This window comes from Phaseolus vulgaris, chromosome 6 (genome assembly GCF_051622355.1).
Source record: "Phaseolus vulgaris cultivar YP4 chromosome 6, ASM5162235v1, whole genome shotgun sequence".
NCBI lineage: Eukaryota > Viridiplantae > Streptophyta > Magnoliopsida > Fabales > Fabaceae > Phaseolus > Phaseolus vulgaris.
Window position 1 is genome coordinate 24,307,715 of NC_143503.1, and position 72,089 is coordinate 24,379,803.

The 72,089-nt window shown below is 34.0% G+C and overlaps 4 protein-coding genes, 2 long non-coding RNA genes and 1 pseudogene across 6 annotated transcripts; 5 read left to right on the plus strand and 2 right to left on the minus strand.

The window, feature by feature from the left end:
- The first annotated feature begins 1,730 nt into the window (after positions 1-1,730).
- On the plus strand, positions 1,731-5,699 carry LOC137831457 (calmodulin-binding receptor-like cytoplasmic kinase 2). The gene is made up of 6 exons (XM_068639138.2): positions 1,731-2,483; positions 2,701-2,942; positions 3,108-3,273; positions 3,571-3,660; positions 3,817-4,115; positions 5,007-5,699. The coding sequence occupies exons 1-6, from the start codon at positions 2,249-2,251 to the stop codon at positions 5,328-5,330; spliced, it is 1,356 nt and encodes a 451-aa protein (XP_068495239.1). The 5' UTR covers positions 1,731-2,248; the 3' UTR covers positions 5,331-5,699.
- A 10,757-nt stretch (positions 5,700-16,456) lies between these two features.
- Positions 16,457-20,661, plus strand: NPC1 (non-specific phospholipase C1). The gene is made up of 3 exons (XM_068639147.2): positions 16,457-17,760; positions 19,346-19,522; positions 20,081-20,661. The coding sequence occupies exons 1-3, from the start codon at positions 16,680-16,682 to the stop codon at positions 20,398-20,400; spliced, it is 1,578 nt and encodes a 525-aa protein (XP_068495248.2). The 5' UTR covers positions 16,457-16,679; the 3' UTR covers positions 20,401-20,661.
- Positions 20,662-28,747: 8,086 nt separating this feature from the next.
- On the plus strand, positions 28,748-29,197 carry LOC137833136 (uncharacterized). Its single transcript, XR_011084682.2, has 2 exons — positions 28,748-28,844; positions 28,930-29,197. It is a non-coding gene; the product is annotated as an uncharacterized LOC137833136 (long non-coding RNA).
- An 8,911-nt stretch (positions 29,198-38,108) lies between these two features.
- LOC137833480 (protein FAR1-RELATED SEQUENCE 6-like) lies at positions 38,109-40,826 on the minus strand. The gene is made up of 4 exons (XM_068641827.2): positions 38,589-40,826; positions 38,385-38,489; positions 38,194-38,291; positions 38,109-38,115 (listed from the first exon to the last, which is right to left on the minus strand). Exons 1-4 carry the CDS (start codon positions 40,824-40,826, stop codon positions 38,109-38,111), a joined length of 2,448 nt encoding a protein of 815 aa, XP_068497928.2.
- Positions 40,827-43,765: 2,939 nt separating this feature from the next.
- LOC137833481 (uncharacterized) lies at positions 43,766-44,912 on the plus strand. The gene is made up of 6 exons (XM_068641828.1): positions 43,766-44,009; positions 44,085-44,221; positions 44,294-44,395; positions 44,480-44,545; positions 44,652-44,711; positions 44,829-44,912. The coding sequence occupies exons 1-6, from the start codon at positions 43,766-43,768 to the stop codon at positions 44,910-44,912; spliced, it is 693 nt and encodes a 230-aa protein (XP_068497929.1).
- Positions 44,913-50,738: 5,826 nt separating this feature from the next.
- Positions 50,739-54,469, minus strand: LOC137831461 (putative disease resistance RPP13-like protein 1; annotated as a pseudogene).
- A 4,698-nt stretch (positions 54,470-59,167) lies between these two features.
- Positions 59,168-59,600, plus strand: LOC150027306 (uncharacterized). Its single transcript, XR_016521334.1, has 2 exons — positions 59,168-59,278; positions 59,411-59,600. It is a non-coding gene; the product is annotated as an uncharacterized LOC150027306 (long non-coding RNA).
- Positions 59,601-72,089: the final 12,489 nt, after the last annotated feature.

The window sequence follows — 72,089 nt, forward strand, 5'->3', positions numbered from 1 at the left end:
TGGTCAAAGCAAAAAAATGTCAACCAAAGCGGTTCAATTATCCCCAAACGTTACGTTGAAGTTAATGAAGAGAATAGATAGGTCTAAATCAAATTCGTGTCTTTCTCATGTTTTCTGTAATTTTAATAATTTTGAATAATAAGAAACATACTTATAAAAATGTTACAAAATATAGTATTAATGAATTTTTCTTTAAATTAGTGAGTAGGGTTCACACATGGTCATAGGTGAGTCATGCCAATAACATAGTTTCGATTTTTTTTCTATTGAAGTGACCCTTGTTCTAATGAACAATCCATAACTTAAGTTCAACCCCCTCCCATGGGCTTTCAAACTGTCGCGCTTCATAGATTCAACAAGTGTTTAAGAATTTTGTTGTCATAGATATTATGATACCTTAACTCAAAGCTAACAATCAAGATTTTTCTTGTGGATTAACAATTTAATTAATTTGTTTATAGAATCGATTTTTATAAAATTAATTTTATATCATATTGTATGCAATTATGTGTGTAAATTAGTTTCAAGAAAAATGAATTCTTTAATCACACAATTAAATGTATTTTTTTATAAGAAATATTTTTGTTAAGTTATGAAAGACTAATAAGTCGATAACACCATCGATCTTTTGGAATAACTAACATAAATTACAAAAGATCATAAAACATCATTAGTCATAGTATGTCATATTATTTGTAAAAGATGATTAAAGCATGATTGAGTCTTTTTTTGGACTCTACATCAGACTTATGACACTAAAGATTCAATCAAAAAATATAAATAAGGGAAACAATCACAATTTTTTTTTAACTTTCAGATCATTATCAGATTAACTTAAACTTCATAATAATTTTGCAGGTATCCCATTATTAAAAAAAAGAAATCACATAGGATTATTATTATAAACCATAAAACTCTTCTTCATTATCTAGAATTTAACTTCAAAACTTTTAATTTAGTATACTTCCGTTAACTAATTCACACAATTAACAATAGTTTCTTTTATTACTGGTATTAAAAAAACATGAAGGAAGAAAAAATATTGTATTTTACTAGTTTCCAATCTTTAATTACACTGATAATTCGACACCGATAGTGAATAAACTTTAAGACTCTAACTTCAAACATTGTTTATCTTTAAATATTGTTTATCTTATTCACTTTTTTCTGTTTGAATTTCTCTAGTGACTTTTTCTGTTTTATAACTCTCTCGTTTTGTTTGAATCAGAAGCATATTCAACGCTGCAATTCAAAACTGGTGATGATCTAGTTACTTAGTCACTGTTTAGATGAGGCTCTTTTGTATAGTGATATTGTAAATCAATCACATGTCATTCTTGGGGTCTTAAGATTCACTTCCGTCAATGTTTTTGTCCTTCCTCGTACCTAGAAATTGTCTGTCAATTTCCTGGAATCCTCAAACAACATCTTTTCTTCCACTACAAGACAAAGAACAACCATGGTCATACTTTCTGACTAACAACTCATCTTGTGCATCAATAGTTTCTTGGTCTCAGTTTTTTCTTTCTGAAAAAAGAATCATTCTTTTCAAATCAACAAAATTATGAATACCAATAACAAAACACCAATAATAATACTTAGTCATGTAACATCTGCTACTACTACTTCTAACTTTTGCAGACTGGACCCATCTGTATAAACAGTGACCTAATTGGTAATTTGTTTTGTTCATACGTATATAAGTATTCATTTCAAAATATTTGCACATTAGAAATAAAGAAATGTTGATTATTCATTTCTCAATTACTAAAATCTCATCCAAATACTTAAACAGAACCACTTTTCAGAATAAAAAAACCAGATTCACTGTTAAAGATTTTTTTAATAACAAAAATTCGTTTGATGATAGTCAGTAACTTGAATCTTTCATGGTCATGTTACCTCTAAAAGACACATAATATGAGAAACATTGCAATAGTTTATAACAATTTGTTCATTAGGAAGGATCAAAGAAAAACCGCGTGGTGACTCTGACTGGCACATTCCGGTCAAACTCCAGCTAGCCATGGACTTAGAATGGTTTTAATGGTTTTTTTTTTCTTGGCAGGTGATCCTTTGACTAGTGGGATGTAAAAAGGTAGGTTTTTTTATTATAATAATAACTTCAAGTTGCAGAAAGGAAATTCACATTGGAAGAACAAAATGCCTGAAAGGGAAGCCAATGAGATCATATTCCTTTTAATATTTGGTTATAAGAGCTGATATGGAATAGCATTAGCTTCTGCAAATGAAGAAAACACCAGGCCACAGTTTGCATCAATCTGATAAAAGAAAAAGGAATGTTGGTGTCCAAGAGAGAGGGGCAGGAAATGGCACACAGAGGCACAGTGTTGAGAACCATACTTTTCTGACATATTTCAAGAATTTTTTTTCATCTTTTCTATCTGGGAAAAGAAAATCTGCCCCAGAAGCCCCCCAAAGTGATGACAGAAAGGGTACACACAAAGTTGGAGGGGTATCGTGTAAGTTTGAAGAATGAAGATTTGTGCTTTCTTTTCTGCAATTTGGTTATGTGAATTGATTTCACCGTGTTTTTGTTCATGGTCAAGTCAACCCTTTATTTATCTAAAAATTGAAAAATGCTTTAGGGTATTCTATTTAGGTTAGGGCATGATCATGTGTTTGTGAGATTGCGTTCTGATGTGTTTTTCCAAAACTAAAATTTATTGAAATTTGCAGCTTCCACAGATGTATCCTCTGATAGTTCTAGGAGTTCATCAAAAGGGGTATTATCTCAATCCTCTCCATCATCTGGCACTTCAAGTAGTCACCTTGGAATTGGGAACTTCACCTTTGAGGAAATTTACAAGGCAACAGCAAAGTTCTCTCCAGACAATAAGATTGGGGAAGGCGCGTTTGGTACAGTGTATAAGGGAAGGCTTTACGATGGATCCCTCGTGGCTGTGAAGCGTGCCAATAAGGTATGACATAATGATGTTCATCTTCTTCTTATTTCACATTTCTAAACCTTTTTCAATTGTGATTGAAGTTGATGTAAGAGAAGCATATTCATCATATGTAGGACTGATCATATTTTTTTTTTAGCTTTCATCAATGAGCCTTATGTAGGGAAGTTCTTTTGGCAGGATTTACAGAACAAGAACGTAGCTGAGTTCAAGAATGAAATAAAAACCTTGTCAAATATTGAGCACAGGAACCTTGTAAGGTGGCGTGGGTATTTGGAGCATGGAGATGAAAAGATTATTGTTCTTGAATATGTTAGTAATGGAACTCTTCGAGACCATTTAGATGGTAAGCCCAGTTTATAAAGGAACTCTAATGATTTCAGAAATCCCTCCTCATAGTCTATATACTGCCATGTGGTACAGTTATCAAATACTATAAGCAATTTTTGGTTTTCGGTGTGGATGTTCCAAACCAGTTTGAAGAATAAACTCAACTTTGTGACATGTTTGGCTGTCTTCAAAAGTCAAATTTTGTCTAAAAACTTAGTTTTTGTAGAAGCAAGATACTGGTTGTTTTTGCAAAACATGAACTTAATATGTGGCCAATATTGACATACAAATAAATTGTCACTTGTTAATGCAGGTATTCGGGGAAATGGACTAGAAATTGGTGAGCGTCTGGACATAGCCATTGATGTAGCTCATGGAATTACTTACCTTCACATGTACACAGGTATGTATCATTGGAATTAGATTACAAAATAAGAAATATGTCACAACAAATTTGGATGGCTTAATTATTGCACTGTATCTACATGTATTCCTGATAAAGTAATAATTTAGCCTTGTTTGTGCTCTTAATGCCTGAATGTATGTGTTTGATTGACAGATCATCCAATTATTCATAGGGACATCAAAGCATCAAATATCTTAATCACTGATAAACTAAGGGCCAAAGTAGCAGACTTTGGTTTTGCTCGGAAGGGTGCAGAAGACCCTGCTGCAACCCATATTTCAACTCAAATCAAAGGAACAGCTGGCTACTTAGATCCTGACTACATGCGAACGCAACATCTATCTGAAAAGAGTGATGTCTATTCTTTTGGTGTGTTGCTTGTTGAAATGATGACAGGACGATATCCAGTTGAACCAAAGAAACCTCTTAGTGAGAGAGTTACAATTAAATGGGTAAGTTGGTCCAATCTACCAAATGCATTGCAAAAAGACCAAGTTATAAGAACATGTGTCATGCGAGTTTAGAAGACATAATTTTTTTTTGCACATCCTCCCTATTCTAAGCACGCACAGTGTGGTTAGTGGATTATTCAAGAAATAGATGTTAGAGCTTGTGATTGACATTTGCTTTTCTTTTTGTTTTGAAGTATGTATCAAGTAACTAAGTTGTCCCAGGAAGCATTTTGAACTATTAAAAGCATTGTTGATTTTGTTTGTAAGTGTGCAGTTAATTAATGAAAAGCATAGAGATAAACTAATCTAATGCCAAAGAAGTTGAATTAGTATCTCTGTTCACAGCAAGTTTCTTACTGTGATTACCCTATCAGTGGACTTATATTTTCATTTATTGATGTTTTGATAATTATTCTCTTCAAGAAAGTTTAAGGCACAAGTTTTGTGTTTTGAAGTCCTACATGGGAGTCTGATTATGCAATCATTCTACTGGGTATTGGCCATGACTGGGTATACCTTTCTAGTTTTGATAATTAAGTTTAATCTTATCCTCAATTTGAACCAGAATCCATCTTGTAAAATATATAATATTCATCAAGGCAGAGGCATCATCATTGAAGATATGGAAAGAAATTATGGTAGAGCAATGTTTGTTGAACAAAGAGTATATTAGATCCATAGATCCTTGCTAAATTTGATCAGCTAACCTCATGTTTCTGCGAAGCTATTAGTTTGTTTGTTTATGAAATTGAATTAGATGGGCAAACAACATAGAAAGCAGACCACAGCATGCCACTTGCTTTGTGTTTTATAGTGATCATTGCATTGAAATTGTGAGAATATAATACACTTCAATGAACCTTGAGCTGATATAGTTTACATGCAATGCAGGCAATGCAGATGCTGAAAGAAGGAGAAATTGTGATTGCCATGGATCAAAGACTAAAGAGAAATCCAGCCTCAAACAAAGCAGTACAAAAGGTTCTCAAGCTAGCTTTCCAATGCCTTGCACCAGTGAGGCGATCACGGCCATCTATGCAGAGTTGTGTAGAGGTTCTGTGGGAAATCCGCAAAGATTTTACAGATAGAGCATCTTCTCGTACTCATAATGGTTCTCACCATTCTGCAGATTTCCCTCGAAGAGATGGCAGGAAGAATAGGCATAAGACATATGGTATTCAAGATGGTAAAGGCTATAAATTTGTATCTGCATAACCAATTTCACATTGAAAGTTTGTTCATTGATTGTTCAAATAGTGAACACATGTCCACTACAACTCTTGTTTGTATCATGTTAATTTCTTGAAGCTGTTAGTTTCACAATGTTTTCCCTCTTCCATTTTGAAATTCTCAAGGTTTTAGATTGTTGAGACGGAAAGGTGTGATTTGCTTGCAACCCAAATGGGTGAGATTGCCAAGTTAAGAGAAACTCACAGCTTGAATTTCAGGGTATGCTAGTTTTGTCTTCTATTCTGTATAATATGATAGCTTGGGGTGTTTTGTAAAGTCTGTTGTAAACAATAAACAGTGAAAATTTATTTTTTTATATTATAAAAGCGAGAATCTATTATTTGACTTCAATAATATGATTGTAGTTTTGAGGAAGTTATTATGATTAACATGGAGTTTATTTATTTGTGGTTCAATTTAAAAAAATGATGAGTTTGAATTTTAGTACCAAATTCCATGCCAATGCCTTGTTGATTCACCATCATTATCACCCGTATATGTTTCAAGTGGTCTTAATAAGATAGAAAATGTTTAAATTTTGAAACTAGATAATGGAGCTACACTGAATGAATCTTTACTTTTTACGAGTCTTATAATTAATTTTTGTATTGGTGAGAACTTTACGACTGATTTCATGTCTTGTTTTTCACTAATGAGCCGATCGATATCATGATTCACTGAAGTGGGTCGACGACATTTGAAATTCAGTTACGCTTAAACCAAGTTAATGAAACTAATCTGCGACTAAGAGTTAGGTAATGTAGCCCTAAACGCGGTCCAACTTCCTAAATCTGGCCCATTAAGGAAAGTCCACGAAGGTAATATAAATAACACACATTTCAAGAATTATGTACGTCATTTTGGAGACTTAACGAAAATGACCATTTTGGATATATTTTAAAAAACATAGAGACCAAATTGATTTTTTTTAAAACCACTGTACAAAATTGAATATTGACCCTAAATGTAGGAATAAATAAGGTAATTAAATCTATAAAAAAAACAACAAAAAGTAGAAAGTAGGGTAAGCTAGTGATTCTTTAAACCTTTAATAATAAAAATTTAGATGTGAATCGATCTATTTCTTTCTTTTTTAAAATAAACAATCTTAAAGTTGCTAATAATAGTGTAAGTTACTACATCTTAGGTATAATTGTTGCTCAGACTTAAAAGCATCATACACATGATTTTTCAAATTTTTGTTTACCAACTTTATGTACATCTTCTCTAAATGATCGTTCACCCCTTCTTCAAGATTTGTTGTTATTGGTAACATAATTGAAATGTCTAATATTTCTCCATGTCATGTCAAGATTCTATAACACTATATCAAAGATAAACACTTTATCACGTATCTACCTAAGATCACATATGATTTAAACAACAATCATAAAGACAATAATATATTCCAATCATAGATTTTTCATTTTGTTGAGAAAACTTTAAGGACTTATCAACATCCTTTTCATACTCTTCCCTAATATGACATACATTTATCCATAGTTAAATATATAAATTTATAATTTTTTTAAGGCTTTAAATATGTTTTAAATTTTTTTAATATAATTTTTATTATAATATTTTTCCAAAAAATATAAAAAAAAATTCATTGCTAATTTTAATTATTTTGGTTAAACCTATCATTATTTACCTATATTAAGATTAAGATTAAAATAAAATATCATATATTAAAGAGACTGAAATTACACAAAACGATATTTGATGTTAAAATAACATAAAATCAAGTAGTGACAAAAATTTAAATATCAATGAACAATTTAAAATATACACAAATAAAAGTTTATATATATATATATTAATGAAATGAGGATAACCTTTTGCATTTATATTAAAATGTTGAGGTAAGGGTTGATGAAGTGACATCTCCCCCACCAAAATCCAAAGAAGGAATATGCTATTGGACAAGAGAATGAACAAGAAAGTGTTCCATTCTTTGAAATATAAAAGAAAAATTATTAAAGAATTTTTTTTGTTTTATTGAAGAAGTCACCTCATATCTAAATCCACCTCCTCATAATGGGATATTCATCAATGGCCAATTGGTTGATGGGTTATTCATGTGCAAACAAACTTTCACAGTATTATTATCACAAATGCCACTACCATCCCACCAAATTTAATTCATATTTAACTAATTAAAAAACAAAAAATAGATATAAATATCACCGCACTCTTTCTTATAATATGATTTTGCTTACAATATGTTTATGGAAGAAACACACATTGATAATTTTTTGCAATAGTTGTACTTGGTATAGTATAATGAATTTTTTTTTTAATTGTAATAATTTTTCTGAGAGTTTTTTTGCGGATTAAACTACAGCATGAAGATAACATGAGGTTAGTGAAGAGGACTTCATTTTCACTATAAATACATTATGGGAACATAGTATTAGATAATTGTTTATATAATATATTTGTTCAAATTATTGTATTGTATTGTTATTGTATTGTAATATATTTATTATCACAAAAATTTATTCATTAATTTTTATTTATTTATGTTATTTTATATTAAATTCATTAATATACTAAAAGTATGTAAGCTTATGCACTATATTTAATTTCATTTCATCAATTTTATAATTTTTATATATAAATAAAATTATTAATTTTAATATTAATATTTATATATAAAATATTAGAAAAAATTCTAGTGTATGGGTAGTTATTATCTCAAATGCCACTACCATCCCACCAAATTTAATTCATATTTGACTAATTAAAAAACAAAAAATAGATATAAATATCACTATCTAACTCACTCTTTCTCATTAAATCATAAAATCGTATAGAAACTCATGAGATCACTTCAAATTTGTATTTTTTTTAACTTTTAATTGATAATAAAATGCATGTTTTCAAAGGAACATTTACACTGTGTGTTTGCTTAGAGAGAGTGTGAGCTTGAAAAAAGAGGTTGTGAGTAAATGGACTCCTCTCTCACACATACACGAAGTATTAGTAATTTAGGGCTTGTTTGCTTCCAGGGGTGGTCCTGTTGTCGACGACGGAAGTCACAACACCACCCCATTTGGATCCATGAATTGTTGCGAGTGAGGGTGGAAGGAAAGAGAAATGGGAGTGAATTTCGGTTCTCTCCAAAGATGAAGAGAAAGTTGAGCTGAGGAGAGGGAGTGCCACGTCATTCATAGTAAGTTACTTTGGTGCCCTTGCTTTTGTGCTGAACAGTGCCCCTGCATGCATGCCACATGAAAGCATCAGATTCCTGACTTGGCTCAGGAATCGTTTGACCGTGTGAAAGTGTGAAAGGTGAGTGAATGCAGTGGGTGAGGTAGGTGGGTGTGGAATGAAGCTGGCTATATTAAGCGAAGCATGAAGGTGGTTCCTCCATTCACAGAAAAGCAAAGAAAAAGCGAGCCATTAGAGAGTGTAGTGTAGTGTGGTTGGAAAGATTCGTAAGCCATCATAGTTTGTGGTAGGGGCTTAAGTTACGTATAGCTTGTTCATCTCACGTCCTGGGTTCATCTCTGTGGTTCATCTGGGTTCATCTGTGGGTTCCTCTGAGGTGAGACCATGTCTTTGAATGGTGCTTAATCGATTATGGCTGAATTAGAACTGGTCACATAATCGATTATCTGAAGTGTGGAAAAAGGGTCATAATCGATTATTTATTGTCATAATCGATTATGCTTGTTTTTTGCCTACTAACATAATATTTTCTAATTAACATTATTATGTGTTGGGAAAAACGGGTAATTTTCCCACTAAAACAAAACCCTAACAGAGCTACCCGACAAATAATATTGAATAAATAAAGCGGAATAATAAAAGAGATAAAGAGGAAAGAACACACCCGAAAATTGTTAACGGAGTTCGGCCTGTTTAGCCTAATCTCCGAGCACAGCAAAAACAGCTCACTTTTATTACTATGAGAGAAGATATTACAAATTGGGATATATATCAGTGAAGGAGGAGAGTTTAATTTATAACCCTCAAACCTCCTTCCCAAACAATGAACCCACCGATGTGGGACTTGGGATTAAGCCAAAATCAACAAATCTCCACCTTGGCTTAATTTCAAGTCCCACCTAAAACAAATCTTCTCAAACCATAAAAAAAAAACTTTACAGTGCTTCAAATTTGCGCCTCCGGGCGCCAACTTCAAATGTGCAAGATATTAACCAAGTCTAAACAGTGTTCAAACTTGGTCCTTGTAACCACCTTGGTGAGCATATCTGCAGGATTCTCTGTAGTGTGAATCTTCTGGAGAACAATCTCCTCTTCTTCGAGAATCTCACGCACAAAGTGATAGCGAACATCAATGTGCTTCGTCCGTGCATGAAAGACTTGATTCTTTGCTAAATGAATAGCACTCTGACTGTCAGAATATAACTCAAGTTGTTTCTGACCAACTCCCAAGTCTTTAAGCAACCCATGAAGCCAAATTGCTTCCTTCACAGCCTCTGTAATCGCCATATACTCTGCCTCTGTCGTAGACAAAGCCACCGTAGACTGCAAGGTAGACTTCCAACTAACTGGCGCTTTTGCTAAAGTGAACAAATAGCCAGTTGTAGACCGTCGCTTATCCAAATCACCTGCATAATCAGAATCACAATATCCAACTATGCATTGACCAAGTGATTCATCTTGCTCAAATGTCAATCCAACATCTAAGGTATTTTGGAGGTACCGTAGAATCCATCTCACAGCTTGCCAATGACCCTTGCCCGGATCATGCATGTACCTGCTAACAACACTCACAGCCTGTGAAATATCTGGTCTTGTACACACCATTGCATACATCAAGCTTCCAACTGCATTTGCATATGGGACTTTCGCCATGTATTCTCGTTCTTCATTAGTCGTCGGAGATAAACGGCTACTCAATTTCAAATGAGGAGCAAGTGGGGTACTTACAGGTTTTGTATCTTCGTGTATACCAAAACGTTGTAGTACCTTCTGCAAATACTGCTTCTGTGACAGCCAAAGTTTTCCCCTCTCTCTGTCCCTGTTTATCTCCATGCCGAGAATCTTCTTGGCTTCCCCCAAATCCTTCATCTCGAACTCTTTACTCAACTGAGCCTTTAACCTGTCAATCTCAACTTGGCTCTTTGCTGCAATCAGCATATCATCAACATATAAGAGTAAGTAAATGTAGGAACCATCTTCAAGTCTGCGCAAATACACACAGTGATCATATTTGCTTCTCTTGTACTTCTGATCCTTCATGAACTTATCAAATCGTTTGTACCACTGTCTCGGAGATTGTTTCAGACCGTACAACGATTTGCTAAGTTTACAAACCCAATCTTCTTTACCATCAACCTTGTATCCTTCTGGTTGAGTCATATAGATTTCCTCCTCCAAATCACCGTGTAGGAACGCGGTCTTTACATCAAGTTGAGCAAGCTCCAAATTCAACTGTGCTACCAAGGCCAACAAAATTCGAATGGAGGAATGTTTAACAACTGGAGAAAATACCTCATTATAATCAATTCCCTCCCTCTGAGCAAAACCTTTAGCAACCAACCTTGCCTTGTAGCGAACATCTTCTTTATTAGGAAATCCTTCTTTCTTTGCAAATACCCATTTGCACCCAATTGCCTTTTTACCTTTTGGTAATTGTGCCAGCTTCCACGTCTTGTTCTTATTCAAAGATTGCATCTCCTCTTCCATCGCACCTGCCCAATTACCACTCTCTGAACTCAAAATGGCTTCTGGGTAAGTAGATGGAATGTCATCAACAACTGGAAGTGCATAGGCAACCATATCCATGAAACGAGCAGGCTTCTGAATATCTCGTCTCTGTCTTCTAACTGCAATTGGCACTGATTGCTGTTGAGATTCTTGGGTAGGAACCTCTTCCTCATCTGACTCTTCTTCTGTCATAGGAGAGTCACTTGTGGTATTTCGTGTTGGGATCACCACTGTCGGCTCAAACTCCACCTGCTTCCGGGCACACTCCACCTGTTGCGGAGTACTATCAGCTCCTTCTGGATTTACCTTCTTTAACATGGCAGATTCATCAAAGGTAACATCCCTGCTGATAATCGTCTTCTTTGCCTCTAGACACCACAAACGGTATCCCTTCACTCCAGGACTAAAGCCCATGAAAAGAGCTTTCTTTGCCCGTGGATCCAACTTTGATTCAATCACATGATAATATGCAATAGAACCAAAAACATGCAAAGAATCATAATCAGTTGCAGGTTTTCCAGACCATACCTCTAATGGGGTTTTGCCATCTATAGCAGATGATGGCAAACGATTGACGAGATGTTGAACGTATGTCACAGCCTCAGCCCAAAACTCTCTGCCTAACTCAGCATTAGACAACATACAACGAACTTTCTCCACAAGTGTCTTGTTCATACGCTCCGAAACCCCATTCTGCTGTGGTGTTTTTCTAACAGTGAAGTGCCGAACTATGCCACAATCTTGGCATACCTTCAGGAACGGATCACTCTTGTATTCTCCTCCATTATCTGTTCGGAGAACCTTAATCTTCCTTCCTGTCTGGTTTTCAACTTGAGCTTTCCACTTAAGGAAAATTCCAAGCACATCATTTTTGTTCTTCATAGTAAACACCCAAACTCTCCTGGAAAAATCATCAACAAAAGTGACAAAATAATGCCTACCTCCGATTGACGGAGTCTTGGCAGGTCCCCACACATCTGAATGCACATAATCCAGAATACCCTTGGTATTGTGAATTGCAGTGCCAAACTTCACTCTTCGTTGTTTTCCCAGAACACAATGCTCACAAAATTCAAGTTTGCAAGCCTTCGTACCTTTCAACAATCCTTGCTTGGTAAGAATTTGCAAGGATTTCTCTCTAGCATGTCCCAACCTCATATGCCACAACTTCGTTGCCTCAGCATCCTTCTTAGTGCTAGAAGTTGTTGCCGCTACTGTCCCCACCACTGTACTACCTTGGTAGTAATACAAATTGTTCTTCCTCACGCCTTTCAACATCACCAGTGCTCTTGAAGTTGCTTTAAGAATTCCATCTCGCATCGTCACAACTAGGCCTTTAGATTCTAAAGCCCCCAATGAGATGAGATTCTTCTTCAACTTTGGCACGTACCGTACATCCCGCAAAATTCTGGTGGATCCATCGTGATTCCGCAACTTGATTGAACCTATCCCGACTGTCTTACATGGATTATCATTACCCATGTAAACAACCCCGCCATCAAGTTCTTGAAAATCAAAGAACCATTCCCGAATGGGACACATATGATAGGTACAACCTGAATCCAATATCCACTCATCTGGATGCAATGATGCTGAAAGCGAGACAATCAACACATCACTTTTGCTTTCTGCAACATTTGCATCTTGCAGAGCCTTCCCTTCTTGATCCGAATTTGCCATTACAGACTCACAATATAATATTCAATATTACAAATAATTTCAAACAACCCAAGGCGAACCTTCGGCTCTGATACCACTTGTTGGGAAAAACGGGTAATTTTCCCACTAAAACAAAACCCTAACAGAGCTACCCGACAAATAATATTGAATAAATAAAGCGGAATAATAAAAGAGATAAAGAGGAAAGAACACACCCGAAAATTGTTAACGGAGTTCGGCCTGTTTAGCCTAATCTCCGAGCACAGCAAAAACAGCTCACTTTTATTACTATGAGAGAAGATATTACAAATTGGGATATATATCAGTGAAGGAGGAGAATTTAATTTATAACCCTCAAACCTCCTTCCCAAACAATGAACCCACCAATGTGGGACTTGGGATTAAGCCAAAATCAACATTATGTTCTTCATGTAATGACTTTATATTATATATTTTGACACCTACTTAATATTCATGTTATATTCTAAATTTCTATTTTCTTTTTAAAATATATTCATTTTGCTATTCATAAATAATGAAAATTATTATTAAAATTAATTTATATATATTTGTATATATATAACATAACATAATTTATAAAATCATTTATAATATTAAAATTATGTAAATAAATTAACTTAAATAAAAATACTTTAATTAATAAAATGTTAAATAATATAATTATACTTTAATTTTAAATTATAATTAACTAAAATATGAAATATGATTAATCATTATTTATTCTTTTTTTATATACAAGGGTAAAATTGTAATCTCACAAACTTTACTATTCAAAATAATTTATAATATTCTTACAACTATCACTTCACTCACAATTTTCAATAAACTTTCCTCACACATCCCCTCTGACATACCCCAATCCAAACAACCTCAACTTTCTTCCCACTTTCTTCACACTTCCACTCTCACTCACCTTCAACTTACCTCTCCCCCACACCCTCTAATCCAAACACACCCTTAGTGAAAGTCACATAAATTTTGTGTTTTTACCTTTCTATCCTTCCTTTTTTAGCACACTCATTGTTTACTGTTTTTTTTTGACTAATTAATATATACTCATAAAAATACTATTTTATTTTCTTAATTTATATATATTTAATATTAATTTTCTCATACAATATATCTTTGACTGATTTTTATAAATATATTTGAATTATCTCATATTTTATTTTATAATTATTTTTAAACACATAAGTAAATTTATAAATTTATAAATTTTAATATTTTAAAAAACTTAAAAATTCAATCATATCCATTATGTTACTCACCAACTTTAATAATTTTTTTCTACAAATCCACTCTAAATATCTTAATTAAAATTAATTTTCTTTACACTTTCATTTCAAATAATTTTAAATCCAATTCTCATATGTTGTTTAACCCAAACAAGACTTAGAGTTATAGGAAGATTTATTTTATATAATAGGTTAAAAGTATTCTTTCAAATACAAAATGACTTGTACTCATACAACAAAGTTTAATTTGAATCAGATATTTTATGCTAATATGAAGGTTGTATACCTATTATAAAAAACTATAAATGATATTGTATTTTACAAAATATTTTGGTATTTTTTCTTTGCAAATGTATGAATAATCTAATTGTTAATAATTTTTTTCTAATTTTTTGGATTTATTTTATATTATGGTTGATTAAGGATACCATTAGTTTTCCCCCACCAATATATTGACAGTATTATAAAAGTGTTTAAATGGTTTGAATGTATTTTGTTGTTGAGTAGTAAAAGAGAGAAAAAATATATCAATTTATAACTTTCACAGGTTTTTTAGCAAACGGTCATTATTCTCTTAACACTTAATCCATTGGGATTAATATTCTAAATTTAGATTTTGAACTTTTATATCAATTTATAAATTTCATAGGTTTTTTAGCAAATGGTCATTATTATCTGAACACTTAATCCATTGGGATTAATATTCTAAATTTAGATTTTGAACTTTTATATCAATTTATAAATTTCACTTAATCCATTGGGATTAATATTCTAAATTTATATTTTGAACTTTTATATCAATTTATAAATTTCATTGGTTTTTTACCAAATGGTCATTATTCTCTTAACACTTAATTCATTGGGATTAATATTCTAAATTTAGATTTTGAGCTTTACTCTCATGATTCGCAAAATAAATAAATAAATATACGTATCTTATTTTATAAATATGATTTGTCGGTATTTATACCTATTAATTTTTCATTAACTTCTCATATTTTAAAGGTGTTTCACATACTTAGTTCGTAAACAATATTTAAACTCATTTACCAAATAATCAAGGTTCATTCTTTAAATCTGATTTATTTAAAGAATTTAAAAGCAAATAGTGTTAATATAAAAGTTAACAAATTTATTCAATAGTAATTTTTTTAAATGATAATATTTTTATTATATTATATTAAGAAGTAAATTTTAAGTCTAATTTAACCTTACAAAACTAGTTTATAAAGTAAAATTTGCATCCACTTATATATTGTGGAATGTCCTTACGTAGGTGTGAGATCTCTAACACACACCAAAATCTTCAAATTTGTGTGCGAAACCATATACTTAAAAATGGATAATAGTGACTCGATAACGAATGATCGGATAAGTCCAAGAAACTCTCACTATGATAAATTCTGAATGGTTATGATATCTTAAGAAATAGACTTTAAACATAACTCAACCTTACAAAGTTGATAAGCTAAGGTTTATATCCAATTATATAAAATGTTTTCATTTATTGATGTGAAATTTTTAACAAATATATATATTATTCTTAATAAAAAAAAGACTATACTTAGGTCAGTTTGCTAATAACAAATAGTTATCAACGTATTTAAGTATCATTGTATCACTTTTTTTAAGATATAATAATTTGAAATTATATATTTACGTATTTTATTTAACAACTTAAAAATATTGAAATACTTATATATATATATATATATATATATTAGATTAATTAATTTATTGTTGACTTATTTAGAAAGCTTTACTAAAAGTCTAGGTTTAAGCCTCTAAAAAGGACACACATCAATTAGACTTAACCTGTAGTGTGATATATAATTTCATAAAACTCAATCTAGTCTAAGTTAAATTTCCATTTACAATCCCTTTGAAATGATAATTAGTTTTAGATAATTAATTTAGTACGAGACTTTTTAAAGAGCTAATGATGTAAATTTGGAAGATTAAACTAAGATTTTTTTAACATTTATTGAAATCTTAAGTTTTTATTGGTCCAACTATTCCTCTTATTTTACACAAATGCCTATTTTAACATTACACCACAATATCAAACATGATCAAATTATTGTTTACCAGAAATTTCAACTTTTATTTATTGCAATATATAGGTCCCTTTCTACCAAACCCTAACAACACCTTTTCTTAATGAAATTTGAATACTTTTTTTCTACATCCACACTTCATTTCATTTTACAGATTATTTATTTATACACCCATAAGACATGATTTTAATTTCAAAATGATTGAAAAAGTACATCATGGTCATCCCTCCTTTTTTTTTTGTTTTTTCTCTTGACTTTCAAGTAAGACTTGAGTAAAATATTTTTTTTTTCACAAACAACAAAACTGTGATGGTTATAATTAGAATTATTCCAAGAATATATTGTTTTTGTTCACACAAAATTGCATATCCAATTACAAACAAGCAGAGAGTATATGTTTAAACATTTGTCATAATTTATATATAAAAAGATATTAAAATTAATAAAAGGTCCAGATTCTTGGGTGTTTCGTAGAAAAGCAAAAGACAAAGACAGGAACAAAAGATCCTTAATTTGAAAGCATATCCAATGCAGTGTCGTGTTTTCCATTATTACCCCTCACTCTCACCCGCCTCTTAATTAAGTAACTTAACTGCAACTCCTTTATCACCTCAACCAAGCAACTTTAACTTATTACTAAAACTTTTTCTTCACTGTTTCTCTAATTCCGGTCACCGGAGATGGATCTCCGGCGAGTTTTCGTATCTATTTTCCTTCTCTTCCTCCTAGTCTCCGTCAGTGTCGGAAAGAAGCACAAATTCTCCAGTCCGATCAAAACCGTGGTGGTGATAGTGATGGAGAACCGCTCCTTTGACCACGTCCTCGGCTGGCTCAAACCCTCGCGCCCCGACATCGACGGCCTCACCGGTTCCGAATCGAACCCTCTCTCCGTCGAGGACGCCGCCTCCCCCGCCGTCACCGTCTCCGACGACGCCCTCTTCATCGACGCCGACCCCGGCCATTCGTTCCAAGCCATCCGCGAGCAAATCTTCGGATCCAACGAGACGACACTAAATCCGGCCCCAATGAACGGCTTCGCGCAGCAAGCCGAGTCCATCCTCCCTGGCATGGGCAAAACCGTCATGAGCGGCTTCAAACCCGAAACCCTCCCCGTCTACACCAAACTCGCCACCCACTTCGCCGTTTTCGACAAGTGGTTCGCTTCGGTTCCGGCTTCGACCCAACCGAACCGGTTCTACGTCCACTCCGCCACCTCCCACGGCGCCATGAGCAACGTCCGCAAGAACCTCGTCCTTGGCTTCCCCCAGAAAACCATCTTCGACTCCCTCAATGAGAACGGCCTCACCTTCGGCATCTACTACCAGAACATCCCCGCCACGCTCTTCTTCAAGAGCCTCCGCAAGCTCAAGAACGCGGTCAAGTTCCATGACTACGCTCTCAAGTTCAGGAAGCACGCCCAGAGGGGGAATCTCCCGAACTATGTGGTGGTGGAACAGAGGTACTTCGATGTGGAGGTTTTTCCGGCCAACGACGACCACCCCTCCCATGACGTGGCGGAGGGGCAGATGTTTGTTAAGGAGGTGTATGAGATTTTGAGGAAGAGTCCTCAGTGGAAGGAGATGGCAGTGTTGATTACGTATGATGAGCATGGAGGGTTTTACGATCATGTGGCTACGCCGGTGGAGGGTGTGCCTAACCCTGATGGGATCATTGGACCTCCCCCCTATTACTTTGGGTTTGATAGGTTGGGGGTCAGGGTCCCCACTTTTCTTATCTCACCTTGGATCGAGAAGGGTACTGGTATGTGGTGGAAAGTTTTGAGCTTTTTCAAGTTTAGTTCGTTAATTCCGATTTCAGATGATTTGGGTTTTGCTTAAAAAACTGTTTTTTTTATGATGATTTTTATGCAAATTTGAAAATTGCTTGTAAATCAGCTGTTTTAATGAACTTTGATATCTGTAGTGTTCTCATCCAGAGGTTGTGGTGGTGAACTGAGATCTTGCCTTTTGTTTGAAAAACTGTTTTTTTACCTGTTCTAGTGTTTAGGGGACAACTTTTATATAAGTATTTGAGCTTTTGTGGTTGTATTGGATAATTGAGATGATTTGGTTTTGTCTGATTTTAAAAAACTGTTATTTGAATGATATTTGAATATTATTTCTAGAAGGAGTGTTTTAAAAATCCTAAGAACGGAAATAGGTAGATTTTTTTCGTCTTGTTTTCAGGGAACAAATGTTTAGAAAATAGAGATGTGATCGTGGGACAAAACACTTTCAGATGTGGATCTGATTTAACTCAAAACTAGATGAAATTTCAGTCATGTTTTTAATTTATTAATTTTAATATTAAAATGTTGGACAAATTTCATGGCAGATGTGTTGAGACAAACAAATTTTAGAAATCAGTAATCAAACAAGGTCTTGGGCTCTTGATGAGTTCTGTTTTGGTTTTATTGATTCAGTTTGTTGAATGCGTTTTGGCTTTGTTGGGTTGCTCGGGGATTTTTGACTTCGTGCTGCTGAGTGTGTTTTTGTTGTTGGTCTTGGAATTGTGATGCAGTTTGGTTTGTTTTGGGTAGTTGAATTGTATTGTACATTTCGGCTTGGTTCAAGTATACTCGTGCATGAAGTTTAGGTTTATTTGGTTCGTGATGGAGTTTTAAGGACATCAATTAATTAATATCTGATTGCTTTAGTTGGATTTGTACAGTACATGCCTATGTTGATGTCATTTTGGGTCTTGACATAGAGTTAATTGGCTTGTATGTGGGTACTGATATTGGAGTTTTGAGATATTATTTTATGAATCTACTCACTTTTGCACTTGATGGAGTTATGTGTGTGTACCATTTTATAAGTATCAATGGGAATTTTTTTTGTATTACTTCAAAATGATGTACTGAATTTTATGCTCCTGTGTACTTGCGTAATATGCTGAGAACAAGCTTTGATAATCTTTGTGTATACTGTAGTTCTCACTTCTCATATGCTCGTAGGTTTGTGAGTTGTAAGATAGTAGCTTATTGCTTGAGGCCAAATATGGAATATGTGATAATGATGAGAAATAGTTCTACTCCACGCAACATACAAAAATCCTCAAAAAAGGCATGAAATGAATTTGTTATGTGATCTGAACCAGAAGCTCCTTATCATATTGTGCTAAAGGAATCTAAGTTTGATCTATCGCTGGATGAAATGTTTTCTTTATAAACTGCATAACTCAGAGCATGTGAGACCATTGATGATGCTAATTAGCTTAAAAAAGGATGATTCATCAGTCTTGGTTTTCTTCATGTTGTTATAAAAATAATAAGTCTCTTGGTCAAGGATCCATAGCCACTTAAAAAAGGTTGATTCTGAGATGCTATTTTTTTATTTTTTTGCAGTGATTCATGAAGCAGAGGGTCCAACCCCATATTCTCAGTACGAGCATTCGTCAATTCCAGCCACAGTAAAGAAGCTTTTCAATTTAAAATCCAATTTCTTGACGAAGAGAGATGCATGGGCTGGTACCTTTGAAAAGTACTTTCACTTTCGAGATACTCCTCGTGACGATTGTCCAGGTTTGCATCTACTTCTTTGATATTTACATCTGATTCCAGCATTCTTGGTACTCTGTTATGGTAGCAATCAATGCCTTTTGAACTACTACATGCTTTGTTGAATTCATTTGTTAGTCTCTTATCCAAGCATCCAATTAAAGCAACCCTTTCCTGACCAGAAATGATTGTGTGTGAAAATCTGGTCTATCTTCAAAAGCTAGCTTCATAACTTTACAAGCTCAAAAACTTCACAATTTGTTGTTCTTTTGGCAAACTCAAGATACTTGTAATACACTCTGAAATTTCCATCCATTGTAGTAAACCTAATATAGACAATAGTCTAGTGCTAGGCAAGCCATGCTTGAATGCAGTCTTGGAAATTTCCTATGTAGCTGCATTGAGAAAAAACTAGTAAGTTGCCACTTTTGTCTATATGTAAACCAGATTTGGAAGTATATTGAAACACCAACAGTGTGCATCCAAAATAGAGCACACAAAGCTTTTCATCTGTCATTTCGTATTAAGAATTGTTTGATGCAAGTGATTTATTTAATTCATGCATTATGGTTATTTATGTAGAAACTCTTCCGGAGATGAAGACCCTAAGGGATCATGGACCAAGAGAAAACTCAAGTCTTTCAGAATTCCAAGTGGAATTGATCCAGCTTGCATCCCAGCTCAATGGTGATTATGTACTCAACTCTTACCCAAACATTGGTAAAAGTATGACTGTGAAAGAAGCAAACAGGTATGCAGAAGATGCAGTGAAGAGGTTCCTGGAAGCTGCAAAAGCTGCTCTTAAAGCTGGGGCTAATGAATCAGCAATTGTCACAATGAGGCCTTCTCTTACAAGCAGAGTTGCAGTGGGAGATGACCAAAAACATGTAGAATCATACTGATTCTCACACACCTCTGTAAATATAGTATATATATTTAGTATATTCAATATAATGTATAAGAAAAACAATATTGAAATTATTAGAAGTATTTTCAGTTCAAGAACAATTAACCAGATAATTGATTGATTTTGTTCATCTTGAACAGTCAGTTATTCATCACCATTATAGTGGTTGATTGTTCTTAATTGAAAAAGAATTTTACTGTATTCATGTAAACTGTTTTTAAAAGAGGAATCCTAGCACTGATACTCTTTTTTTATATTCTTTATCTATTACCACTAATACTCTTTTTTTTATATTCTTTGTCTATTACCAAAAATCTATTAAAAGTTACAAATTTTAGTTTTTTTTTTCACTTCAATTTTTTAAAATGATTAATTTTTCTTTTCTATTTTATAACAATTATATATTGGAGGTTTAATTTTTTTTTTGAGATTATTTAAAAGTGCGTAGAACAAGTCTCATGATAGATTGTTTTATTAACTTAGTTTTAAACCATTAACTTAGTTTTAAGCCATTATCAAGAAGTAGCAATCAAAGATTTTTTTAGATAATAACAAGTGTTCAAAACGTTTTCTTCAATGACTATATTATCCATGTTTAGAAATGATTTATATTAAATGATCAAATTATCTTATGATTAAGGAAACAAATAAATCTACATGCGTATGATTAAATGTGATTAATTATCATATTTTCAAATCCTGTTTGAATTGTTTTCTTTGCAAAACAAACAGTGACAGAGAAAGCTCAAAATTAAAAAGAAGTGACCCAAACAAGGCCAAAACCCTCAAATAGCAAATAGCATTGAGGTGCAAGGAGAATTTGCTCTAAAAGAGTGAGGGCAAATAGCAAATTTCTGGGCCAGCCTAAAAGTGTTCAAATAATAAAATGCTGGGCCTAACGAATGGCTCAGACTTTTTAAAAAGAGAACAAAATGCTTGGGGTGGGAGTTTTAAAACAAGGAGTACATTAAGCAAAAGAAATCGAAAATTTGGAAAACATAAAGGTAATAAATTCTCCCTGCACCATATCAATTTTCAACATGCACCCAACCTCTTATTTAAAATGACAAAAATATCCCTCCAAAATGACGAAAATAACCTTAAATAAAAGGGAGGTATAAATAAAAATTACTTCTGGAACATTTTATCCAAAAATATTCTGGATTTAGATATCTAGAACACATTATTCCAGAAATTTGTATCCAAAATGTATTTTTAATTTTTTTTTTCTTTTTTTATCCGGAATGTAGTTTTTCATTTTTGAATTATATTTACTGAATTTTTAAATCTGGAATAAAGGTAATTTTGGAAATTTAGAAAAATGATAGGGCGCAGGTTAGAATTAATATGGTGTAGGAAGAAATTCCCAAACATAAAAACACGATAGTGGGTTTCATTTTGCTCTCTCCTTCTTTAATTTAATTGGACCTACTTCCAATTTGCATACGACTATTTTTTCCTGCACCTCACATATGTTCTTCTGTCACTCCTACAAATCATGAAAATACCTTTTTATCCTTTTTGTGTCACCTCCATACTTTGGATCACATAATTCAAAAGTTAATTTTGAATTCGAAAATAACTTATAGATTATGTAATCCCAAAATATATTTTTAAAAGTGGTATAGTTTGGATTTGAGAGTAGCTTCCGGATTATGTAATCCAAACATGCATTTGAAAAAAGGTTTTTGGATTACATAATTCATAAGCTAATTACAATTTAAAAAAAAGACTTCCGGATTACGTAATCCATAAATTACAGAGGGATATAAAAAATTTATGAAGGTAGGAGAAGAACAGATAGATAGAGATGTAGGAAGAAACAATCTTTGCATACAAGTAATTCACCATTCAATAAAAAAGACCACGAACCCCACTTTTTATTGGATTTGACGTTGGGCCTTCCCAGATGTTGAGTATGAGTTGTTGGTGAGCCAATTTCTTTTTATAGGATTCTTGAGCTTTATCACTAACCCCTTGTTTGCTTCCATGGATGTACTGTTCAAGAGGAAGGATGTGAGTGGATATCCATGGTTTGGATCAAGGGATGTGCAGGGAAGTGAAGGAGAGGATATACCTGTGAACAGTAAATATCCTCTCCCCTCAAAATGAAGAGATGTAGAGGGAAAGCCATGTCAGCATCCCTTATTTTCAAATTTACCCTCATTTGAATGTATTAGTATTTTAAAAAAATTATTGTACAATGTTTAAAATATATATATATATATATATATAATATTTAAAATGAAGAAACAAATCATAATAAATTTTAAGGAAGTTTTAAGTTTGTTTATTATTTTATAAAATATTATAAATCAGTGTAAAAAAATAGTTAAATAAAATCTTCCATTTATATATTAGTTATTAGAGTAGATCAGGTGATACCTATTTTTCAAGTTCTAATTAGATATTTTATTAAATGTGGTTGGATTTAGTTTTTTTAAAAGAAAATAATATATTATATCTAATTAAAATTGAAAATATTACCTCGGTTGGATCATGGTCATCACCAAAAGGTTATACTAAACATTTTTCATTTTATTTTATACTAAATATTTAATTTATTTAATACAAAATATCCCTAAAAACAATCCATCACTTGAAATAATTTTATTCTAACTTAAATTATTCATTAGAAACTGAAAATATAATTAATATATTAAAATATGTATTTATGTATTATGTTATGTTTTATTTGGTTTAATGAGCACAATACTTTTTAAATGACTCATGCATGCAAAAGCATATTCTCTGAAAAGGGATACCCATGGTGATAAAATATTGATTTTTATGTCTTTTCTTGACCTATTAGTAGTTATTAAATAAATTTAACTAACACAAATATTTAATAAAACAAAATAATAATAATTAATTATTGAACTATATCGGATTATACTACTAATACATTTTTATCCTTATTTTTTATTATAATTTTTTATGGAATCCTTGTCTATGGTTAATTAAGTTATATTTTTGTTACTGTTGTATTTTTTAGATTGTTTTATTGTGAGGTTTTTTAATATTAAAAAATAGTAATTTTTTATTTATATAAGATGTGATTTATTTTTTAATTTTATAGTATATGTTTAATATTTAAAGAAATTATTTGAAATTCTGTTTTTATTTTTATTTTTGTTATGTTTATATTAAAATATTTCTATATATAGTTATTATGTTTATGAGTTATAATTTATTTTATTATAATTTTTTATGAAATTTTTTTATTGTTAATTACGTTATATTTTTGTTGTTCTGGTATTTTTTATTTTTCATTTCTAGAGGGTTTTTAATATTAAAAAATAATATCTTTTTATTTATATAATGTTTGATTTATTTTTCAATTTTATTACTTGAACTTTTGTTTTTATTTAATTTGTTGAATACATATTTTTTTTCTAATTATAGTTTTTATATTATACATATTTACATTTAACATATATTTTTTTAATTATAATTTTTAAATCTACGAAATGTGTGAAAGTTTTTCATTTTTAAACAAAAACAACTCATTTTATTATTAATTTTTTTTAATAGGCAAGGGTTAATCTGTAAAGTAACATTTCACACCTTTAAAAAAAATTAAAATTCCCTCATAACCATCACATCACATCACTCACAAACTCCCATAAACTTTCCTCACACATCCACCCTAACATACCCCAATCCAAACACCCTCACACATCCACTCCCTCAAATCCTCACACATTCCCTCCCTAATCCAAACAGAGCCTAAATGTCAAGGAGTCCATTTATAAAAGACTCTTTGACGCTCAATTGAGTAAAAGTACAATGCTATCCGAATAATAAGTGAATATCAAATATGGAGTGAGTGAAAATACGCTCTCTAAAATTTGTATTTGTATACAGTAAAAGTTTGACATAGGTCTCTATAACTAATGTAAATTTTTATAAAATTATTCAAAAAAACAAAATTATGTCTATTTAACTCTTACAATAAATAATAATAATAATAATAATAATTTATAAAGTGGCCCTATCCTCTTGAATCTATTAAACTCCTATAATAATAAAATAACAATTATTTTTATTATTATTGCACTCTGTAAATTTTGAAAAGTTAATTATTGAGAGAGAATAAAATTTTGAAAAGTTAATTATTGAGAGAGAATAAAAAAATTGTCTAACGAGAAAAAGAATTAAAGATAAGAAATAATAGTAAATATTTATTTCAAGATTTACAAATGTTTTAATAATTTAAGCAGGAAGAGATAGGAAGACCCACACAAGATATATATAAACAAACATATTGACCCCAGTTAAAAAAGTAAAATATTATTTATACCCTTTTTAAAAAGTCAAATACTTCCTATAACCTATGACCTTTTGTAAAAAGTCAAATGCTACCTATAACTGCCAGTTCAATAATTCTTTATCAAAATTGAAATAATGATTATTTAAATTTTCATGTGTTGCATTTATTAAAAAACTAGTACAGTTAATTATTGTTATAAATAAAAACTTAAACTCTAGGTTTGACTTTTACTGTGTCATGACAACATTAATCTCCTTTGTTACTTTGACTACATTATAAATAATCCTCATAAACCGGAACCATTTGCAAGGAAAAACTTGATTTTAAAAATAATTTCAACACGACAGAGATACACAAATGGCAAAAGCTTCAATATTGTTCCCTTGTTTGATAGCTTTATTTCTGATAACATTTGGAACAGGTATTCCTCTTTGTTTAATTTTCTTTATTTATTATTTTCTTTAAGAAATGATTAGGATTCTAATAAGGGTTAATAAAATTTGCAGATTTTGGCGATGCATGTGTAGAACAATACAAGTGCAAGGTTGCAACAGATTGTGAAAATGTAAAGTGCATATACCCTGTCTGCACACATGTATGTGTCGCCGGATGCTGTTCTTGCAATTGTGAGGAAGCATCTCGTGAAAATGTTTCACCAAGAATTCATCTTAATAAACTTTAGGTTTCATGGTTTAATAAATTAAGATGAAAAAATTTCATGCCTTTGTTGTGGAATTTATTTGTAATGACAAACTATTAAATAATACCTTTTTTTCTTTCATTTGCATATTCTTATTTGAGATTTCATTTTTGAATTTTGGTGTTTTACATTGTTTCAAAATAATTTTTATGTATCTTGAAGATTCGGTATTAATTAGATTTATTATCTCACAAACAGATTTTCTAAAAATAAATTAAATTGTTCGATGGATGTATGTGATTAATTCGGTATTATCTCACAAACAGATTTTCTAAAAATAAATTAAATTTAAATTTATTTTTTAACATGACATTAAAATTATTTTTAGTTAATTCTTATCTTACAAACAAATTTTATTAAGCTAAGTTAAGTTTAAACTCATTTCTTAATAATGTATTTTCTCATATTTAATATAAGATGAAGCCATTGAACACTAGTAGGGGTGACAATGTGAGCGGATCATGCAGGTCGGTCTGTAACTCATTATGAAACATGCGGTGCAGGGCACTATATTTGTCTGTCGACCTACTTACGCTGCCCCCACATAACCCGCAACTCACACGGGGATGAGGTGGGTCAGGCTGCATAATCATAAAAAGGGTGTTTCTTTCTGCACTCTCTTAAATTTTTTCTTTCACCCCATTAATTTTAGAGACCGAATTTCAAAAGCTAAAATAGTTGTTCTAGATTACGGAAGGTAAAATAGTTGTCCTAGAATTTTTTTTTTCTCTTATGAATTTTTTTTTTCGAGATTGACTTTGATGTTATGGAAATTAAATTTCAAAATTTTTGAGGTGGAAGAAAAAATATCCTAATAAAAAATACAAATTTGTCTCCTCCAGCTTTTGATTTTCATCAATAAATACATTAATATTTTATATTTTTAATGAAGTTTTAATTTTTTTTATGTGGGTTAGGCATGCGAATCATTCCTTATGTGAAATAGATCAATATGGAATGAAACAATCCACATTTTCACCTTTAAATATTAGTATTTTCTATTCAAATATCATTTACATAAGAAACAAAAATATATATTTTTTAATCTTAATTATAAGAAACTCAAATTCACTTTCTAGATGTTGTTTTTATTGTGAAATATTAATGACATGCTGACTTAATTTATATGTAAATGAATGTGTTTGTTGACCTATTAAAAATATAAGTTACATTCATTTAAAAAAATTATATTCACTGTTATCTTTACTTCTTAATTTTCTAACCCTTTATTTTGTCATTCCCTACACAATTTTTTTATTTTCTTTCAATTGTTTCACTTATTAAAAATTCATACAACTTACTTAGATTTCTAAATATTTTCTCTCTCATAGTAATCTTAATTTCGTCTAATTAGTGTATTATATTTTAAGAAACACAAAACTCCCTTTTCATTGAATTAAATAATAATTTCTAAAGTACACATTTAATTATTTTTATTTTTTTAATATTTTAATTTATTATTTATTTTATTCACGAGAATGTTTGGCTTATATATTATAGTTTATACTTTAGAATAAAAAATGAAGTGGGACAGAGGCTAATTTTCAAATAAAACCTAGAGTAGAAGCAAGAAAGATAAAATGGAGATTTTGAAGTTATATCATATACTGAGTCAATAATTTTAAAGTAAAGTGATTCTTAATGATCAGAGAAAGAGATTTGTTATCCTGTAATTTTATAAAAGATACCATTGCTAAGAGTTATAACTCTATTGAGATAGCTCATAATGGGATTCAATCTCCAAGTCTAGAAAAACTCAACAAAGAGAAACAACCTCAAGCTACCAATAATATATCACCAATTGCTCTTTTGTGAATTAAGTATGGTTTAAAGTTTAATTGGGAATTGTTACAACATAACATAAAAGAAAACAACTGCAAAGATAACAAATTGAGAAATTCTCCCAATAAGACATCTCAATTATCTATATACTATTATGTAAAGCTTGAATTTTTTTTATCTTGAATTTTTTTTATCAGCAAAACAAATTAATAAATATTAATCACTTTAGGGATGATCTAACTCTTATACAATTGCAATTAATCTCTTCTGCCTTTCCAAGAAATTCCTGGCAAACAGACACAAAAGTAGACAAATTCACAAAAACTGAGGAACACAGAATCTACGCAGTAACTACGAAGAACATCAACGATCCAACTGCATGCAAGCCAAGGGATTCAAACACCAATTAGGATAAGAGAATGACCTAAAACGAGACTTTGAGAAAATTTAGGACCAAACCTTAACTTGGACCATTGCAATCACTTCTGACCCATCAACCTTACCCTTATTAAAAATTAAGTTATTTCTGTGCTTCCAGATTTTACTCACCACTCCAACCCAAATTACGTTCCAAAACTCGTTATATAAAGCTTGAATAATCAATGAGTTATGTATTTAGGTCATTTAGTCAAATAAATTATGCCTAAGGAGAGCCAGAAATCTAGCTATTTCCGTTTCACCAGACTCTTCTCAGAAGACTTTCTCTTCCATAGCCATCTCCTCTTATCCATAGTTGAGTCTAACAATCTAACATTAACTTAAAAAATGAAGCGTATTCATCTGCACAAAATAATACCTAAATGTTCAGAACCTAGTTCAAAACCTAAAATGTAGTTCAATATGTCAATTTTGTGAAGACAAAACATGAACAAAGATGTTCCAACGTACTGGTCCAACATCGTTTATAGAAGAAATCAAGTTGAGTGTAGCATGTCAATTACGTGAATACCAAACAGGAAAAGGAATGCAAAACACACTCCTTACGGGCCCAAAACCTTTGGGAAACCCATAACATTATTGTTGTACTTTGTAAATTTTGAAAAGTTAATTATTGAGAGAGAATAAAAAAATTGTCTAACGAGAAAAAAAAATTAAAGATAAGAAAGAATAGTAAATATTTATTTTAAGATTTACAAATGTTTTAATAATTTAAGCAGGAAGAGATAGGAAGACCCACACAATATATATATATATATATATATATATAAACATATTGACTCCAGTTTAAAATGTAAAATATTATTATTATTATTATAACACTTTTTAAAAAGTAAAATACTTCCTATAACCTATAACCGTTTTTAAAAAGTCAAATGCTACATACCGTTTTTAAAAAGTCAAATGTTACCTATAACTAGTCAATTCAATAATTCTCTATCAAAATTGAAATGATGATTATTTAAATTTTCATGTGTTGCATTTAGTAAAAAACTAATACAATTAATTATTGTTATAAATAAAAACTTCAACTCTAGGTTTGACTTTTACTGTGACATGACAACATTAATCTCCTTTGTTACTTTGTTATTTTGACTACATTATAAATAATCCTCATAAACCGGAAACATTTGTCAGGAAAAACTTGATTCTAAAAATAATTTAAACACGAGAGATACACAAATGGCAAAAGCTTCAATATTGTTCCCTTGTTTGATAGCTTTATTTCTCATAACATTTGGAACAGGTATTCCTCTTTGTTTAATTTTCTTTATTTATTATTTTCTTTAACAAATCATTAGGGTTCTAATAAGGGTTAATAAAATTTGCAGATTTTGGCGATGCAAGAGAAGAACAACACAAGTGCAAGACTGAAACAGATTGTGAGAATCTAAAGTGCATGGACCCTGTCTGCATACATGTATGTGTCGACGGATACTGTTCTTGCAATTGTGAGAAAGCATCTCGTGAAAATGTTTCACCAAGAATTCATCTTAATAAAGTTTAGGTTTCATGGTTTAATAAATTAAGATGAAAAAATTCCATGCCTTTGTTGTGGAATTTACTTGTTACACACTAAATAATACCTTTTTTCTTTCATTTGCATATTTTTATTTGAGATTTCATTGTTGAATTTTGGTGTTTTACATTGTTTCAAAATAATTTTTATGTATCTTGAAGATTCGGTATTAATTAGAGATAAAATAAAAAAAAGAAAAAAGAAAAATAAAAAAAAATAAAATAAAAAAATAAAAAATATATATATATATATATATATGAATTAAATTTAATTTTATGAAGATGAGTTAAGTTTAAATTCATTTCTTAATAATGTATTTTTTCATATGATAAATTGTTGTTATTTCTGTTCGGGAATGTTGTTCATTCAATTAATGTATAATAGTGCACACTCATATTGAATATAAGATGAAGACATTGAACATTAGTAGGGATGACAATGCGAATGGAGCGTTCAGGTTGGTCTGTAACTCGCTATGAAACATGCGGTGCAGGGTTGTCTGTTGACCTACTTAGGTTGTCCCACATATTCCACAATCCACATGAGTGAGATACGGAACGAGGTGGGTCAGGCTGCATAATCATAAAAAGGATGTTTCTTTCTGCACTCTCTTAAATTTTTTCTTGCACCTGATTAATTTCAGAGACTGAAATTCAAAAACTAAAATAGTTGTTCTAAATTACGGAAGGTAAAATAGTTGTCCTAGAAAGGTTATTCTATATATTTTTTTCTCTTATGAATTTCCATTTCCAAAATTGACTTTTATGTTAAGGAAATTAAATTTCAAAATTTTTGAGGTGTTGGAAAAAATACCTTAATAAAAAATACAAATTTGTCTTCTCCACCTTTTGGTTTTCATCAGTAAATACACTAATATTATTTATTTTTAATGAAATTTTAATTTTTTTATGTGGGCTGCTGCACAAGCCCGGAGATCATTCCTTATGTGGAACTAACCAATCTGAAACGAGACAACCCATATTGTCACCTCTAAATACTAGTATTTTCTATTCAAATATCATTTACATAAGATACAAAAATATTTTTTTTAATCTTAATTATAAGAAACTCAAATTCACTTTCTAGATGTAGTTTTTATTGTGAAATATTAATGACATGCTGGTTTAATTTATATGTAAATGAATGTGTTTGTTGACCCATTAAAAATATAAGTTACATTCATTTAAAAATCTTATATTCACTTATCTTTGCTTCTTAATTTTCTAACCCTTTAGTTGTCCTTCCCCACACAATCCTTTTCTCTTTCAATTCTTTGACTTATTCAAAATTCCTAAAATTTACTTTGATTTCTAATGTATTTTCTCTCTCATCATTTCGTTTAATTAGTGTATTGTATTTTAAGAAACACAAACCCAAATTTCATTGAATTAAATAATAATTTCTATAGTAAACATTTGATTATTTTTATTATTTTTAATATTTTATTTATTATTTATTTTATTCACGAGAAAGTTTGGCTTATATATTATAGTTTATAGTTTAGAATAAAAAATGAAGTGGGACAGAGGCTCAGAAATAGTACTATATCCAATTCATGTCCAGAATTTTCAAATAAAACCAAGAGTAGAAGCAAATGGGAACCACAAATTTGTCATCCGGTGTAGGGAAATTCACTTTATTATGTGAAGGAAAATGATTATTTGACACCTCCAAACTGTTTGCTCCAATTTACACCTGTGTGACGTGGAGGAATGGATGATGTGGCATGGGCACTTTTGGTATTTTTGGTAAAAGCAACGTGGCATGTGATCTGAAAAGGGGGAAGGGAAGAGTGTATTAGGGTTTTAAATTAAAATTTCCCGCGAGCATAGGAATTGTAGAGATAGACGAACGGTGCCTTCGGTGACTGCGGAGAAGAAGTTGGGTACGGTGACGGCGAAGAGGGCAAAGGTGCGAACTGACGGTGACGGCGGAGTAGTGCGAACTTAGGGTGGTTTAGTGCCAACTGACGAACGGTGACTTCGGTGACTGCGGAGGAGAAGTTGTGTACGTTGACGGCGGAGAGTGCAAAGGTGCGAAGTGACGGTGACGGCGGAGTACTGCGAACTGACGGTGGAGTAGTGCGAACTGACGGTGGTGTGCGAAACGCTACGAGGAAGGAGGAGAAGGTGGTTTGCGAAACGATACGAGGAAGGAGGAGAAGGTAAGTTTGTTTATTTTGGTGTACTGATTGACCGAATTTGACTGCTATAGTGGATGTATTTGAGATTGTGCATTTGACTGTTAAAAAAGCATCATCTGTTTATCCAGAATTTTTAAGTTAAAAATTCAATGTGTAGGTGATTTCTTCTTTTTTTTCATAGACAAGATGATATGTAATCCTGGGAACTGAATCTGTATGGGGTGTGTGACTGTTATAGGTTTTTGGTCTCCTAATCCTTGCTATGAATTTTCATGAAAATCATCTGTTCATAAAAGTACTTGTAATTCCAAAAGCCTCCTCTAAGTTTGTTTATTTTGGTGTACTGATTGACCGAATTTGACTGCTATAGTGGATGTATTTGAGATTGTGCATTTGACTGTTAAAAAAGCATCATCTGTTTATCCAGAAATTTAAAGTTAAAAATTCAATGTGTAGGTAATTTCTTTTTTTTTTTTCATAGACAAGATGATATGTAATCCTGGGAACTGAATCTGTATGGGGTGTGTGACTGTTATAGGTTTTTGGTCTCCTAATCCTTGCTATGAATTTTCATGAAAATCATCTGTTCATAAAAGTACTTGTAATTCCAAAAGCCTCCTCTAAGTTTGTTTATTTTGGTGTACTGATTGACCAAATTTGACTGCTATAGTGGATGTACTTGTAATTTCATGAAAATACTCTGTTCATAAAAGTACTTGTAATTCCAAAAGCCTCCTCTAAGGTTATTCTTTTTTGGACATTTTGTTAACAGCAAATAGGTATCATCATTTGGTGTACGTATTATATTTAGTTTTTTACCTCTGAGTATGTTATTTGTTGTCTAGAATACTGCAAATATTTTATGTTTATGCTGACAAGAGGATTTGTCGTACACACCCAGAAACGAAGTCAATATATTAAATTTGTATCTCATTTGTACCCTTATAGCGTAAGTGGGGAACCATTAATCACTTTTTGCATGTTGATTGTCTTCATTTTGGGTGGTATGAATCTTATTTGGGTGTCTTTTAGCATGATGTAGTGGTCATTGTCTTAAATTTTTTTTTTGGATTCCAAGAACTGGAAGTGATTGTTGTGTGTAGTTTAGACATAGTTGGATGGTATGAATGTTAATTGGGTGGGTTTTAGCATGATTTGGTGATCATTGGAAGCCTTATAGTGTAAGTGGGGATCCATGTGTTAATAAGTGGGGACTCATGTGTTACTTTTTGCATGGTCATTGTCTTAAATTTTGTTTTTGGATTCCAAGAACTGGAAGTGATTGTTGTGTGTAGTTTAATCATAGTTGGATGGTATGAATGTTAATTGGGTGGGTTTTAGCATGATTTGGTGGTCATTGGAACCCTTATAGTGTAAGTGGGGACCCATGTGTTAATAAGTGGGGACCCATGCATGACTTTGTGCTTGGTCATTGTCTTAAATTTTTTTTTTGGATTCCAAGAACTAGAAGTGATTGTTGTGTGTAGTTTACACATAGTTGGATGGTATGAATGTTAATTGGGTGGGTTTTAGCATGATTTGGTGATCATTGGAAGCCTTATAGTGTAAGTGGGGATCCATGTGTTAATAAGTGGGGAGTCATGTGTTACTTTTTGCATGGTCATTGTCTTAAATTTTGTTTTTGGATTCCAAGAACTGGAAGTGATTGTTGTGTGTAGTTTAATCATAGTTGGATGGTATGAATGTTAATTGGGTGGGTTTTAGCATGATTTGGTGGTCATTGGAACCCTTATAGTGTAAGTGGGGACCCATGTGTTAATAAGTGGGGACCCATGCATGACTTTGTGCTTGGTCATTGTCTTAAATTTTGTTTTTGGATTCCAAGAACTGGAAGTGATTGTTGTGTGTAGTTTACACATAGTTGGATGGTATGAATGTTAATTGGGTGGGTTTTAGCATGATTTGGTGAGCATTGGAAGCCTTATAGTGTAAGTGGGGATCCATGTGTTAATAAGTGGGGACTCATGTGTTACTTTTTGCATGGTCATTGTCTTAAATTTTGTTTTTGGATTCCAAGAACTGGAAGTGATTGTTGTGTGTAGTTTAATCATAGTTGGATGGTATGAATGTTAATTGGGTGGGTTTTAGCATGATTTGGTGGTCATTGGAACCCTTATAGTGTAAGTGGGGACCCATGTGTTAATAAGTGGGGACCCATGCATGACTTTGTGCTTGGTCATTGTCTTTTGTCTTTGGATTCCAAGAACTGGAAGTGATTGTTGTGTGTAGTTTAGACATAGTCGGATGTTATGAATGTTAATTGGGTGGGTTTTAGCATGATTTGGTGAGCATTGGAACCGTTATAGTGTAAGTGGGGATCCATGTGTTAATAAGTGGGGACTCATGTGTTACTTTTTGCATGGTCATTGTCTTAAATTTTGTTTTTGGATTCCAAGAACTGGAAGTGATTGTTGTGTGTAGTTTAATCATAGTTGGATGGTATGAATGTTAATTGGGTGGGTTTTAGCATGATTTGGTGTTCATTGGAACCCTTATAGTGTAAGTGGGGATCCATGTGTTAATAAGTGGGGACTCATGAATTACTTTCTGCTTGGTCATTGTCTTAAATTTTGTTTTTGCTTTCTTGTAAGTGGAACTGAATGTTATGTGTAAGTGACACATAGTTGGACTGTATTACTGTTATTTGAGTGGGTTTTAACATGATTTGGTGGTCATTGGAACCCTTATAGTGTAAGTGGGGATCCATGTGTTAATAAGTGGGGACTCATGAATTACTTTCTGCTTGGTCATTGTCTTAAATTTTGTTTTTTGAATTCTTGTAAGTGGAACTGAATGTTATGTGTAAGTGACACATAGTTGGACTGTATTACTGTTATTTGAGTGGGTTTTAACATGATGTGGTGGTCATTGGTTTTTTGAAGTTTTAGAGAATGGAAACCTCACGGTCCAAGAATTTTGCCCGTCATGCAAAAGCTGATATGAAGGTACTAATTTTACATTTTGTTGACAATAGTTGAATATTTTGTGAATTGACATGGTTGAATAAATAAAGTTGTTGTTATTGGTTTATGTTCTGATGTTGCAGGTACGAGTTAGGCACAATGTGCTGACTCAATATATTGTTGATGTGAACCGTAAACTTAATAGGTTTCAACAAGAAAGGATTAAACAAACTCCATTTAAGTGGATGCTTCAAATGGACAAAGTGTTGGATATATCTAACAGCCTCACGAGAGAACTCTTAAGTAGATGGGCAGCCGATAAGGAAGCATTTAGGATTAGAAAAAGTATAGTTCCATTTTCAACTCTTGATGTGTGTTTTGCATTAGGATTGCCGGTTGTGGGGGAAGAGGTGAAAATGGAGAATGATGGGGGAGGTGTTGTGAATACATTGTTTGAAGAAGGGGAGGAAATGAATTTATCAACAATTTTGAAAAAGTTGGAGGAGAAAAATTTGAACAAAAATGTTGATGATTTTGTTAGGTTATACATTTTGCTAGGGTTATATGTATTTTATGTTCCTAGAACTTCTAGAACATTTACTTCTTTTGCTTTTAAGTGTTTAGACAATTTAGATGCATTACAATTATATAATTGGGGGGGTGCAGTGTATAATGTTTTAGTTACAAGTTTGACGAGGGCATCACAAGTTTACTACGAAGACAAGAATGTTAGTGAAATATATTTGGCAGGTTGTGTCGCTGTTTTGCAGGTTAGTTGAAATTTCTAAAATTATGTTGTCTTAAATTATTAGTGACTTTGTTTAATTGTTAATTAGTTACGTATTATATTTTTGGAAATAGGTGTGGGCGGTCCACCATGTGGGTGTTGGCGACCGTGCCCAGTGTATTGGTTTTCCACGATTTTTGCATTGGCCGAGTGTTAATAATCGTGGAAGAAGGTTACATGAAGTTTTTTTATCTGCTGAGGTATATTTGCGAATTGTTTAGTTTTTGGTTCATGTTATTGCAGAAAATTTAGATTAACTCAAAAGTAAGTGTTTTTTCAGATTGTATGCGATTGGCCAGTAAGTGCTGAAGAGGAAGGAATCCAAATTTTGAAAGAAGCCTTAGCAGATTCTGATGAGGGTGTTGGGGAAGGTAGTGGTGGTAAAAGTGAGTGGGACGACTTAGTTTACCAGCACAAACTTTGTGAGAAGAAAGTTGCAGATAACGAATTAAAAATTGATCATTTGGATAAGCAAATTAAAGAGGTCCGACAAATGCTTGTTAAAGAAAACGAGTGGTCAATTGGATTTGTGCGTGGAGCCAACCCAACCTCTCATGGAGCGAGCTGTGCTGGTCCAAGCTCATGCAGTTTGGATATTTTCAAATTTTATAAAACATTTTTTGCATTCAAGTTTGACATGAAACGGTAAGTACATATAATTGTAGGCATTACTTCATTTGTTTGTTATTGCTTGATTATTGAGTTGGTGTTAAATGTTGATGTAGTGTCATTGTGGATATACAAAACAACATGTTGACTCGGCTGGATTTGCAATCATTAAGGCCGCGATCAAGAGTTGACAATATGGTAAAAATGTACATATTGTAGTAGTTGTTCTATTTACTTGTATTGTTTACTTAGTTATGTTGAATGTGTTTGTAGGTTATGCTATTTGTAACCGGCTTCTTAAATATGAATCAAATTGTTAATTTTGGAGTGGTGAAGCGTTTTTCATTCAATCCGTTTTTTGCGGTTAGTGTTGATTTAAATTAATTTTCATTTCTTTTAAGTTTTTGTTATTACTAATAATAGAGTTTGTTGTTGCAGACTCGTGTAATTGAGGAGATGATCAACAAGAGGGTACAAAATTCATGGTCCAGTTTGGATTACATGTCATTTTATGAGAATGCTTTATTCCCATATCAGGGAATATCTTATTGTGATTATGTAAGTTAATATTATTGATGTTTTCTGTGAAATTTGTTGGTGTTTGTTAGAATGGTGATGCTGAGTGTGACTTTAAACTTTGCAACGTTTTGTAGGTGTTTGTCCCAACCGTGTTCAAGGAACACTGGTGGTTGTACGCATTCAATTGTCGAACCAGGCGATTGCATGTATTGGACTCCATTGGTCATGGAATTGAAGATCGATTCAAGATTGATAAAGCAATGGTAAATACCTGCATGTTGTTGAATACTTATGAATATATTTGGTTTGGATTTCTTTATCATTGTTGTTAAATTGCATGTTGTAGGTTGATCGTCTACAACACCTTTTTGAAATTCTTGACGAATTTTGTGGAAAGAGTGGTCCTCAAATTTTATTGGTAAAAGAAAAGGTTCCCCTACAACCGAATAGGTTAGTATTGACAGTAATATTCATATTTATTTTGATTTCATATTTTCTGTAATTTGGTTTGGAGTTAATATTTTGAATTCTTCTTTAGGGTTAAATTTATTTTGGTTGTATGCAGTTATGACTGTGGTATTTTAGTTGTCAAATATATGGAGTTGTGGGGTGGTTCACAACACTTGGAAGGGAATACCTTTCCCAATTACACCACGGTAAGAGTTATTTTAATTACTTAACACATTTTATTTATAGTTTGGTGATTGCAAACTGATTCCATGATATATTATTTAGAAGGACCTCCTACACTTTCGTCAAGAGATGCTAACTTCGTGGGTGCTGCATGAGTGTAACGTTCATCGAAAAGCCGTATTGACAGATTTGGAAGTAGATTGCCCTTGATTTTTATTGGACAATTTAAAGTGTAACAAAAAAAAGTGTTACTTATTATTAGTTGATGTGAACGATGTAGATACTTTTATTTAATGAATGGAAGCATTCTCAATTTCATTTAAGTGATTTAATTTATGAAATTATTTATATCATATTTTGGGCAGAAAGTTGTCACTGGAGCACATGAATGTGATGGTCTTTGTTAGTAAATTAATTGCAACCCTTATAGTGTAAGAGGGACCGTTGTGTTAAAAAATGGGGACCCAAGAATAACTTTGTGCATGGTTATTGGAACCCTTGTAGTGTAAGTGGGGACCCATGTGTTAATAAGTGGGGACTTATGACTTACTTTCTGCATGGTCATTGATTTCAAATATTATTTTGAATTCCTGTAAATGGAAGTGAATGTTGTGTGTAAGTGAGACATAGTTGCAGTGCATGAATGTTAATTGGGTGGGTTTTACCATGATGTGGTGGTCATAGAAACCCTTATACTGTAAGTGGGGACTCATGTGTTAATAAGTGGGGACCTAGGAATAACTTTCTGCATGGTCATTGATTTCAAATATTTTTTTGGATTCCTGTACATGGAAGTGAATGTTGTGTGTAAGTGAGACATAGTTGCAGTGCATGAATGTTAATTGGGTGGGTTTTACCATGATGTGGTGGTCATAGAAACCCTTATACTGTAAGTGGGGACTCATGTGTTAATAAGTGGGGACCTAGGAATAACTTTCTGCATGGTCATTGATTTCAAATATTTTTTTGGATTCCTGTACATGGAAGTGAATGTTGTGTGTAAGTGAGACATAGTTGCAGTGCATGAATGTTAATTGGGTGGGTTTTACCATGATGTGGTGGTCACAGAAACCCTTATACTGTAAGTGGGGACTCATGTGTTAATAAGTGGGGACCTAGGAATAACTTTTTGCATGGTCATTGATTTCATGTTGCTTTTTGTCACTGCAACTGCATGCATACAGGGGAGGGGATTACAATAATTTGATTTCTAACTTAACATTGCAGTACAACAAATATTATCAATACATATAGGAATTTAACCCATGTACGATGTTCAAATAGTCAGGAGTTGTGATGCACCAAAAATGATAAAGGTTCTCTTCTATGTCATATAAAAGACTTCCTTGTGTGCAAAAAGTTTTGTGGATCCTTCATTACAACCTGCAACCAAATAATGAATTGAACTTACATGAAGAAATTGATATCTATACAACATTTGTTGGGTTTAAGGTCACAAACCTAAACAACTCTGATGCATTTGATTCTTGAGATATTGGTAAATTAGTTTGGACTGAGTTCAACAATGAAAGAAAGCCAACAGACCCCGTACTTGACACCTACAATTTATTTCGTTGTAATTAAACAAAACAAGAAGTTCCAAACGTGAACAATAATGAAGAAGTACAACAACAAATACAATAGATACGTACCCCTGCAATTGCATTAGTCATCCCATTGAATGTATTCATGTTCCCTTCAATTTGATCAGGCAGATTTGCTTGAACACCTCCCACATAACTTCCTTCCTCAATTCCCTAAGGCATTTAGTTTTGAATTACATATAATATTTACATTTGACATATCAAAGTAAACAAAATAATGAAAAGGTAATGAAAAGAAATAGTTTTACTAACCGTAGTTGGCTGACTAGGAAGTTGACGTCTAGTACATGTATTTTTTCTTCTTGGAGCCTTTTCACACCTGGATTTTTGTCGTGTTGATCGCGGCCGACCCTTTCTTTTCACAAGTACAGGGCTACGGATATCACCGTTGATGTTGATTGTTGTGGTAGGAGTACTTGGTGTTGGTTGTTCAGGAGCTCCACAAATGTTATGCTTTGTCCTATCTTGATCATGTCTTCGTTGACCATATTCCAACACAAATTTGTCAAGTTGTTTATGCAAGATTTCTGTTGTATTAATTTCCCCGCTGGCATGTTCAGCTATGTCATAAAACTTCTTGCACAATTCATCATACCTTTGAACTTGTGGATCCTTGTCTTTTGTGCCAAAGGATGATGTTATGTACGTGTGCTTTCGCCTTAGATTTTTACTCCACCTTTCCAATACATACTTTTTTGGGACATTTGTCACTTTTTCTTGAGCAAGGACAACAAGGCAGTGGCGACACAAAATTCCCCTAAATTCAAATAACAAGCAAGTGCAACATACATGTAGTTGTTGACGGTCAAAAAGAACTACTACATTGCGGTGTTCAGGATGACCATTTTGGAAAGACTCCTCTACAACAGTGAAACGACATGCATCACCCTCAATATAGGCATTAGTAACAACACAATTCATTTTTCCTCTAAACTCCCCTTGCACCTCATTCAATTTTGCATGTGTGTATTCCGATTGGAACTGTCTTTCTATGCCTGATTGAGATGTGCAGGGAATTATGGTGTTAAGAGAAGCAAAATCCGCTTCACACTCTAATTCGGCCTTATGTTGCAGAGCGTTCTCATACTGTTGCACAAATTGTTGGAGACTTGTGCTTGAATTAATGTACCCGTCAAAAAAAGCATTCATGCTTTCACTCCTTTGCGTTGTTGACATTCCTGCCCAAAAAAATGATTTTAGATAACAAGGAACCCAACGATGTCGTTCTTCAAATAATGTACTAAGCCAATCGTTTGTACTTAAGTTAAACGTATTTATCAAATTTGCCCACGAAGACAAGAAATCATCAACACTTGTGGACTCATAGACCACTGTCTTCATTCCACGTTTCATTTCCTTGTACTGACTATATCCTTGAAGTTTTTCTGGTATTTTTTTCATAATGTGCCAAAGACACCACCTATGACGTGCATTTGGGAACACAACTTCAACTGCAATTTTCATTGCCCTGCATTGATCGGTCACAATGCCTACAGGGGGTCTGTTTGACATGCAACGCAACCAACTTTGAAAAAGCCACACAAAAGCATCAGTGTCCTCAGAAGATAGGAGTCCACATCCCAACAATATTGATTGACCGTGATGATTTACACCAACAAAAGGTGCAAACGGCATATCATACTTATTTGTTAGGTATGTGGTATCGAAACATAAAATGTCTCCAAAACTATCCCATGCTGCCCTGCTTCTAGCATCAGCCCAAAATACATGTCGTATGCGGTTATCATCGCCCAAATGAATGTCAAAATAAAATTGTGGATTCAATTCCCTCATGCGACAGAAATGATTTAAGAGAGCTTTTCCATCACCTTCCTTCCCCAATGCTCTCCTACTTTGGGCAACATAATTACGGACATCTCGTTCAACAAAGTCGAGATTCTCGTAACCACCAGCAGCAGACACAAAAGACCTAAAAGTCTTATTTATACGAACCCCAGCATCGTCATTAATATCCAACACTCTTTTTGTCTGCAAAGATATTTTCCTATTACCGTGAAACAATCTAGAATTCGTCGGGCTCAATTGATGTGAGTGGTCCTCGTGTACCGACATAATATACCACTTGCCTTCTTTTATTCCAACAGTTATACGAGCCGGACATTCAACCGTCTGAGTAGGGTGAGTGCTTAATTCTGGTGGAATCGCAGACATGTAATTTCCCGCCCTAGCACATACCAAGATGAAGTACCTTAATTCTTTGTCAGGTCCTTTTTTCGAACTTCGAGTTCTAATTGCAAAACCCTTTTTAATGCCATATTGTCGGTAATAACTTTTCACGGCATCTGCAGTGTCAAAACACATTCCAACTGTAGGAGCTGATTCATCAACTACATTTGGAACGGACTCATCAATATTGATCTGGGAATTTGTATCATGAAGTATATTTTCCACATAATCATTCCCAGCTAAATGATTCGAATGCTGAGATTCTTCTAACAACGGAATGTCATCAAGTGACAAATCTGCCATTACCTTAAACCTGTTGTGTGTACAATGCTTAGCTTAATTGACGTTCACAAAAAACATTAATGCACATGTATACAATTTTCTTTATATAACTTAACTTAAAAATTTAAAACAATGAACAAAATAAATCTACTGCATCATTAAAGAACTATGACTACTTTTATGCATTATTTAACAATTTGCACAAAGTTACAAATAAGCTATGTATTGAATGCAACAGTACCTTCACCAACAGAACCTTCAATGGATGCTGACCGTGGTGGACGTAAACTGCTCTTGAATTTGTATTTAATGCAATGAAGAACAATGAAGAAGAACTGTTGGAATCAATGAATGCTGACAGTGCTGGACGTTATCTGCTCTTCAATTTCTAGTTAATGCAAGGAAGTAGAATGAAGAAGAACTGGTGCTGTAATGAATGCTGACAGTGGTGGAGGGGATGCTGGACGTGGTGCTGGACGTGGTAGAATGAAGGGCACACACTTTCTCTTTAATGTGTGAATGGAAAAATCAGCATTTGTGGCATTGAGGAATGAACCCCACCTGCAAAAAACAAAAGATAATGTTGGAGCAAAACTATCTTTGCACGTAACATTCATGGCAAATTAGCATTTATTGCCATTTTAAGAAGAGTACCGTACTGCACCTCACTTTAAAATATATTTTAATAAAACTATTGATGCATTTATGCTAAGTTATTATTAGACAAGACATTTGCTTTTTTCCTTGCTTGAAACGTGAACATGTGCCCAAAGTTCATCTTTAAATGCCACTCACCTAAACTGTACCACACCTAAACTGCACCTCATCTTAATAATTATTTAAAAAAACAAATTATTGTTGCATTTATGATATGTTATTAAGGGTTATTAATTAGACAATACATCTGATTTTTCCTTGCTTGAAACGTGAACATGTGCCAAAGATTCATCTTTATATGGCACCCACCTAAACTGCACCACACTTAAACTGCACCTAACCTTTAAAAATATTTTAAAAAACAAATTCTTCCATTTTCGTCCCTTTTCCTTCCTTCAATAACATGTGCCCAACGTGTTGGGTTTAATAGTGCCAAAGTTCAAGAGGGGGGGTGAATTGACCTTTTAAAACTTCTTCGCAGAAACAGTGTTTAACCCAGTTTTACAGAAAATAAATCGATTTATGTGAAAATGAACAGATTTATTTCAGCACTGTTTTTTCTGTTTGAAACGCTTTTAATACAGCAGAGCTAATCACAAGACTATGCAGTGAGGATTTCCAGCAGCACACACAGATATCAGATTTGAAAAACAGTGAAACACAAAAACAGCAAGCTTCAATTTCAAGCAAGTGATTAAGGTTCAATTGATAGTATGCTAGTTAATTGAGTGACCTTTGCAAACAAGCTGTTCCAGTGGCTTTTAACAGACTATGAATGTTCTTCTTGATGTTAAGCAATTTTCCAGAAATTAAGAACACTTAATCACAGAACAGCAAGCTTCAACTTTAAGCAATTGTTTAAGGTTCAATTAATGGCGTTGACAGTTTCTTGAGCAACCTATCACAGTCAATCTGTTCCAGTGGCTTTTAGCAGATTTTATATGTTCTTATCAGATTAAAACAGCTTTTTCGGAAATCAAGAACAGTATGCACTGTGCCCAGAAAGAACAGATTTATTTTCAATTGAACAGATTTATTTCTTTGCTGTTTTATCAATTATGCAGAAACGAAATTGCAGAGAGAGAGAGAGAATGAACACAAGCAATTATACTGGTTCACTCAACCTGAGCTACATCCAGTCTTCACCAACAACAGGTGGAATTCACTAACACACAGTACAATCAAGTACACTTCCCACTGTTCTTGAAACCTACAAGAACTTAGGTACTCTTGCTGAAAAAACCTATTTCAGCACTCACACACACACATCCACTCTCCAAGAACACCTATCAAGAAGAGGATTTAACCAAACTATTACAAGTAATAAGAAGTGAAACGACTACACCTGATTGAGGTAACAAAGATCAGCCTTAAACCAGTAGGCAAGATTGCTAGAACAGTAGCTGCACCTCAAACCAAGCTTTTGGAACCAAACCAAGAACAAGCACTTTTTGATTTTTGAAATCTTTGAAGAACAAATGCTAATCCTTGAAAACACTTAACTCTCTGCTGTCAAAACTTGTTTTTTGCAAATGTATGAACTGTTTGAATTGTTGTTAAACTCAGAAAACAAGTTTGCATTTTATAGAAAGCCAGCTTATAACAGAATTTTGAAAAACAGTTAAAGCTGTTATAAAATGAACAGATTGAAAATAAAATAAACTGATTTATTTTCAAAAGCAGTTAGAGAATCTGTTAAGTGAGGAGACTTAGTCAACCATTCTGGTGCTGAGATAAAACTGAAAAGCGTTTAAGTATGATATGGCACCAGAGGCAAAAAAGAATCTATTCATTTACAGATGAACAAATTTATTTTCCAAAACGAAAACAGAGGAAGTTTAACTATTTGAAATTCAGTCGTTTTGAAAAGAAGAAGACTTAGTCAAAATACCTGATGCACAAAATCTAATTTTTACAAGACTTAGCCAAGGCATCAGTGAGAAAAATGAATCTGTTTATTTAGAAAAGAACAGATTTATTTTTATGCAGTGAAACGTGTTTTTGTGTAAAACATGTGAAAAACAGTTTTAGAAAACTTATGCTTGTTCTTATCCCATGGCCAGTGATTATGAGGTGAGTTACTCAGCAAAAAGCTACTCTTAGACAACCTCTAAGCACTAACTAAGACATTCTTAAAGCAAAGCACAAATACATGGAAAGTACATAAATGTCTTCATCAAACACAACATACAAGACTTCATCAAACACAATCTTGAAGGGGCAGCAACCATCTTCAACACAACGTTCATCTATATATAGGGCATGCGTTAGGATGAATTTGTTCAAGTATACATCCATTCCAAATGGAGTCATGGGAAGGGCTTGATATCGACGACAATGACATTGGTAGTTATGTACGATGTTGCAACTCTACTACCAATGTCATTCCGGGACCAGCTGGTAATGTGCAAGCCGTGATCCTTAATCGGAACTCTGACCAGCCAGTGAACACTCAAGAATTTATAAACCGTATAGGTCAACAAACTTATGATCGTGATTTTACATCCAACCAATGGAAATGGGCAGAAAAATTCCTTCAATTCCAAGGTAATACTCAATCACCTTTTTTAGAATGGAACAACAAAAGTTTATGTGTAATGATGTTTTCATTTTATTGCGAAGGAGAAATTGAAGGACGTGGTTCTGAACAGAGATCATTCCTGGGAAGTTTGAAAGAATTAGATGTTTTCCCACTCTTAAGTTGTCTAATCAAATCATGCAAGCACAATGGTCTAGGAGACATGTTAATAGCAATTAAGGTAATATACCTATTATGTAATCTTTCTTACATTTTGCAAAAGAAGTTCTATATTAAATTTCTTGCTTTACAGGATCCGACGGGGACTGCAAGTGCAAGTGTTCATGGGAAGGTTTTAAAGAATGAAGAATTTGGTTCTCTAATTGAAGTTGGCTCTGTCTTAGTCTTAAAGAATGTATTAACCTGGTGAAAAACAAACTTTTCTTTTACAATTCCATATGTCATGTCATTCATACAAGTATTTTTGTGTGTTTTTTAGGTCGGCATTTTCACTCCAAATCGAAGGAACTTCTACCTTAATATCACTCTTAACAACATTGTCAAGGTATGTAGTCAATCAACATAAATGTAATACAACTGTGGAAGTTAAAATAATAATCGTCTTCTTTACATTACATTACATGGTTGAAATTAAATTGTCATTCATGTAGGTTTTCAATTCTGACATATGTCCACCAACTGATGACTTAGTTCGTGCTTGTCATCCAGTAGTAAGACTTCCACCCACGACTCTAGGTACAATACAAGAAATGAACAACACTTTAAAAACTATAATGAAGGTTGCCCATGTATATTGTCTAACATTTGCCTTCCTCATCAATTTTCAGATGCAGAAAAGATGGAGTTATTATTCAAGGCAATCAAAAAATAAGGAATTACACAATCTTGAATATTATGTACTTCGAACTTGAATGTGACGTCAAATAATGTTAAATGACGATTAATAACATCTCAGTTTTTTTGCTGTTTTTATGTAAGTGGGGACCTATGTTGTAGTTTATGAACAGTCATGTTCATTGGTGAAAGTGTACCTCAATTTCTGGTGTATTTATATAAGTGGGGACCCCTGTTATTTTAACTGGGGACCTATGTTGTAGTTTTTGCACACTCACTTAATCCTGCAACTGGGTCATTACTTTTGGATTTTTTGGCTGCAAAGAGGGTTGAGATGGAAGTCCAGGGACCTCATTGGAGGTTCAGGCCATTCATTGGTGAAAGTGTACCTCAATTTCTGGTGTATTTATATAAGTGGGGACCCCTGTTATTTTAACTGGGGACCTATGTTATAGTTTTTGCACACTCACTTAATCCTGCAACTGGGTCATTACTTTTGGATTTTTTGGCTGCAAAGAGGGTTGAGATGGGAGTCCAGGGACCTCATTGGAGGTTCAGGCCATTCATTGGTGAAAGTGTACCTCAATTTCTGGTGTATTTATATAACTGGGGACCCCTGTTATTTTAACTGGGGACCTATGTTATAGTTTTTGCACACTCACTTAATCCTGCAACTGGGTCATTACTTTTGGATTTTTTGGCTGCAAAGAGGGTTGAGATGGGAGTCCAGGGACCTCATTGGAGGTTCAGGCCATTCATTGGTGAAAGTGTACCTCAATTTCTGGTGTATTTATATAAGTGGGGACCCTTGTTATTTTAACTGGGGACCTATGTTATAGTTTTTGCACACTCACTTATTCCTGCAACTGGGTCATTACTTTTGGATTTTTTGGCTGCAAAGAGGGTTGAGATGGGAGTCCAGGGACCTCATTGGAGGTTCAGGCAATCCATTGCTGAAAGACTACCTCATTGGGTTTTTCAATATTCATAACAAAGTTCATTAATAAAAACAATACTACAAAATTAATGAATAACAATAGTGTTAATGAATAACAAAATTAATCCACTTACACATTTAGTGATGGAGATCAAGCCCAAGAGAACATGGAGACCACTCATCAAGCTCAAGAAGAGGTGGAGGAACAAATGGAGGACACCCATGGAGGTCAAAGTCCACCTCAAAGGATTACAAGAAGCATGTTCAAAGCCTTGGGAGCTAGAGGACATTTATTTTCTCTTTTTATAGTGTCTTTAGTTGAAGGTGCTTAGAGGGAAACCTTAGAAACCTCTTTTGTTATAGCATCTTTTAGGTTTTTAGTTAGGAGCTTTAGGGGGGTGTATTAGTAGATAGGTGTAGGAGTAGAATAGGGGGTGCCAAAGTGAAGGAAAGGATCACACCTTCCTTGCTTGGCATTTTTAGCGCCGGTTCTAGTTGTTTTTGGGAGGGAATTTTGAAATGTTTAGCTTTCATTTTTCAGCACCTTAGGCTATAAATAGAGGTGCCTTCCTTGTAAAATTCAGATTTGAATTCATCTAAAGAAACTATACTCAAAATTGGAGTGAGCATTTGGAGAGCTTTTGAGCTTCTACTCTAGTCTTATCTTGAAGGACCATGGTTTCCTCAAGTGGCGGCTTGCACACTCATCTAGGAGCATCCATACTTCTAGTGGCGTGATCATCCAACCTATCTTCCATCTTCATGAGCATTCTCTTCTCCTTCCTTTCTTCTTTTTCAATTGTTCATGTTGCCTTGTGTTTTTTGATGTGTTTTGGTTCGGCTATTCCATTTTCCAGCACATGTGTTCTGTTTTTGTTTTCAATTCCTTTTATGTTCGGTTCTTATGTGTTCTTGCCTAATTTCTGTTCGGTCTTCTCTTTTTATAATTCCTTTGTTGATTCAATTTGACAATATTTGGTTCAACCAAATGAGTTTGGGATTTGGTACTTGTTATTGGTGAGTTCTTGACTTAGAACCATGATCCAACTTCTAAGAAAGTGCCTCTATATTTTCCAGCTCAAGGTGATTCCTCAAAGTGTCAAGAATCTTGTTCTATGTGGCTATTGGAATCACATCATTTAGAGTTTCCACAATAATTACTCCTCAACAAAATTATTGGTGCAATACTACAAATTACAATGGTTTCAACAATGTAAGCAAAGCATACATCCACTAACTTAAAAACAAAAAGCACCTAAAAACATATCCATTAATGAAGCATCATTTTTTGGGTTTTTTTGGCTTCCTCTTTGAATATGTGGTCCAAGGTGTTTTCAAAACAGCACTCTTGAAACGTTTCCTCGGTTGAACGTTCATTTTAGGAAACATGTTGACTTCTTCACTAGGTTGGACTTCATCTGGATGTAATTGTTTATCTTCATGTACATCTTCATGACTGTTAAATTCTTCATTTGGTTCTACTTCATCTACATCTTCATCACTGCTTTCTGCCTTTTTCAAGTATGTGCAATCCATTGCAAGAGGTTCAACTTCAATTACTTCAGACTGAGTATCACGACGAAGACAATTTCTCCTTGCAATTAACTGAACTATGTCATTAACCTCTTTCTCCATACTTGTCATTAATAATTCCTGCTCCTCAGATTTCCGCATCAGTTGAAGAACTTTCACCCTCATTGCACGGACTTCATCCTTTGTTGGTTTCTTCTTCGTAATTCGACACCCAATTTGGTCAAAAGCTTCTTCAACAAATTTATTGCAAACTTCTTCATTGGAAGCACATAATTCAACAACAACCTGTTTGTTGACATATATTATTCCAAAAATAATTATGTACATTCAAAACAACATTAAGGTAATACAGATTAAAAAAAAACAAAAAAATACCTTATTCTTACGCAGACCACGTTCAAGTTCATGGTCACCAACTCTAACATTCATCCAATGCATGATACGTGGATATTTATTCCCACTAGTAGGTACTTGACGCTTATAAGAGAACAAATGTTCCATCGTCCATATCTGAACAATGAATACAAAAAAGGCATTTATTAAAAGGTCAACACAGATGCACAATTATTACAAACATTTACCAATAACAAAAATGTATCATTTTACCTGCAAGAGGTAAACGCAACCATCCACATGGATATACGACATATTTCCCCGCGTAATCCATTTTGAAGCTGAACACAAACTATCAACCAAAATCTCATACAATAAACCCCCCCAATTATACATATCAAGTTTGTCTAAATCATCAACAAGGTTAAATAACCCATCATGAACTAAACCCAATCTAGTAGGGAGAATAAACTCCGACAAACCTAACAAGACATACAACTTACAAAAGTCCTCTGAGGAAATATCATTCCCAAGTTTCAAAATAACAGAATATATCATTTCCACAGTTACATGACCTTCTTCAAAAAAACTCCTTATGTGAGATATAATACTACTTTTCCTTAAATCAATTTTTGTACCACCTACTCTAAGACCTAAACCTAAACACACATCTACCAAACTAAACGACACAAATTGATACTGAATTGAAAAACATTGCTTCCTCTCGACCCATGAACTACATAACTTACTTAAAAGTCCACGGCTCAATTTGATGTCCTCACGAACAAACAAAAGCCATCCAAATGGGGTGGACTGTATAATACTCTTTTGTTCCAAAGTTATAACCATGTTCACAACAGCCAAACGCTTTGACCTGCAATTATGCCTAAACACCTGTATATCAAAACCAAATACAAATACAGTATAATAATTAAAGTTAAAGATAAATAAATGTAATTGTCATGTCTACTTAAAAACAAAAAACATCATTTGAAACAAACCTTAGCTTGACCCTCAGGATAACGATCAATCGTAAGAACCTCCTCATCTGAACATCCGCTAATTGACATTATATCCTCAAACAATTTTGTGAATGTTTCCTGTTGAGAACGAAACCAACATACACTCTTATAACATCAGTATGCTTATGCTTCAATAATAGAACATTCGGTTAATTTAGAGCAACATGAATTGTTGTGCACTTCTATTAATACCTCAATTCTTAAATATATGTGCAGTTCTATTAATAAATAAGTTTTTTCATTTGAAAGGGGCAACATACACTTACAAATGGGAGCAATCAGATTTTCATTTAACCAAGCCTTTTCCATCACCACCTGGCGCCACATCATTAGCAACTACAAAGGATTTAGAGAGAACATAAAACAATATTGTCCCACAATTTCATCAATAACTAACATAAAAGAATACTGCCCTATAGTTGTTTGTTACATTAGTGTCTCACAACCCATCCATTGCAAATTTAGGAACCAAATAGCAATTTCAACATAGTTGCAAATTTAAAAACTAAATAACTATTTCAACAAATTTACAATTTAAGAACCAAAGAACAGAATAATTTAAAACTAATTTAGAAGGTACATGGTGGAATCTTCACTCTAACAGGAAGGCTTGTAACATCAATGACGTAAGGCTTTTCAAGACACCAATAACTAAATTGGGGAAACAAAGGTTTAATGATATTTTCAAAAAAATTTCACAACGAATGTAGAATGCAAATGAGTCAAATGTAGACCAAGTTTACTCAGCTAACTAAACTGCCAAGAAATTAGATGAAAATAAAATAACATTTTAACCAAAATTCATTCTACTAACCTTTTCTTCATCTTTGGTCGGATCCAATATAATACAATAACTATCTGTTACAGAACGACATATTGGAACCAAACAGACAAGGATGACAATTAATTACTATTAATAGAATTAAAATGTAGAAATAAACCAACAGACAAACTAAGTAGTGTACATTACCAGGAACATGCTTTGACGAATTCCAGTCTCTATAGGTGCATCACATGCTGCATAAACTGTACATGGAAGAAGATATATGTTAAGTTAAGTTAACAAAAAGAAGCAAAAATACAGAACCATATATTTTAAATATTAACTTAGGATAGGATTACGTTTTGGAAGGAAGCCTGGTTAGCCAACAAGAACTCATTGGCTTTAGATGCAGCTGCAGCTTCAGACACCAACGCCTTTATGACCAAAGTCTTAACCTCCCGGGATTTGTAAGGAAAACCCTCTCTCCCATACGAGTTAACCAACACTGCACTTCCCTCCGTCACCAATTGCTAGGAAACCCTAAAAAGTCAAATCCAAACCAATACAAAGGTCATTCAACATATAGAAAATCAAAACACCAATAAACCCAGTGTCCAACAATCCAAAACCCCAACATCCAACAAATAAACGAAATCGGAAAACCCTAAGTCCAAAAAAATCAAAACGAAACCAATGAAAACTTGACGAAAAATTATATGAAAATAGATGCCAAATCAAAGAGCTCACCGGAATCAGAATCGCACACGTTACTAGAATCGGAATCGCAATTTCAGAAATATCCAAACAAAAACGAAATCCAATGTAATGCGGTACCGATATCGCACTACAAATGGTGTTGATCGTAGACTTCACCGGAATCGGAATGAGAATCGCTACCACTCCAAATCGCACTCCAAATCGCACTGAGAAAATGGGGCTGAAAACGAATTCCAATGTAATGCGGTACCCATATCGCACTACAAATCGTGCTGATTGTAGACTTCACCGAAATCGGAATGAGAATCGCTACCACTCCAAATCGCACTCCAAATCGCACTGAGAAAATGGGGCTGATTTTGCCTTTCTAAAACCTAATTTTTTACTACAGAACCCTAAATTTTAAAATTTTGCCACCTCAACAATACTGGCCCCACATAATACTTTATTATATTTTAATCCACATTAGCAGGCGTAATCTGGAGCAACACTTAATTGGGTGTCAAAATATCGGTTCCCTTATGTGAATAAAGGCATTGTGGAAGATAAGCAGTGAAAAAACGCAATCTCTGACTATAAATACCTTTTTTGAGATGCATTCTAAACAAAAACAAAATTAGTAACCCACCAAATGCATCACTATTCAACATTACTACATAATAAGTAGTCTTTGAATGTTTAAAATCTTTTCCAAGTCTTCACCTCCTTGTTCTAGTTCTTTCTGGCAACGCTGTTTCAGCAAAGGACACTGCTTTATTTCAAGACATGAAATTGATTCGGGAAGACCCTCCTCCGGTAAGCATTGGAGGTTGGGGCAGTTCTCAAGACTCAGTGCTTGAAGGGATGAGAGTTGACGGAGACCTTTGTAGTCCAGTTTTTCTAGATTTAGACAACGACCGATGGTTAGACAAGTAAGAGAGAGTGGAAGCAAACCTTTGTGAGGAAAACATTCTACATCTAGTTTTGCAATCGACAAGCTTTCCAAAGAAGAATTGTCTCCGAAAGCTCTTTTCATTGAGTCAACAAGCCTAGAGCAATTACTGATTATCAGTTCTTTTAGATTTGATGGGAAACCTCCTTCAGGGAAACTCAAGTCTTGGACAATCTTCTATTGTCAGGTCTTCTAGATTTGATGGGAAACCTCCGTCAGGGAACAACTCAAGTCTTGGACAGTCTTTTATCAAGAACATTCTCAGAGATGGAAGCAGCATACGCATGTTTCCACACAATGATTCTAATTTATGACAGCTAAAAATTTCCAAACACTCCAGATGATTATGAATGAGACCTTGTGAAATCATCTGTAAATTATGAAACCCATAGAGATTAAGGGTCTTCAGTGTTTGGAAGAAATCCAGTGGAAAGGTGCATAGAGAGACACAGTTATCACTTATTGATAGTAGGACTGAATCAACCTCTAAGTGTTCAAGATTGTCGGACCCAGCAATTTCCAGCAATGATACTTCTTCCATTCTGAGAATTTTCATTGTAGCCCAGTCCAAGTGCAGCTTTCCACACTCACTTAGTTCCAAATCTAGAGCCCTGGGAGCGGAAGCCTCAAGTTGTTGACAATCTTCAATTTGTAGTATTTTCAAAGGAACAACTTGCTTTGGCAATTGTCCTTTCAACTTGGGACAAAATTTTATGGAAAGCCTTTGTAGATGTGGGAAAGAACCTGTCACAACTTGGCATTCCCACTTTTCCCAATGACTCATATCGGAAATATCCAATGTTTCAAGGGATTTAAATGAAGAAGAGTTATTCCCATGAAAACCAGCATCGATACTCACTATCTCATGAAACCCTGAAATGTCAAGAATCTTTAGACATGGCAAAAGACCAAGTGGAGGTAAACGTTGGCAAGATTCACATTCATTCAACTTTAAGGACACCAAATTCCATAATGAATTTTCTAGTAACCAATTTGGAAATTGTTTGCCACCATAGTCAAAGATTGCCAACTCCTTTATATTTTTGGAAGGTTGGAGATTCTCAATTACGTACTCTTGTTTTTTTGAATCAACAGAGTTCCGATCGCACCACTATCCAAATGTTAGAGACACAAGGTGTGTTTTATTCTTCAAATCTGCTTCTAATGCATCAAGGGGGTTCTCAATATTCTGGAGCTCCCCAATTGATAAACTTCCCTCAAGGTTGAACTCTCTTAGCCGTTGAATACCCAACTCCCTATCATGGCCAACATTAAAGGAATTCATTACTAATTTAAGATTCTTCAGTTTTTCCAAATAAGGTGGCACCTTTCTCACTTTAGTCATCCTAAATTCAAGGCGACACAAATTGGTGAGTAAATGCAAATTTAAAGGCAACTCCTCCAAATCTCTACAGTAGTTCAACTTTAGTATTTGTAAGTGGGAGAGTGAACATATCTTTTCAGTTAGTTTTTTTTATTGTAGTACGGGAGAGGTCTAGGGAACGAAGATACTCAAGATTGCCAACAGAGTCAGGTAACTCTTGAAGGTCAAAATATTGAGACAGAGATAAGATACGTATGAGCTTAAACTTGGAGAACAATTCTTGTATTGACATATAACACTTCCAGGCATAGCCTAAATCATTCACTCTCATTCCAATAAATGTGCGTAACCTTTTTGTATCACAAGAAGTTCCAAACCCATCAAAGTATTGATATAGACCAAGTTGAACTGAAAAATAACGAGTTACTTTTTGTATATGTTTTTCTTGGCCAACTTCCAACCTGAAATACATGTCCCCACCAACATATTTTGCCAAATCATTTAAAAGGTCATGCATGAAAAAAACTTCTTCGTTTTCACCTGATTGTTGAAAGAAGGACCTTGATAGTAGATCATTGAAGTATTGTTGACAAACTTCTTCTGCAGTCCTACTATGTTGACGACAGTGTGGAAAATTTTCAGTCATCCACAACTGAATTAAACACTCCTTTTTAAACTCATAATCCTTAGGGAATAGGGCACAGTAAGCAAAACATACCTTAAGATGGGAAGGAAGGTGGATATAGCTCAATGCTAAAGCAGGCATAATATTACAACGCTCTTTTGAAAATTCCCATATTTCACTTTGGAACACAATTTCCCATTCCGAAACAGATGATTTGTTGTATAACAGACTTCCCATTGTTTTCAAGGCGAGTGGTAGTCCTTTACATTTTTTAACAATCTTCATGCCAATCTCCCTGCACTTTGGATTTGGTTGAGTATCAACATATCCAAATGCATGTTTAGCAAACAACTTCCAACAATGATCTTCTTGTAATTGCTTTAGGGAGTGTTCTTTTGACCGCATGGTAGAAGCAACTTCCTTATTACGTGTAGTCACAAGAATCCTACTTCCTTGGGCTCCAAGGTCAAGGGGCTTCTGCACTTCTTCCCACTTAGTTTGGTTTTCGTTCCAAACGTCATCCAAAACAAGAAAAAATTTCTTCCCCGTCAATTCTTCTCCCAATCTTCTATGAACCATTTCCAAATCTCTACTATCATCACTTGATTTAGTAACAGCTTCAAGAATTGCTCTTGATATCTTGAAAACATCAAATTCATCTGAAACACAAACCTAAGCTTTGACAACAAATTTAGCCTCATCCACCCTCGGGTCATTGAATACATGTTGAGCAAGAGTGGTCTTACCCACTCCACCCATTCCCACAACAGAAAGTATTGATGGTTGGTTACCATTGTTGATGTCAGAAGTCAACCAATCAATGATCAGTCTTTTATCATCATCTCTGCCATAGATATCAGATCCAACAACCAACGATGTTGTTTGTGATTTCTGTGGCAGTTCATTACTCAACCCAGATCCAACACTGCTAGCGGTTTTCAATCCTAGATCACCCCTTTGGCTTGAGAGAAATTCTAAGTCATCAAGGATTTGTTTCATCCTACACTCAATTTCCTTGTTAAGGGAACTAATAGGAGAAGATTTGAAGAAATTGATTACCTTGCAAGTACAGCCTGAACAGGTTTGAGATTCAGATTCAGCATCTACTTGTCTTTTGGAGAGCTTTTGTATATCATCCAAGAGATCCTCTGCATCAAGGACAATATCTTTGACCTTAAGCAGCCAGTTTCTGACATGAGGATCCATGAACTGCTTTCGCTCTGCATCATCAGCCAGAGAATGGATGGAGTGCAGCTTGGTTTCCAACTTGTTGAGCAGCTTCTTATCAAGCTCTCTTGCATGAAAGAAATCGAGAATTTGAGGAGAAGCTAGCTTCTGGAATGCCACCTGTAGGAAAGTAGAAAGAAGAGCACCACCAACAAGTTCTAATGCCATTGAAGGGATTCAAGTGCAGCTAGTTTATGCCAATGACTCAGGGCAATGTAGTAATGAAACTGTATTGCATCTATGAATGAGTAGCTATTATTATATTATTCACTAAATAAGTGAATTGTTTAAATTAAGAGATATTTTAAAAAGCATGATAAAATCTATTATTTTAATTTAATTTTTTAGCTCTGCAGTGGGAATTCTCTTCATGATATTAAAATAATACTTACAGTACCTATCCAACATTTAATCTTTCTAAATAATCTAACACTACTACATGTATTTTCTTCGTTGGAATTTTATATATTCTGGTCTAGTTTACATATTTAAGATGACAGAGTGCATGTACTGGTACCACCATGAAACAAGTTAACTAAGTCAACGAACAGTTAAATAACACAGATTCTTTTCACATCAATTTTGGTTGGCCAGACCATGTGCAGGGTTAGCATTACGATGAGACGAACGTTGATAGTATTCTATTTTATGAATGATGGTTTACTGATAACACTTGCAAATGGCTAGTATTACATTGTCGGTTTGAGCTCTTTCTTATTTTTAAAATCTCTATTCTTTCTTGATAGGAGAAACAAAATCAATGAAATCATCATAAACAAATTCAATATTTGAAATGAAAATAGACATTTAACTCCGTTTAGGATCCGTACGAGTGCACCCAATGATCTTGACTAGTAGAGTTAAAAAATTTACCTACCATGCTTACTGCAAAGGCAATGTCAGGATTAGAATAAATTTCTTCTTAACCATGTTTAGCATGTCAACATGATTGTACCCAATTGACTAGTTTTCATCTATTTACCATGCAATAAACGGTAAGGAAAATGTTTGAAGATATCAAAAGGAAATGTCATCAAGATAGTGGTGCCTCCCAATCATATTCTACATTCAAATTTGTTAACTAAAGAAAAGAAATCTCCGTTATGTTTCCTGAAGCATCAGATAACGCAGGACAGAAAACCAGAGGGGTTGTCCTAAAACAATGTTGCAGAAGTAACAAATAAATAACATAACCTGTAGAAGTGTCATGATAATTTGTAGGAAACAACATGATTACCCTATATACAGGTTTTGAATGTGAGAAATCTTTTTTCAGTCTTCGCCTCCTGGTTTGTGATAACGCTGTTCGAGCAAAGCTAGTGATCCTGTGATTGTCACATCCTCGATCGAGACGATTATGAGCATGATCGTGTAAAATCATCTGCAGATTAAGAAACCCTTTGATAAGGGTCATGAATGTTGGGAAGAAATGTAGTGTCTAGTCTTTTTCTGGCAACACAAACTTTCTTAGCTCAAGGTTTTTGTCGGAAATAAAAACGATGTTTTCCACTCAAACTAAAGAAATTTGTTTGGTTTATGCACATTTGTACAACAAATGAACAACTACGGCAGGCTACAAAAACTCTGGCAATCAAAAGCATATCAACTATGGCAGAGACCTCAGCTCAGGATCAACCACTAAAATTATGGCAAGGAGTATATAAGAAGATTGAGACTCTGATATTGATGAGAGACAAACTCTCTTATATATGTTTAAAAGTGCTATGACGTAGTGTACATTGTAGAGTAGGATTTAAATTTTCTTGCTTAAAAAGTATAGTACAATTTTGGCTTGTATTTTTGCCTTAAATAGATTAGGGCTAGGGTTAAGTTTCTAAAACTTACTTAGGATATAATTGGGCTTAATTGTAGCCTACACTAAACCCTAGGTCGGTCATTAGACCTCATTAGGTCACAAGGTGCACACTTGATCATGCTTGTCTTGTGACTTAATTTTATGAGTCTAATTCAAACCATTTACATTTGAATTTTCCCACTTCTTTTGCTTGTAATTGGTCGACCCTTTAACCTATAAATTGAGGTGTTTGACTCATGTTTTAATAGATCAAATATATGAGTGTTATGTTGCCAAATTGCACGCTTGAGCACTCTTTTGTCTAGGCTCTCTAGGATAGATACTTTTGGTCCCTTCTCTCATATTCTCCAAGTAATTTGGCCAAACCAATCATTCTCCCCACTTCTTACGGAAACTCCAAGGAATCCATGGCTCCAATGGAGCTCTCCTTGACACATCTCTTCCGTTAACTTCCGCAAACTCTCACCAGTCTCCACAGAAAACGAAATCGGATGAAGAGGATGCTACTTAATTTACTCACAATGAGTGAATGTTTTCCTATTATGTAACTTTGTTGAGTGAGACAACTTAGTGAAAGTAGTGTCACAGGTACAAAGATATATAAATCCAATTCAATACTTTCGAAAGTAAGGTCAAGTGTTATGATATTGATGTCTATGATTTATGACATGAAATACATTTGATCATGATATATGCTTAATGAATTTATGCAATGTGTATCATTAAGAATGTATGATGCGTTTTGACTGGCTTGTATAAATTATGAAACAATTAAACCAGTATTAAAATTGAACTAGTCAATAATGCTTAAAGATAATCATAATTAAAACATAATCAAATCAGTATTAATAATACTTAAATAATACATATTGTTTTGGTTCAAAAGCTTTTATGGGTTATATGAAGTATGAAGAGTTGTCATCTCTCCTTAAACCAATCCAAATAAAATTCGATCATTTTTTTCCCTCAATGAGGTTTCTTTTTATGCACGATTCAAGACATGCATAAATTTTAGAAAAAAATAAAAATAAAAAAATTAATTATCTTTGTGAGTAGGCTTTCAGGGTGCAGCATGTCCCACAAGCATGACCTGCTCCCGTTTGCTCCGCGATTGAAAGTACCTCTGTATGATTTCATCACCTGCTAATCGAGCAAGTTGGGCCGTTAAGACATGACAACTCTCTATATCATGGTCGTGTGCTTGGTGAAACTCACACCATGCTTCTCGGTGATGACCCAACTATCGATCAATTCTCTTAGAAAAATTTAGCTTATTATTGACCTCAATGTCTCTCAAGAGTTGACTCTGAGGGACACTTAATGGTGGGCATGTGGACCATTCTCATATCTCGTTGTCTAGTCTACCAACATATGGGGCATACTGTTGGACATCTCATAGATCCCAACCATAGTGTTTGATGAAGTGATGACCTGCTGCCTTATGTGTCTAGCTAGCTTATTTTTTATTTTTTATTATCTTGATTTTATATTTTACCTTTAAGAATGATGGTGGGTCCAAGAACAAAAAGGTTTTCAACTAGTTAAACTATTTTTTAATTGGTTAAAAAAATTTTCAACTGATTTTAATTTTGTTTTGTGGAAAGTTATATAGCCTTTCAATATGTTATCTTTTAAATAAATTGATTGAAAATACTGAAATGTTCTTAAATTTTTCTGTAATGTGTTTTATATATTGAAAACTATTTTTTGATAAGTAAGATGCTAAATGTTTTCAATTTAAGTACATTCTCACGCTGAGACCTGCCAACTCGTTCGTGGGACTATATGTTATAGGTGGTCCGATAATGGTCCAATAACAGGTGCTATTATAAGTTCAACAAATACTTGCTAGGATAAATTTTAAATGATTCTAATAACATACTACAAAAAATAGTATTATCTACGAATTTTTGTCCACGGATTTGAATCCGTAGGTAAATTTTGCATTACCTACGGATATTACCCACATACAATATTACCTACAGATTCTGAATCCGTAGGTAAATTCAGCATTACCTACCATGCAAATGACTAAAATATCTTCTGCTTTATATTATTATTATCAAACAATTCAAAAATTATTCTATGTATCGATACTTACATCTCCTACTACGGGTGGGGTGACGACTAGTTTTGGCATGTTGGGAGATATCATTATTGCCGAACCAAAGACTTATATTGCATTTGCTGGTAAAAGAGTAATTGAACAAACATTGAGTAAGACAATATCTGAAAATTCACAAGTAGCTGAATATTTATTACATTATTGATTCAATCGCACTTATTACTCACGAATCTTATTACCTACCAACTTTTACCTACGAATCTCTATTACCTACTAAGTATCACCTAGGGATCTCTATTACTTACCAACTATTATTATAATAATTATATACATAATATTAAAAATATTATTATAATATGAATAATTATAAAATCATAATTAATATTCATAAATAATAATAATAATAAATAATACTTATAATATTAATAATGTTTAATAGTAGTAATATTTAATAATATTAATGATATTAAATATATGCATAATGTTATTAAATTTTTATTAATTATATTAATAATGATAATCATAGTAATAAGTATAATAATAATTATAACATGATAACAAAACTTTACTTGTGTAATGGTTAAAGTTTATTTGAACATTCCTCAAGGGACTTGACTTTGAGTTTCACCTACTGCAGTTTAATTATAATTGTGATAGAATAATAATTAAAAAAAAAGTTCAAATAATAAATAATATTTTAAAAATAAATTATATTGAATTATGGAGTTGGTGGGTGCTAATTTCCCTACGAATTATAGTTGTTACCTACGAAATTCTTCCGTAAATAAATTAGATTTTTCTTGTATGAAACTCTTCCATAGATAAATTAGATTTTTTTTTGTATGAAATGAACTTTAAATCTAATTCAATCTTATAAAATCGACTAATAAGAAAATGATTATACACATTTGATAAAATTAATGCATCTTATCGTTGTTGTTAATCCTCTTAAATACAATTTTATGGTATATGTCACCTACTTAATTCTCTTTATTATTATTTTTTATATTATAAATAGTCCTCACATATTACATAGCTTTGCAACAATTGATTCTAAAAGTGACTTCATCAGAGAGAGATAGGAAAATGGCAAAAACTTCAGTATTGCTTCCTTGCTTGATAGTTTTATTTCTCATAACATTTGCAACAGGTATCCCTTTCGATTTTGTTTATTATGTGTCTCTTAAAACAATCATATATATTTAAAAAATCAATGAAAGTCCAATAATGTTTTTGTTAATTAATGATTAGTTTTGTTCTGATAAGATTGAAAAGTTTTCAGGTTCTGGGTTTGAATGTATTCAGTGCCTGACTGTAAAGGATTGTCATAAATTGAAGTGCCGTTCCCCTCCGCCGACATGCCTAAGGGATTGCTTCCAGTCTTGCTGCATTTGCGGTTGTCGCGATGGATCGTGAAAATGTCTCATCAATAATTCATGATAACAATAAAATGAAGTTTTTTAGGTTTTCAACCTCATACCGTCTTCTGTCTTTTATATATTTATATACGTATATAAAGATAAAGAAAAGACACGTATAAGTAAAGAATAGTTGTAGAATTATAGAATTTAGTTAGAAGTACAACTTATATTAAAAGTATTATTTATAATATATATTTATAATATAACTTATATATAATATAATATTAATATATTTTAATGTAGTTTATTTTAAATAATAATGTAAATATGTAATTGACTCGACGTAAACAATGCAAAAATATTAATTAATGTCTTGTTTGCTTAAAGACCAGAAAGTTAAAAAAAATTGAAAAATATATATATAACAAATAAGAAATAAACAAGTTGATAATCGTGAAAAATGAGAAACATTAAATGTGTTAAAGTTGTTTTTTTTTATCAGCAACTTGTTTCGTAAATGCGAATAAATCTGCGGAAGTGATTCAGAATTAGTGGGTAAAGTCAGAATGTAATAGTCTTTATTACATAAGGATTAAATATGTATGCAAATTTGTAATACTTTTTGGGAAATTTTTCTATGTAATTTCTAGATTTCAGTGGTAAATATATATTATTAACATTATTGCTACAATATTAATAATATTAATATTATTATTAGTAATATTAATATTAATAATATTAAAATTATTATTATTTTTATTGATAAAAATAAAATAATATTTAATAAGAATATTGTTATTAATAATATTATTATTGTTAATATCAACAACAATAATCATTATAATCATAATAATATATGATCATACACACAAAAAAAATATATCATGAAATATAAACCAATTTTAGAAATCAAAATTAATTAGTTGATATAGTCACTAAATTAGAGATTATTTTAGAAACTAAAAAAAATAGTTTCTAAATTAGTTTATATTATTGTTAAATGGTTTCTAAATTGGTATCTAATTGGCAACCAAAATTTTTGCTATCAAATTTAAAATCTAAATAATTGATAGGTAAAATCTTGATAACTAATTAAATATCAATTTAAAAATTATTTAACAATCATAGAAACTAATTTAAAAACTATTTTTATTCATGGAAGCTAGTTTCCCTCTCACACTAGTTTTTTTAAAGACATTAATATAATAATAAAGTAACATTAATGATAATAATAAATAATGATAATATAATAGTAAATAATAGTAATTTTTTATTTATAGATAGACGAGTATTACTCATAAAATTGTATTTTCCACTAATAAAAATATGTGGGAAAACATTAAATTAAATTATTCATACATAAAAATCCACGAAAAATTACCTACTAGCTACAAATTTTGAATCATTAATAATCTATAGGTAATTTATATATATATATATATATATATATTTTGTAGTGTCAAAAGAAATAAATAATAATAATAATATTATTGAATTTTTTAAATTTTGAAAAGTTAATTATTGAGATAGAATAAAAAAATTGTAAAAAAAAAAAAAACTAAAGATAAGAGATGGAATATTCTTGAAACTCGTTTAAAAAGTCAAATATTATCTATAAGCGTTTTTAAAAAGTCAAATACTACCTATAACCGTTGCTAGTCAATTCAATAACTCTATCAAAATTGAAATGATGATTATTTAAATTTTCATCTGTATTGCATTTATTAAAGAAACTAATAGAATTAATTATCGTTATAAAAAAAAACTTCAACTCTAACTTTGACTTTTACTGTCACATGAAAACTTTAATCTCCTTTGTTACTACATTATAAATAATCCTCATAAACAGAAACCATTTACAGGAAAAACTTGATTCTAAAGATCATTTCAACACGAGAGATAAACAAATGGCAAAAGCTTCAATATTGTTTCCTTGTTTGATAGCTTTATTTCTCATAACATTTGGAACAGGTATTCCTCTTAGTTTAATTTTCTTTATTTATCACTTTCTTTAACAAATCATTAGAGTTCTAATAAGGGTTAATAAATTTTGCAGATTTTTGCGATGCCGATGCATGTGTAGACAAATGCAAAAGTGGAACAGATTGCCAGCATATGAAGTGCATATACCCTAGCTGCTTACGTATATGCGTCGCCGGATGCTGCTATTGCCATTGTGATCAAGCATCTCGTGAAAATGTTTCACCAAGAACTCATCCTAATAAACTTTAGGTTTCATGGTTTGATAAATTAAGATGAAAAAATTTCATTCCTTTGTTGTGGAATTTATTTGTAATGAGAAACTATGAAATAATACTTTTTTTTTCTTTCATTTTCACATCCTTTTTTGAGATTTTATTGTTGTTTTTTTTGTGTGTTTCATATTGTTTCGAAATAAGTTGTGTGGTTGAAAATTCCGTATTAATTACAACTAATAATAAATTAGAGTATATTTTTAAAATTGATTTTATTTTACAAATTGATTTTATAAAAATAATTAGATTTAAATTTATTTCTTACTATGACATCAAAATTATTCATAATTAAGTTTGATGAGTTTATCATGTCACAAAATAATTTCTATCTTACAAACGAGTTTTATGAAAATGAGTTAAGATTAAACTCATTTCTTGATAATGTATTTTCTCATATTACAAATGTTGTTAATTCTGTTTGGGAGTGTTGTTAATAATTCAGTGAACACATAATAATAATACACACCCCATATTTAATATAAGATGAAGGTATTGAACACTAATAATGATGACAATGTGAGATGGGTTGTGTAAGTCGGTCTGCAACCAACTATGAAAATTCGGAGTATGTTTAATAGTTTTGTCTGCTGACCCGCTCAGGTCGGATTTCTATAACCCACAAGAACCAAATACAGGAAGGAACGGGTCCAACCTGCATAACAATAAAATGAGTGTTTATTTTTGCACCATTATTTTGGAATTTTTTTTCTAATGGGGACATGATTATATACCAATAATTTTTTTAGTCTCTGAAATAATATTTAATTTAATCAATATAATAATTAATTATTATTTTTTATCTAAAATTAGTTTCTATTTAATAATTTTATATTACTATATTAACATCTCATTTCTTCAAAATCTTGCAAAGATAATAATCTCCCAACTTCTTTTTTCTAGTATGTAACTACTCAACTCAAAATACAACATTGTCTCATATCTACTAAGGTAAATCTTACACCAATTCATCAACCGATAAGCCATTCTGCAATTAATTAAATAACATAAAACAATTTCTCAGCAAATGTTCAAAATTTATTAGATAGGAATATTACCATTGAAGCATCAAACCAAAACAAAATTGGGTTTACAGTATTAACTTAAAATCTACCTTTAATATTTCCTTAACTTAAAATGTTGAAGAGAAGTTAACAATTTAATAATTTCATATATCTTCCTATAAATTTTCAAATTTTAATAATTTAGTAAGATCAAGCCTCACTAAATAACTACACTCGAGTTTTTTTTTTTTTTATCAGCAAAGAATAAATAAATTAAAGGGGACATTTCAGGGATGTCCCAACCCTTATACAAGAACCTTACACCACATGTGATAAGCCACATATAGATTAAGGTTACCAAACCATAGAAAAACCAGTACAACATTGCCCTTCATAAGTGGTTTCCAAAACAATTACAGAGAAAGCTACACACCAACAAAGTGACCATAGGACTTATCCCAGCCAGACCATGTATGACCTCTCTAGGAGGTGTTTCATAGCTCAAACCAGACTTTACCCCGTGATTACAACCTGCATAGTTGAGCATAAACATATGGAGAGTAAACCACTAGTTAACCAGCATTTACCTCCAGGATCACATGGTTTTGACGTTATCCAACTTATTAACTCCACAACCCCGCAGCTTCTGAACCCGTTCCGCAGCTCCAGCTAGTTCTGCATATACTCAGCTTAAGCAAGACACAAAGCCACCCTAGTCCAGATACAACATCTTATAGCTCCACTGAGGCTTCCCCGCACCTTCATACATAAAAGCTACGCCATACTACCGTTCCGCATCAAACAAACCTTCTAAGTCACCAGCACCCTGCATTCTCCAATTGTACACCAGCACCCTTAGATCCACCTTATACCGTCTAAACAATTCCACAACCAAACCACCCACTAAACCTCTCTTGACTTAGGCAAACCACCCACCAATCTTTATACCATGTCATTCACTTCTTCCAGAGAAGAGACCCTGCAACCTATGTACCTCAGCCCAGCTACTCATGCAAGGTTACACTTCAACAACAGTTGGACCCCAAAAAATACTGAACCCACCCCACATATCAACCTACAAGGTTATGTGGCTTTCTCTTCCATACTTCACCCTACAACACCATTAGACCCCTTATGTCCCCCCAGAACCGTACCTAGTTTTGCTAAAGCTATTTGGGCTCAAACCTACATACATAGGGAGAACGCCAAATAACCCTTCTCTAGACTAACCGTCAGGAAACCTTCTTCAGCAAAACCAGCCATAACAGTTCCTCCTTACCCACCCTACACCGTACTGCACCTGCAGAAAGCACCGCAGAACCAACTCCTTTAATACTACTTGCCAGACCTTCCATCTCCCCCCACTCAACTGCAGCTGGCCACTGCACATCTCCTATTTATAGCTGGTAAGACAGGGGATTGGATTCAGCATCCAATCTGTTAACGAGTATGATAAATTATTGCCTTTGTATTTCAACCACGACCACGATTTAAGCTGTGCCTTGTGTAGCACTTCTTCCTCGTCCACTACACCTTGGTGGAACATAACAGAATTTCTATGCTCCCACAAACTCCACACTATGGCTGCCCACACCCCTTTCCAAACTAAATTTTGCTTATGATTTACCTGGAACAGGTAAAAACTCTCGAAGTGGATCTTAATATCATTGTGTTGGACGAACTCAATTCCAACCCACTTGAAGCACAAAGTCCATACACGCCACGCATGTTTACATTCTATAAAAAGATGTTGATTTGACTCATCCACAGTTTCACACAAGACACATTCAGGGTTGTTCATCTGAACCCCTCTCCTGCTTAGAGCTACTCTTGTCGGTATTCTGCCCCTAATCACCCTCCATGTTGTGATCAGCACATTAGGGAGCGCCTTTACCTTCCATAGGAGCTTAAACACCTCTACTTGAGGACTATCTTCCGCCTCCACTAAGCATTCATACGCCGCCCTTACTGTGTAGCACCCTGACTCGCCACTTCTCCAAACCTGCACATCGTTCACATTCCTAATAACATAAGCATTGGCAATGTGACAACTAAGATCAGATTCTAACGATGTTTCCCACTCAAACCTTTCTCTTCTCCATCTTAAACCCCATCTCCACTCCGAACCTTCCCACACCCCAACCTCCCCCACCCTTCGACCTTGATCCAGAAAAAGATTGTATAGCCTTGGAAAGAGGGTTTTTAGGTTTGTTCTACCCACTCACACATCCTCCCAAAATCTGACTTTATCTCCCCCCCTAGTTTCCACCCAACCTGACCTTGAAACCACCCTTCTCCTCCTCCCTCCTTACAAATATTCATCAGATCTCTCCATCACCATGACTGATATTTCACCTGTGTTTGCTCCCTACTATTCTCCAATCCATACTTCGATTCCAACACCTCCTTCCACCTCCCTTTCTCTTCAGATATACACCGCCATTTCCACTTAGCCAGCAGCGCACAATTAAACTTTCGGATCTCTTTGATACCCAACCCACCTTCCTCACGCTCATTACACACTTCCTTCCAACTGACCCACGAGATCGACCTTTTCTCCTTACCCCATCCCCACAAGAACCTCCTTTGAATTCTAATAATACTCTTACAGACCTCCTCTAGTGCTTTAAAGAGAGACAGGTAGTACAATGGTATAGCAGACAAGACAGATTTTATCAAGCATAACCTACCTGCCATTGATAGGAATCTCCCTTTCCACACACTAAGCCTGGATTTCAGTTTGTTCAGAACAGGCTCCCAAAACTTTTTCTTCCTTGGGTTACCCCCCACTTCAAGACCCAAATAGCTAAAAGGTACACTCATCCGGTCACACCTTAAGGTCTTTGTATAGCAGTCCATTTTGCTTCTTTGCACATTCATACCTGCTAGTTTAGACTTATGAAAATTGATCTTCAATCCTGAGGCTAGCTCAAACCCCCTAAGGATAGATTTTAAGGTAACCACATTCGAGAAGGAGTCCTGACATAAGAACAACGTGTCATCAGCAAACTGGAGAATACCCAATTCCACCTCTTTCCTTCCTATTCTTAGTCCCGTGAATAGATTAACCTTTATCGCTTGCCTTACTAGCCCTGCGAGCCCTTCAGCTACCACAAGAAAGAGAAATGGGGCAAGAGGATCCCCCTGTCGTAGCCCTCTTGACGGTTTGAACTCCTCCGTTGGACTCCCATTCACAAGCACGGATACTGTTGCACTCTCCAAACAACCTTGGACCCACATTATCCACTTCCTATGGAATCCCATCCTGTGTAGCAAGTCATAAAGAAATTCCCATCTGACAGAGTCATACGCCTTTTCAAAATCCACCTTTAAACACAATCCTGGCTTCCTTCTCCTCTTCAACTCCTCTATCATCTCATTAGCCATCATAACACTATCCAGGATCCCTCTATCCTTGAGAAAGGCCGATTGACAGTCATCAATAATGGCGGGGAGTACCTTCTTAAGCCTACCTGCCATCACCTTTGAGATAATTTTATACATAGCACCTACTAGGGATATAGGTATGTATTGCTCCAATTTGGTTGGGTCCCTTACTTTGGGTACAAGAGCAACAAATGAGGCATTACAGCCCCTTGGGATTACACCTTTCTTATGGAATAGAGCGAAGGCTTCCACAACTTCATCTTTTATGAACCCCCAACTTTTCTTTATAAAATTCATATTAAAACCGTCTGGTCCTGGGCTCTTCGTTCCCTCACAAAGCCAAAGAGCCTCCCTTATTTCTTCCTCGTCGAAGCCAGCAACCAGGGACACGTTATCCTCAATGGAGATGGTCTTAAACTCCACCCCATCAAGTCTAACTCCAAAGTCTCTCGTGGCTTTAAATCTATTTTCAAAAAGTCTCTTTGCTTCGGTGCGCACCGTACCAGGTTCCTCACACCACAGGCCCCCCACCTTCACCCCCTTCACTTCGTTTCTAAGTCTTCTCCACCTCAAGGAGGAGTTAAAGAACTTAGTGCACGAGTCCCCATTCTTGAACCAACTCACTCTAGCTTTTTGACATATAAGGGAATCAATCTTTTTCTCAGTTTCCATCAGCCTACCAACCAAATCATATCTTCTCAATCTATCAGATTCACCAAGGTCAACATTACAGTCTTTACAATCCAAGTCTTCTATCTCCTCTAATAGTCCCTTCTTTTTGGTATGCAAGTTTCCAAACACCTCCCGATTCCATATTTTAAGGTCTTCCTTCAGGCACTTCAGCTTCATCTTGATCTTTTGAAACACTTCCCCCTGAACAGCATATGACCCCCACTTGTCCTTGATCATGTCACAAAACCCCTTTTCCAATAACCAGGCGTCAATGGATCGAAAGGGTTTGGGCCCCCAATCCTTGACCAGGGACTTCACCACAATTGCACAGTGATCAGAAACTTCCCTATTTTGCACATATTGTTTGCTCATAGGCCACTTGTCTAGCCACTTGATAAGTGTCTAATTTCAGTAATATTTCATATTAAAATATAAGCACTTATGAGGATTTATTGCTAATTTACATATAAAATAATCCCTAATTTATGAATTTATACCTTTTTACATTTTTTATGATCTTTATTTGAATAAGAGTATTTTATTCCCAAATTTGGTGTTAATTGCAGATTTCTAAGGAAGATTGGAGATTTGGATTAAAGATGAATGATTTGAGCTAAAAAGATAAAGATAGAAGGTCCCAGAATGGAAAAAGATGCAAAGGAAGATTGGGCCTTTTTTTATGTTTTATCATTTAGCCCATTAGCGCGACACAATAAACAACCTAACCCTAGAAAACTAGGATAAATAGAGGGTTAGAGGCTCAACCTTAGTGTGCCAGATTGAGAGGAAAACACCATAGAGTGAGTTGTAACCCAATTGGGAGAATGGAAGGTGATAGAAGTATGCGTGGCTAATTCTACCCTTTGGGATTGAGAGTAATCTGCTTAAACTCTTATGTATTGAGGTGATATTTTATATATTAATATTCAGTTCTTGATTGATTATTGGTATTGTTGTTTTACTTTTAATTTTCTGTGACAAATTGAGAATCTTAAATCTGACCGGGAGGTATTTTTAGGGTTCGGACCTAAACAACAATACTTAACATATTTGAGTGCTAGGAATAGACTTGAAATGTTAATTGCTATTAAACGTCTGAGCTTCGTTCTAAGTTGTTCTTATAATTATGCGAGGGATCGATAGTTAGGGGACATTCTTAAGGATTTTATATGCGAGGAATCGATATAAATGATTTTTATACGGGCATCAATTTCAATCAAAGAACTTAATATTGACATGCTAATCAAAATACTTGAGAGTGAGAGAGATGAAACTAATCCTTATTTTTCCAATTGAAACAACTAATTCTTTGTTTGTTTTCTTATTGATCAGTGCCAACACAATTAATTCAAAACTCTTTTAATTGTTCTGTTTTATATTTAGCGATTATTGTACTCGATAATTCACTGTTCCTTGTGGGATCGATATCCGTCCTTAGGGACAATTATTACTTTTGACAAATGCAGTGCACTTGCCGTAAAAAGTCATCACCACTCTTCTGACATAAGCACTCTGTCAAGTCTACTCTTAACAGATCCATTTGCTTTGAACCAGGTGAATTTCTTACCTACTAGAGGCAGATCAAGAAGAGCATTTGTATCAATAAAACTATTAAAACCCTCAATCTCCTTTGCTTGATCAGCCATATCCCTTATTCCTTTCCTTTCACATTGGCTTTTGACAGCATTAAAGTCACCGCAAACGCACCACACTTTGTCTTGATAGGCCCGTTTTACACTTGACAGCTCTTCCCATAGGGCCTTCTTATCCCTCAGATTACAGGCAGTATAGACGTTTACAATTACACAACTAAGATTAGATACTCGGTTTTTGCCGAAAACAGCTATGTAGCCTTTTCCCATAATATGACTCTCATAGCTAAAAGCATCCTCGTACCACATAGACAACAAACACCCTCCTCCATTATCACCTTCAAGATGGAGCCATCCTATTTTATTACTCCCCCACAAAGAACACCATTTTTGTTGCGTAACCCCATTAGCTTTTGTCTCTTGCAGGCACACAAACTCCACCCCTTCTTTCCTTATGACATGACGTACGTACCTTGATTTGGTACTCCCCCCAAGCCCTCTTATATTTAGACTAAGAATAATCATAAGGAAACATACCTTCCTCCATTTTCTAGACCCCTAGTAACCTCTTCATCTCGATCATCCATACACTCATACTCCTTCACTACTTCCTCCTCTTCCTTTCGACAAAAAATCCCCACTTGCTTTCCAATGGCCCACAACGAGGCTGGTTCCGCCAAATTAACCGTTGCTCGTACACGGGAATTACAATTATTAATATCCAAGTCAGAAATTGATGCAGAGGGCATCTCTCCTCTGGCGCTCTCCGATGGCCCTACCGCAGCAGTTCTGGATCTTAGGCGAGCAGAGCGTTGCGGAAAGGGGCAAGAGTCCCCCAATTCCAGTAAACCTTTCTTTTTACGCCGTTGGGGAGGAGAATTTGATCTACTCTTCAAGTCAGCCGCACCCCTTCTGAGCTGGGAGAGTGCACCCGCTCCCCACGACAATACCCCTATCGCTCCGTCGTCTGCACTACCTCCTCGCATGCCAAACGAACAGCCCACCCAGTCCACTGCCACTAAACCCCCTTTGTGTAACATACTTCCTCCAATTTGGTATGGGGTGAAACCTTACGGCCAACATCGCTTCCATTGTCCATTATCCCTTCTCTGCAACTCACTCGCTCATAGCTGAGAACGCCTTTTGCACCCCTACCGCCGCCTGTTGGAGGAGTGACTTGGCCCACGTACTCCTTAGATCCCTCACCCACCTGGATTGGGCCACAAAACCCCACTTCACCGTGGTGGGCCTTCGGGCCATCAGCCCATATAGCAATACCAGATACTTCTTTAACATTTATAGAGCACTCAATATCTACAACTGCTTTAGCCGTCTCTGAAAAGGCAGGGTTACTATAACTAGCCTTTTCTCGTACTAAAGAAGAGAAATTGGCAGGGTCAGAACCTTTTTGTACATTACATCCCATCCACCCTTCTTTAGTGACTGAGTGCCTACCTTTCCCCTGACTCTCCCCACTTTTCGATACAGATCCCACAAAAGGGTATTTTGACTTTTGCATGTACTGTTCACCTACACCCACCTTCAGTCCTCCACCGTCAACCCCCCCCCCCCCCCCCCCCCCGGCCGACACTCCTCACCATCTTCCACCCAGACCTTCTCCTTACCACTCTTCACAGAAAAAACCGGTTCTTCGACATAGGTTTCCGACGAAGACACACTGATGAGCATATATTTATTCACACTTATTAGCCTAATTCATAGATTATTGGACTATAATAATAAATAAATCCATTGTTTTAATTAATATTCTTATAATTGGGTTTATTTGGGCCTTAACTATTATTATTGTTAATTTTGTGTTTTTAGAGTAAATTATCCGGAGGAAGCATCTACCTTTGTGAATGGGCCAAATATGCAAAAGTCCAAGTTGCTTCTTGAACCAAAACAGAAAAAATATTATGAGGAGAAGAAAGAGAAAATAAAAGCTACAAGATTCTAGAAACAGAATTGGAAGCAAATATTCTGCAAAATAAAAAGAATTATGGAAAGATAGAAACTTGGAAACGGTTAACAAAATATAAACTACAATATTCTCTCAAGATCCTTGGAGCAGAAAAGCCTATAAAAGGACACAAGCATCAAGGAGAAAAAGGGAGAGCTTCATAGGGTTTTCTTAGTTTATTTTCTTCTTAGTAATTCTTTTGTTTTGCCTCCGCATGGAAGGCTAAACCTTTTTGGTTGATTCTTTTGTAATTCCCCATTGAGTTCTGAGGTTTTGTTCAATAAAAGTTTCGATTTTTAATTCTCTATAGCAGTTGTTTTTATTGTCTAATCTCCTGGAAAACTGGTTTTTGTGAGAGGTTGTACTTGAACGCATGATTGAGAGTCTTCCTTATCTTGAACTTTGGTTTCTTAGTTAGTTCGCATTGTTCTAATTAATTTCTTGGGCGCATGATTCAAGGGAGAAGAGGTAAGCATTCCCATGGAGTATACACATGGAACAAAGTGGGTATTGATTAAACCAGTAGACGCATGCTTTACTGGTGACTTTCAGTTGAATCAGATCGGCGCATGTTCAATCTGGTTTAGCTCTGTTGGAGGATTGAGAAAAGATTAATCTTTAGAGAACCTGTGAAGAATTCAATGGTGGAAGAACTTGGGATCAACCGCTTTTTATTTGTTATTTTAATTTTTTTTTATATTTTCTGCACAACTATCTCAAACCCCCTTTTTATCTTTATTGTTATTGCTAACTTGTATTGTCTGCAAATAGATTTTAAACCCTGATCAACTGATTTTACTATTGGATTCGTTGGGAGACGACTTGGGGACATTTGTCCACAATTATACTATCATCTCTCTAGTGTTAGACAAGTCTACGCTAGAATCATATTAATTTGACAGCAAAACGACAGCTATCACACACTGTCGGATGATTCACCACCCCAGGGTGTAGCTCGGTACCCCCTCCCTCAAAACCAGACAGCTCCTCTTCTATGAGGATATTACACATGACCTTATTAATCTTCACTTTCCTAGCCATCTTGGCACAACCAGAATTCTCAAGGCGAACCTTCAGTCTTGCATATTCCACAACCTCCCACGATAGCATTAGCGCATCAACCGACACCAGCGTTGCTGACTTGGACAGCTCCCCAATCACCTTCGTGAAGCAGTCTTTATTCCAGCACTGTAATGGCACCCCATAACACCTAACCCACACTACTCTATGGCTCGCTTCGCTTCCTTCCGACCAGGGCCTTACACTATCGAAGACATTATTGAACCAACCTGTATTACTCCTCACAATGTCCTCCATAATCTCCCCTTCTGCTGGGGATACCAGGACCAAGCCATCACCTAGATATCTCACCTTTATCATCGACATTCCCCCTTTTACTATTTCCTCTTCCAGCTTTTCATAATCCATAACACCTACTAGTTTCCCAACAACGCTTTTGGCCAGCCACATTGGAGCATACTGTTGAGTTCTAAACGAAGGTCCCTTCCACTCCTTTCTTGCTTCACCTACTACAACATCAGCAAAAGATCTGGATCTACTCTTCTCCACCCACTTCTCCTTGCTCCTTCGCTCCCTCTTCTACCTTAGGAACCGTGTTCCTTTCCTCATTTCCCCCCCCCCCTCATACTTCACTTCAGGCGCCCTCCGTTCATCCCTTCTTGCGCCCTCCTGAACCCTCCTATACTTCGGTATATTCACATGGAGCTTCC

Bases quoted from the DNA above. Each gene is read 5' to 3' on its own strand.
- LOC137831457 (XM_068639138.2), top strand. From the start codon at position 2,249: ATGAAGAAAACACCAGGCCACAGTTTGCATCAATCTGATAAAAGAAAA. The intron at 3,661-3,816 runs GTATGTATCATT...TTTGATTGACAG, and splicing joins TTACCTTCACATGTACACAG to ATCATCCAATTATTCATAGG. The intron at 4,116-5,006 runs GTAAGTTGGTCC...CATGCAATGCAG, and splicing joins AGAGAGTTACAATTAAATGG to GCAATGCAGATGCTGAAAGA.
- NPC1 (XM_068639147.2), top strand. From the start codon at position 16,680: ATGGATCTCCGGCGAGTTTTCGTATCTATTTTCCTTCTCTTCCTCCTA. The intron at 17,761-19,345 runs GTATGTGGTGGA...ATTTTTTTGCAG, and splicing joins TTGGATCGAGAAGGGTACTG to TGATTCATGAAGCAGAGGGT. The intron at 19,523-20,080 runs GTTTGCATCTAC...TTATTTATGTAG, and splicing joins TCCTCGTGACGATTGTCCAG to AAACTCTTCCGGAGATGAAG.
- LOC137833480 (XM_068641827.2), bottom strand. From the start codon at position 40,826: ATGGCAGATTTGTCACTTGATGACATTCCGTTGTTAGAAGAATCTCAG. The intron at 38,490-38,588 runs GTTAGTAAAACT...TAAATGCCTTAG, and splicing joins TTCCTAGTCAGCCAACTACG to GGAATTGAGGAAGGAAGTTA. The intron at 38,292-38,384 runs GTACGTATCTAT...AATAAATTGTAG, and splicing joins TGACTAATGCAATTGCAGGG to GTGTCAAGTACGGGGTCTGT.
- LOC137833481 (XM_068641828.1), top strand. From the start codon at position 43,766: ATGGAGTCATGGGAAGGGCTTGATATCGACGACAATGACATTGGTAGT. The intron at 44,222-44,293 runs GTAATATACCTA...CTTGCTTTACAG, and splicing joins ACATGTTAATAGCAATTAAG to GATCCGACGGGGACTGCAAG. The intron at 44,712-44,828 runs GTAAGACTTCCA...ATCAATTTTCAG, and splicing joins TTCGTGCTTGTCATCCAGTA to ATGCAGAAAAGATGGAGTTA.